At 41.9% G+C, this 72,089-nt stretch overlaps 1 protein-coding gene across 2 annotated transcripts; it reads right to left on the bottom strand.

Annotated features, from left to right (window-relative positions):
* Positions 1 to 22,938: 22,938 nt before the first annotated feature.
* On the bottom strand, positions 22,939 to 63,736 carry LOC128850256 (E3 SUMO-protein ligase PIAS2). Of its 2 annotated transcripts, none has more exons than XM_054053258.1 (13): positions 63,268 to 63,736; positions 42,685 to 42,769; positions 42,005 to 42,055; positions 41,778 to 41,868; positions 37,455 to 37,589; positions 34,822 to 34,927; positions 34,118 to 34,191; positions 33,101 to 33,261; positions 32,375 to 32,508; positions 31,767 to 31,938; positions 26,486 to 26,625; positions 24,749 to 24,786; positions 22,939 to 23,124 (listed from the first exon to the last, which is right to left on the bottom strand). In XM_054053258.1, the coding sequence occupies exons 1-13, from the start codon at positions 63,734 to 63,736 to the stop codon at positions 22,939 to 22,941; spliced, it is 1,842 nt and encodes a 613-aa protein (XP_053909233.1). The 2 variants fall into 2 exon arrangements, with proteins under 2 accessions (XP_053909233.1, XP_053909234.1); XM_054053259.1 differs by having other exon boundaries at positions 22,939 to 23,121.
* Between the last annotated feature and the right edge of the window lie 8,353 nt (positions 63,737 to 72,089).

Below are 72,089 nucleotides of genomic sequence, written 5' to 3'. Positions count from 1 at the left end.
TGAGAAAAGGCAAAAGAACTCATCAGTTTTCTGATTAATAGTTTTAAAGGAATTCCATGCTGTTAGGAAAAACCTTATGAGGGAAAGAAAAGTTAGTGTCACACTTAATACATAACTATATACCCTTGATCATGAGAATTTTAAAATGAAATTAAGCTTAGTGGGATAGTCACAGGTTCAAACCCACAGGCTGCCTGAAATGAGTGGTTACAAAGTTAAAAAAACCTATAGCAACAGATTAAAGAAACCTTCAGCTTTAAAAGCAGTGCTGCCCTGAAAAATCCCCGAAATTGGAAGTGAAATTATTCACTGCCTTTCAAAGAGTATTATACCATACAGCTTCAACTTATGACAAATAGGATTTTCTTCTTACAGTCCTGAAAAATCAGAAATTTTAGACTTTTTCTGCCCTTTACAAGCTTTACTGGCATGACTTTCACAGATTTTCTAACACTGCATTGGTCAGGTACCTTTTTGCTGCTATAAGCGCATCCATCACAGGTTTTTGCTCATACAGAAATATTGTAAAGCAGAAGATTCAGAGTAGTATTTTGAGGTAAATGGTCCACTGCTTCCTTGATGAAAAATTTGCAGGACTGGTCCCTATTAGTGGTCCAAAAATTATGTGAATCATCAGTCGTAAAGAAACAGTTGCCCCATCAGACATCTTATAACAGTGAAAGCTTTTGTTGTAGAATGGCTTAGTAATAAAATTGCATTTTTTCCTTCTCATGCATCATTACTAGAAATCCGATCCAAATAGGTAATCTACTGAAACATGAATAAACCTGCTGTCTTCAGAGCATCCCCTCAGAGTTATTAATCATAGGTTTAGAGAAGGGCGATTGATAAACAAAACAAATAGGCTACAGATCGAGCTCAGTTAACTGCAGTGTTTTAACAGTACTGATACTGCATATGAGAAAATATTTCAGCCAATACATTCGAATAACACACAAATAAGACCTTGGATTTACAGGACAAGCTAAGTTGTTGGCTAAGGTCATGCCATTCTTATCCAAGCAGGATTCAAATTGGAACTGTTCTAGGGAAAATTGTATATACAAGCAGGCGAAGGCAGACTTGAACTCTTCAGATGCAAGATTCTCAAGATCTGAGGCAACACCAGTGTGGAAACTATACAGTAGTGATAATGGAGTGACATCCCTGAATTAACACAGTCCCTGAGAAAAAACCCAGACATTATTAGTTCAAAACCAGACCAAATGAGCTATCTGGCTTTCAGGTCAGAGCTGCCTTCTGCTTGACAAACCTGTATGATAGCCAGAGAAGATCCTGCCTGTCTACACAAGTCCATGTACAAATAATCTTTGATAACACCCATCCTTCAAACCACTGAATATTGTCAAGATCAATTTGTATTGACAATGGGACCATTCAGCTGTTACGGCCTCAGAAAACCAACTACTCCATGCACTACAAAGCAAGTCAAATCTATCTGAACCAAATAGCAAGAAGAATCTACACCAAAATGCATCAGGCACCACATAGGAAAAACTTATGTTGAGATGTTGAATTCAAAAGGGAAAGGGTTAGTACATGAACAATTAACCAAGGAAGTACTAAAAGCCCTTGAAGGGACCAGCCGAAATTGCTGTGGTACACATAAGAGAACATCAAAAGGGAACAATGTGGAAAACAAGGGCCAATAACCTGGCAGATCAAGAGGCCAGAGAGGCAGCAACAGAGGGAAAAGAAAAGCTGTTGCTAGTATTAGAACAGCACCCTGAACCTTCAGAATCCCCTATATTTAGTGAAGAGGAAGAAAAAGTACTGCTAAAACTGGGGGCAAACAAAAGCTCAGGAGGGTTATGGGAATTACCAGATGTGAGACAGACGTTAAACAAGTCCATAGCCTGAGAAGTATTAAGTCAGATTCATGAAAAGACCCATCGGGGAACGCAGGCTCTTTGTGACATTTTTTTGAGAAAATATGGATGCTTAGGGGTGTATGGGTTGGCTAAACAAATTACAGATAAATGCATAACATGTAAAAGGATAAATCAGAAGGTAATGAGGAAAAGAGAAATGGGAGGAAGGACTCTTGCAATATGACCCTTTCAGAGTATACAGATACATTTTACTGAACTACATCAAATACACAAGTATAAATATTTGTTAGTAGTACTCAGTGGGTCGAGGCTATCCCTACAACCAAAGCCACGACTACTACTGTGTCTAAGTTTTTATTGGAACAAATAATCCCTAGGTATGGGATAGTAGAGCAAATTGATTCAAACAGGGGCACATATTTCATGGCAAAGGTGTTACAACAGACGATGCAATCGTTAGGAATAAGGTGGGACTTACACCCCCCCGGCACCCCCAGAGTTCTGGCAGGGTAGAACAAATGAATCAAACCATTAAGCAAACCCTTACAAAATTAATGATAGAGACTCATTTGTCATGGGTACAGTGTCTTCCTTTAGCCCTCATGAGGATCCACAAACATTCCTGTGTGGATGTAGGGGTATCACCCTATGAGATGCTGTTTGGACTCCCATTTTTGTCACCAAAAAGAGAACTCCCAGACATTCCAAACAGAACTCAGACTTAATATCCCTGGGAAAAACTTTAGCCAAATTACGGCAGAAGGGTTTAAAATACATTCAATAAACCCAGGGGATTGAGTATTGATAAAAGAGTGGAAGGAACAATCTCTAATGCCAGAATGGGAAGGTCCCTTTCAGGGTCTCCTGACTACAGAATCTGCTGTACAGATCAGGGAACGAGAGTGGACTCATGCCTCACGAGTTAAGGGACCAGTGGATGAGCCAGAACCTGAATGGACAATCAAAGCTTCCCAGGATCCAATGAGATTCACGCTACGGAAGAAGTAAAGGAGAAGGCTGTCGGAGCTGTCGGAAACAAAATTATTACAGTGGTTTGGACTGAATAACTGGGAGTTCCTTAATGCGGTAGGGGAAAGGGGACCTGAGGGGATTTGGGAATTTAAAACTTCAAGGAGGCAAAGGAACTCAAATTTGGCACCCAGCTTAGGTATCGTGTGAATGCGATACCTGTCACTAAAGGTGGTTTTTGCATTTCATATCGGAAAACTGGAATGCTGAACAAAGGTGAGCCAATATCATTCAATTTGAGTGTAAGAGGAATACATTTGGGAGAAGGATTGGGAAAAGACCACTGAAAGGTGCAAAAAGCACTTTAAGTGGAAATCCATTAAAAGGGAAAGCTCAAAGAGCTGGACCACTAGAAAGAACTATAACCTCTGATTCTGTCATCAAGGAGCAGTCCTGCAGGCAAAAAATCTCTGCCACCAAGAAGATCAATGCCTCGGCTGTTAGATGCAACCTAACAGACCAAGAGATGGGTGGAGAGATGAGTCACTGTACATTTACGCTCCTCCTTACAGTGATCAGTGGTGTGAGAGTTGAAACAAATTCAGGTCAGAAGGTCACCCAATCCCTGACATACTACACTCATTACGAATGTAAAGGAATAAGAAGTGGGAAAGAGGAAACTGGGGAAACAGCTGGATATTTGGTTTACAAATTGAAATGGAACTATTGTTCCACTAAAAACTGAAAACAGGGGCCAAGTTTGAAATCCCAACGGTAGCCCAGAAAATATTGCAAAGGCACTCAATGTTACCAATTGCTATGCTTGTGGTGGGACAAACATGGGGGAACAATGGCCATGGGAATCCCAAGAAATAGATCTCTTTGGGAAAGATCAGTGGCTCCAAAAAGGCATAGCCAGTGGAAATTATCATAGGGAGGTTCTGCTGGCAACACCTTAAAAGGAAACTTAAATGGTTGGGATAAGTGGGGGTTCAGAGATTGTGAATAAAAACTCATCTATAGAGAAGCAGAACTGGACCCTGACCCTTCCCAAAGAGATTGTGTGGGAAGTCTCTGAAGGGTTATATTGGTTCTGTGGAAACATGGCCTATAGTGATGGCATGGGACTTGTCCGATTAATAGGGGGGAAAGGCTGGGGACCCCAGTATACAGGGATGTCTCCAGGTGGAGAAGGAGTTTGATAATGAGTGGCCCCCCAGAGAGGATAATTCAGTATTATGACCCAGCCACATGGGCTGAGCATGGATCATGGGGATATCGCACCCCAATTTACATGAGAACGGCCATTTGCTGAATTGGTTAGCCCTGGATTATATGTTGGCAACAGAAGGGGGAGTATGTGGCACTAACTGTTTAAAATTTAGTGGATTGTTCATGTTCTACTTCAGACATGGGATGAGTTCAATTTAGGTATAAAAAAATGGCAGAAAGAAAAGTGGTGGAATTGAAAAAAAAAAATTATTAAAAGTTCCAACCTCAAGCCAAAAATTAGATCAAATATTAGAGGGGGAATCATAGAATCATAGAATCGCTAGGTTGGAAGGGACCCACTGGGTCATCGAGTCCAACCATTCCTAACACTCCTTAAACCATGCCCCTCAGCACCTCATCCACCCATCCCTTAAACACCTCCAGCAAAGGTGACTCAACCACCTCCCTGGGCAGCCTGTTACAGTGCTGAATGACCCTTTCTATGAAAAATTTTTTCCTGATGTCCAGCCTGAACCTCCCCTAGCAGAGCTTGAGGCCATTCCCCCTTGTCCTGTCCCCTGTCACTTGGGAGAAGAGTCCAGCTCCCTCCTCTCCACAACCTCCTTTCAGGTAGTTCTAGAGAGCATTAAGGTGTCCCCTCAGCCTCCTCTTCTCCAGGCTAAACAACCCCAGCTCTCTCAGCCTCTCCTCATAAGACTTGTTCTCCAGCCCCCTCACCAGCTTCGTTGCTCTTCTCTGGACACACTCCAGAGCCTCAACATCCTTCTTGTGATGAGGAGTCCAGAACTGAACACAGTACTCAAGGTGCAGTCTCACCAGTGTCAAGTACAGAGGGAGAATAACCTCCCTGGACCTGCTGGTCACACCGTTTCTGATACAAGCCAAGATGCCATTGGCCTGCTTGGCCACCTGGGCACATTGCTGGCTCATGTTCAGTCAGCTGTTAACCAACACCCCCAGGTCCCTCTCCTCTAGGCAGCTTTCTAGCCAGACTTCTCCTAGTCTGTAGCACTGCATAGGGTTGTTATGCCCCAAGTGCAGGACCCGGCATTTGGCCTTGTTAAACCTCATGCCATTGGTCTCAGCCCATCAGTCCAGCCTATTCAGATCCCTTTGCAGAGCCTCCCTACCCTCCAGCAGATCCACACTTCCACTCAGCTTAGTGTCATCCACAAACTTGATAAGGGTGCACTCAATGCCTTCATCCAGGTTATTGATAAAGACATTGAACAGAGCTGGACCCAGTACCGAGCCCTGAGGAACCCCACTTGTAACTGGCCTCCAGCTGGAGTTAATTCCATTTAGTGGATAAAAATTTAACTCCATAAAGTGGATAAAAAGTTCCAACCTCAAGCCAAAAATTAGATCAAATATTAAGGGAATAAACAGACTATTGGTATTTTTGGCTTGGGGGGGGTGTGGAGATCCAAAAATGTCTTTCTTTGGTGATGCCAGCTTGTATATGGTGCATGGTTTAGTGAAGGGCCAGTGCTCACCAGTGGGCACTGCTCACCCCCCCTTCTTCCCCCTTCCTCTGCCCATCAGACTGGTCTTCTCGAAAGACACACGCTGATGGGGGGATGGATGGGCCTTATTGGGGTCGGATGGGCCTTATTGTTAACTTCTTTCGGGCCAAAATGTAACGGTTTTCACAAAATGTATAAAAGCCCAACAAGTTACACTCTGCTTCTGGGACTAACAAAACATCCCCTATTCCCTGTCAGATTTCCCCCTGAACTCTGATCTGTTTAATAACCACCACCTTAAATCCCTTCCCCTTTTCCCTGACCAGCCTTATCTCATCATCTTGGGGACCTGGACTAGGCATGTCTTTTCTACCCCCGTGTCTACCAACAGGGTATATTATTCCTCTTGGGGTCCTACTTTCATCAAGGGCTCCTGTAGATGTTCTTGTCCCAGGAGGTAGAGCCCCTGATGCCCCTATGCCAGATGGTCTTCTCTGGTCTCAGAGAACACCTTCATGTCCTTTTCCCTTTTCAGTTAAATCAGTGCCTTCTGTGCTATCAGCAGAGCTGCCCTCTCTGCCTCCAGACCTGTCTCCAATGCCTCATTCACTGTTTTCAACCCTTCGTAAGTCTCTCCAACTTCCCTTTTTTTTTTTTGAGCAGCCACCCATGCAGCTGCTGCCAGGGCTAGAAGTATCACCAACAATGCTAAAGACAAATGGGAGCAATACAAAGAGGGCATATCCCAGGGAGCCATCATAACCATGCCAGAAATCACCATCCTGTCACTGTTACGGATGAACCCTGAAAATAAGGGGTGCCTCTCAAATTTTGGGAGGCTCATCAGGTCAGGCTGTCCTGGGCAGCATCTAGATTTGCTGAGGAGGGGAAGTGGCAAATAAATCCCCTTGTTTGTTTTCTGTGAGCTGTCTAAAATAAGCCCACTGGCTGCTTTTTGGCTTGGCTAGAAGTAGCTCTACTAGTTTTCTCAGCCTGGGCGTTGGGGGGGGGGGGCTGGTAAAATCACCAACAAGAATTGAAGTAGCCTCTGCTGTTCCCTTTGTTTGGCAGGGCTGCTGTTCGGCAGGCAAGACATAAACCCCTTTAAGCCTGGTCCCAGGCATCCAGCTTTCGAAGTCCATTTCCTCCACCCCAGCAAAGTCTACAGCAGAGGTTTCAGAATTCTCCCCCTTGTAATTAGGGGTTGGAATTTTTCATCAAGAGCAGGATCAGGTTCTGCCACCCCCTCATCCCCCACTTCCCCTGCCAGATCAGTAGCCTCCTCAGTAAAACTCGAAAACCCACTTTCCCCACTGGCCTAACAACCAAGGAGCAGCTGTAATCTCAGCCTCTGGTCACGTGCATAAGCATCCTCTAAGCTACCTCGCAAAAATCTAATTTCCTCCCTTGTCCATTCTATCATACAATCCTTTCCCTTAGTGTCCAAATTATGGTTCTGTGACCTCAACACACCCCCCCAGTGGGCTGTCTGGGGGAATCCCTGCCAGCAATTTATGACTCCCTTCCTTCTCGGGGCCCATCTTATCATATCCCTGCCCAATATTTCCCTGGAGGGTCTTACAGCCACTGCACACACGCTTCGCCCCTTCAGCGGCTAGGTCCCTCGCGGGCAACTAGAAACGCACTTAAAAGGGCTCTGCACTTGCTTCCCAGATCTGGCTGCCAGTCCAAGTCTCACACACTCACATCCATTCACCTCCAGTATCCAGAGTGTCTCACAATAAATGATTGCTCACCTCTCCACACAGGGGTCTTGCAGTCTAGGACTGCTCACGCCCAATTCCCAAACCGGTTAATACTCACCAGCCCATTTTCCTATCCGGGTCTTCGTGCACAAGAATTACAGACCATAGTATATTAGTAAAAAGGGAGTATCCTCTAATTTTTCTTAGGGAATATCTTTTAATTTTCCTTACTTTGCAAAACCTCCTCTCGGGGATTTGAGCAACCACTGCCCACTGCTGTGGGGAACGAGGCAAGCCGCACAAGGGGCATGGGGTGCACCTCTTATCTCGCTCACCAAGACAGGCCGCAGCGGGTTGAGTGATCCCGGACAAGTCCCCAAATTGTCATAAACAGACAATGTAAATTCTTTTATCAATTCAAACAAAAGTTTATTATGAAAAAATTATTATGAGGTATTAAATTTTGCAAAGCAAGGAAACAGTGCTGGGCTTGTGGCTGAGCCTCGATCACATCAGCTAGAGGTGCACCTGGTCCAGGCTCCCCTCCCCTTTTATACATTTTCGAAAACCCTTACTTTTTGCGTGAAAGCAGTTAACAATAAGGCCCATCTGTCCCCCTCTCATCAGAACAATAAGGCCTATCTGTCTGGCCCTATGCACCACAGACAATAGCCTATTCAATTTCCCTCCTGTAATATCTGATCTAATTTTTTTTTTGGCTTGAGGTTGGAACTTTTTATCCACTTTTCTTTCCATCATTTTTCTATCCCTAAATTGAACCCATCCCATGTCTGAACCAAAACATGAACAATTCACTAAATTTTAAACAATCGTTAGTATTTTATCTTCCCCCCTCTCATAGTCCATCATGAGGGTCTTTAGGGGTTGCATTACATGTCCTTATTTGGCATTGTTTACTGGCAAGCCAACTGTTCTTCCCCATTTTTCACAATCTTCCCTTTTTTTTTTTTTTTTGTTACTACATTTGGCTTGAGCTTTAAACATGACCCAGCTTTTCTGTTTGTTAACAAATAAGTGGAGGAGACAAGGTGTTATCATCATCAGGAGGGCTCCCTCTAGTATTATACATTTTAACCCTCCAAAGTTCCACCAATTGTCTTTCCACCACTTCTCCATATCCAAATTGCCTCCTCATCAATCTGAAGACAACAATTGGTTAAGTTAAATCTCTCACAGACTCCATCCTCTTGAGCCAAAAGATAATCTAAAACCAGGCGATTCTGCCCTCCTAATATTAACAAAACCGTTTTATCAGCGGTATTCTAAATGTCCCATTCTAGGCAATCCCAAGCAGCATTGTAACATGGGTAAAAAGGGTCACACATATTTTTTGTACCCACTCCAAGGTTCCACAGCCCTCTCTAGGCCATACACTGGTTGGCTTATTTGGCATTGTTTACTGGTGCAAAGCCAACCATTCTTCCCCATTTTTCACAGTAACTAATAAAGGGTTATGGCACCGAGCCTGACTGCCTGTTCACAGCAAGCAGTCAAATCCGACATTAAACTGATGCCGTGAAAGGCCAGACTCAATACTCAATGCCAATTTGATTATTAAGTAAGGTATCCTCTAATGCAACGTCGGGCATGCAGGAGATAGCTCCACCTAATGTGCATGCAACTTCTAGCACAATTCACAAAGGCTATATACAGTCAAAGCATACGTATTCATCACTTTTCCTGGAACAGATGTGTCTATTATAATCAGTTCCTGGAATTTATTTACATAAGTTTCCTCCCCTTGGCGCATCCGCTCTGCCCTCTGGAGGTCTTGGGCTGGGGGCTTCTGGAGGAAGGTTCACAGTCTTCTTCACAGTGAACTTTTCAACTTTCCTTCTTGTGCATGCTCTTAGACTCCTTTGGCTCCTCATCAAGGTTGCATCTCATCCTAGCTGGTTCTTCTTCCTCTTATCATTGCACTAGTCCTTGTTATCTGGCTTAATTAGATATAGTCACATTCTTTCCCGTTCCTTCTAACTGTAGCCTTGTTAAAATTCCTTATGTAAGCGTAAGTATCCAGGTGCAGGCTAGCTAAAAGTTATTATTCAAGCTAATCCTATATTTTACTTCTAAAATCACAAAAACTATACATAATATTCAAACATATAATAGGTTAGTAACTTATAACAAATAATCTCTTCCTTCAAAACATCCTCGGAGGGAAAACCTGCGGGGCGGCCTCTGTGGCCCTGCTGCAGGTCTGGCCGAGGGGAAGGGACAGGGCTCCACCTAATGCTATACGAGAGCTGGCAGAGGCCAGGAACGAGGGTGATGGCCGGGGTCGCGATTCGCTTCCATCTCCACGCAGTGCCCCGCTGCTCATAGCCACGGGAGAATTAATGAACCCAGAGGCACCGCCTCCCCGCGACTCCAGGGCTCCCATCCTCTCCTGGTACTCTGGGAGCCGCCGCCACTCCAAGGGACGTGGAGGACCCTTGGGGGCCGAGCGAGGGCTTGGGAATCACGGCGGCCTTAAGAGCAGCGGGGAGGCTCGCGGCGGCAGCAGGAGGCATGTTCGAGCCCACAACAGCTGATCTCGCCTCGTTCCCGCCTCCCGTAGCCCGGCTGATGTGGTGAAGGGTGGAGTTCAGAGCAGTCTGCCACGACAGTGAGTGCTCCCGCGGGTAGGAGGCGGGGCCAGATTCTGGCCGTTCCTTAACAGAGGACTGGTGCAGGGGATGAGGGGTACGGTCGTCATCTTTCCCGCCGTGCCTGTCCGCTGCTGGTCAGTCGAAGCAGCCCAGCTGACCCTCGCCGGAGTACGATGCTTTTCAGGAGTTTCTCCTTGTACTCCCTTAGTCCTGGAGCTGGCCGGGGGGAGGAAGGCGGTTCCTGCCCTCCCGATGCTGATAAGGAGCCTGAGGAGACGGAGGCTGGTAGCGCCGTGGCGGTTCTGGCCGCGTCCCTTTCCGCTCAGCTGTGAGACTGGGGCACCTCTGAGCTTATTAATTTGTTATTATGCTCTTTTATGATAGGTTTGCCAGGTGCACGGGTGGGGGGGTGTGGGGGTGCTGCTTCTCTCTCCTTTTGCAGGTATAGGGGGTGCACGTTGTCAGTGCGGTTCACAGATTTGAGCATTTCTGTACATTTTACCCACCAACATGTAATGAATTCTAGTGTAAGCTTTGGGGTTAAATCCTGTTCATCAGCGTTTGTAACGATAGGAGATAAAAGCATTGCTTCCAATGAGGCTTGGAAAAGGCTATGCTATATGTGTGAATATGCATATTCTCTCTGCAGCTTTGATTATGGTCTCCTAGTGAATCCTGTGATTTCTCCTCAGTCTGTGGTCAGAATCATCACAAGATGCTTTATTTTCAAACACTTCTAATGTCCCCTGGTAGATGACATGTTGTTACTGTTCTCTGATTCATTCTCAGCCTTAAAGGTGGAGGATGAAAAATCTGGTAAAAAATGGAATTATTTGCCAGTTGTCTGAAGGTGTGGCTGAGATCAGGACTAGATAAAGAGCAAATAGCTGAAGCTGAATATGATATAGGGCCATTGGTGACATTGATAGGAAGGAGTTAATTTTGAAGAATTCATCTGTAATATGGTCATCAACTTCAGTATTTTCAAGAGAATCTGTGTTTTGGGGATTTATGTAGATTTGTCACTTCCCTCAGAAATCCACAGATGTTGAAATAAATAAATCATATTTGAAGTAATTAGCAGTATTAGCAGAAGAGAAGCTTATCTGTGATGGCACATGTTTTTAATCCACTAATAAACCGTTAACTCTTTTTCACAAAACTGGAAGAGGACTTCTGGTTAGAAGTCCTGCTTCTGACCATATCATCTATATGATTACTAAGAATGCAAATTTCTAGTGCTGTATTTTGTCTTCTGGATTTTAACAGATTACAAGGGATCTTTAAAAACTCCTATTCAAAACTTTTCCTGGGACTAGGTCATATTAATAGAGATTTAGTGATATCATGGAACCTGCTGCCAGAAGAGGAAAGCTTGTATGAGCAGGGAATAAGTACTAACAGGGATGTTGGTACTGAAAGAAACAACAGTGGTGATGATTCATTACCTTAACAATTTTTGATAGCTACCGTAGCTATAATTCATCTGTCCACACATTTGTCCCTTACTAACTGAAAAATATAGGCGCTGTTAATAAGATTCACTGAATTTTAGGTATCATATGTAAACAAGTATTCAAGGACTGTTGCTCATCCTCTGTCTTTGTAGAACCATTTTGATGGTGAGTCATTATGTTGAGCCCATTGAGGATGTACCTTGTGGCAACATTATTGGTCTAGTTGGTGTTGACCAGATTTTGGTGAAGAGGGATACAGTTACCAAATTTGAACATGTCCACAGCATGAGAGTGATGTAATTTCCTGTTAGTCTAGTTGTACATGTTGCTGTTGAAGCAAAAATCCCTACTGATCTACCAAAACTAGTTGAAGGTCTAAAGTGTCTGGCCAAGTCTGATCCCATGGTTCAGGTGAGCATTAGCTGTAAGTTTTGGTGGATAAGGGAAGAGTAATCAACATCATCTACCTGGAGTTGTGCAAAGCGTTTGACACTGCCCCACACAACATTCTTGTCTCTAAACTGGAGAGATGTGGATTTGACGGATGGACCACTCGGTGGATAAGGAATTGGCTAGATGTTTGTGGTCAACAGACTGATATCCAAGTGGAGACCAGTGATGAGTGGCGTTCCTCAAGGGTCAGTATTTGGACCAGTGTTGTTTAATATCTTTGTCGCAGACATGAACAGTGGGATTGAGGACACCCTCAGCAAGTTTGCCAATGGCACCAAGCTGTGTGGTGTGGTTGACATACTGGAGGGAAGGGATACCATCCAGAGGGACCTGGACAGGCTTGAGAGGTGGGCCTATACAAACCTCATGAAGTTCAACAAGGCCAAGTACAAGGTCCTGCACCTAGGTCGGGTGCAAGCACAAATACAGACTGAGCAGCGAATGGATCGAGAGTAGCCCTGAAGAGAAGGACTTGGGGGTGCTGGTGGATGAGAAGTTCAACATGAGCCAGCAATGTGTGCTGGCAGCCCAGAAGGCCAACCGCATCCTTGGCTGCATCAAAAGAAGTGTGGCCAGCAGGTTGATGGAGGTGATTCTGCCCCTCCACTCTGCTCTTGTGAGACCTCACCTGAAGAACTGTGTTCAGTTCTGGAGTCCCCAGCACAGGAAGGATATGGATCTGTTAGAGCAAGTCCAGAGGAGGGCCACAAAGATGATCAGAGGACTGGAGCACCTCCCATACAAGGACAGGCTGAGAGTTGGGCTTGTTCAGCCTAGAGAAGAGAAGGCTCTGGGGAGACCTTCTAGCAGCCTTCCAGGACCTAAAGGGGGCCTACAGGAAAGCTGGGGAGGGGCTCTTTATTAGGGAGTGCAGGGATAGGATGAGGGGTAATGGTTTTAAGCTGAAAGAAGGGAGATTTAGCAATTTCCTTAAAGCAATTCGAAATGTTTTAGGAGACCAACTGATTAGGTAATAAAAGGAATTCTTTATTACTTTATTGAAAGAGCTTAGAAATAGGACAGAGACGTGAAGAAAATCCAGTGAGCAGGAAAATGAACTTGAACAGTGATGATAACTATACATGTGCTACTGAAAATATTTCTCTTGATGAAGCTGTCAGAGCATGCCTGCATGACTGAGTGAACCTGGCATTAACTCGCTGCCTTAGGAGGGGAAGCCACAGTTTATTGAATGGCATTTGCTTGGTATGTGAAAATGATGAGCTTTGTACTTGGGACTTTTTTGTCTTTGATCTACTTTACAGAAATCAATTCCCGTTGTATCTTACTGTGAGACAGTTGGTAAAGAGTCAGGCCAGGTGTGCATATCCAAATCTCCCAACACACACAACAGGCTATACATGAAGGCTCAATCCTTTCCTCATGACCTGGCAGAGGACCTAGACAAAGGGGAAGTTAGTTCCTGTCAAGAACTGAAACAGCGTGTGCATTACCAGGCAGAGAAATATGAGTGGGATGTATCTGAGGTTTGTAAGATTTGGTGCTTTGGACCTGATGGTACCTGTCCAAATATCTTAGTTGGCATCATGAAAGGTGTCCAGTATCTACATGAAATCAAAGACAGTGTTGTTGGTAGTTTCCAGTGGGCTACAAAAGGGGTAAGTGTAGTTGTGTATGTTGTACCTTGTGTTACTGAAATGTATTTGAGTTCTGCTCATGTGAAATCTTCAGAGACTGTTGATAAGTGATAAGAACAAGGTAGTGGGCTAATTGGAATTTTGTCCCCACTGAAGAACGTATATCACTCAACCTATGTAATGAACACATTGTTGTCTATGGGTATTTCAATGTTTGTTCCAAGTGGGACTTCTCAGACGCTAGGAAGGACTCAAGTGCTCCTCCAGAAGTACTTTACTATGTGTGTAGTGTACACTGCCTTGGTCTGAATATAACTGTTCAGCATCAGCATAAATGACATAAATCAGGCCAGAATCCTAAGTGAAGGTACCTTTGTTCTTTCCCTTTTAATACTATAGGGTGTCTCGTGTGAGTAGAATATGAGACGTGTTCATTTTGATATCCATGATGTCACTCTGCATGCTGATGCTATTCACTGTGATGGTGGACAAATTCCTACTGCGAGAAGGGTTCTGCATGCCTCTACTCTTACAGCACAACCCAGGCTTATGGAGCCCATCTATCTGGTAGAAATACAGGTATGCAATGGAGTATTATACTTGAGATGCAACAGATAAGTATATAATCATGTTTATGCTTTTTCTTCTGAGAAACCATGTTAACTCTGTTCTCTGTTCTTTAGATCAGCGATGCAAAGACTTTGCTTGAGAAGAGGTTTTAGATGGAGAGGTGAATTATGCTGGTTTTTTGTGAATTACCAGTATCTTTGGGAAAGCTATGATTTGGGTTTTTTCCCCCTACTTCCTTTCTGTCACTGTAAACATTCAGGAGAACAAACAATGAATATCCTAAATAACCAGAAAGAGCAGCAAGGGTTTGGTTGTTTGTTGTTTTTTTAAACTTCAACTTCTGTCCTTTGAATAACTGGATTTTCTTGGTAAATTAAATTCTTCCAAGAAAGAGCCTAGAAAATATATTCTATGCTAAAACTATTTATTTATCGCCAAGTACAGCTATTCACAGTTTGTCTTAAATGTCTTAAGAATGATTGGAAAATTTAAAACTTGCTTTAAAAATTAATTCCAGACTATAGTGCTGGGCAGGAGATCTACCAGCTCAGTTGTTAAAAAATTTCTTAGTCATGAGGACTGAAGAAGATGAATGCAAATAAGGACAAAACAGCAAAATGGAGAATTTTTTCACCTTGATGACTTGAGACCTATTTTGACAAAGCAGGGGAGTTTTGCAGCCTTAGTGGTATGTTTCTGAGCAAATGTGGGTTTTGAAGTACAGTTTCATTCAGAGTGCTTGTCAGCCATGTTGTAAGTTCTAAGATAAGGTATGGTGAGATCCTGTTTGTATAAAATTTGCATCCTATAGTAAATGCATTTATTACAAAGCACTAGAGGACTTGGCTTTCTTGTGCCCAAAGATTGCTTCAGTGAGCATATGTCCTTTTGTCTCACTTTGTGCATGTAAACTGCAATCCAGTTCAGTCAGTATACACAGTAATTGGAAACGTCAGTCATGTGAGGCAGAGAAGGCAGCAGAGCTTCTGAAAGATGTCTTGGAAGTGAGAGTGAAGCCACTTGTCACACGAGAGAAATTCTTCTTAAGTGAGGAACCATTGTGGGAATAACGTCAAGAGAGCTGTCTGGAGGGACTGTCTAATGCTGCCTGGTTGTGTTTTAATGTTTCAAGCTATTACATTCTGGTACTTCAGTCATGTCACTGCTGCAGTTGGTAACACGCAGGGTCATTAATCCAGCAGCGACTCATGTCTCACTGTACCCTGTGACCCAATCTAAGAAATGGTGATCTAATGGGGTGGACCCCTTTGGGCAAGGAGTGTTAGCATGATGCCCAAAACAGTCCTGTTACTTCCTGGCCTCCAAAGTGTTGCATCCTGCAGTATGCCACTCCCTCTGTCTGCACTGGTTTTTGCTATCTAAATAATAGCTCGCGTTAGCCTGTTTTAGCACTTTGGTGACATTATCCAGTTTTTGAAGAGCTGTAAAATTTAATGGAATAATTCCCCAGGGGATGAGGTCTGAGGTGGAATGTGGCATGGGGAGGCAGGCTGTCACACTAGACAGTCAACTCATTTTACTAAAACCTTTTATCAATTCCAATATGCTGTTGTTGTTCCAATACACCCTTTTTACCCACAGTTATCATTGTAATAACAGTCATTTGAAACATAACCCCAAAATTAATCTTGATCCAATTCTTTGAATCCTTATCTTTAGTGTGTTCCCTGAGTCCCATTGGATTTTCTACTCAGGCTTCGGTACCCACTCAGTTGCCATGTGGTGAGCAGCTGGGAATCATTGTTCCATGGTCCGTGAAGCAGGAACCTTCTTAATCCATGAATAACGAATCCAGGGTCCTTTTCCAGCTAGCTTCACAACTGTGAATGTAGTTAAAAGTACCTGATATGGTCATTTCCACCTAAGAGTTAATGGTTCCGAGAACCAGGACTTGATAAACGCCCAGTCTCCAGGCTGGAATGGATGTGCTGGCTTATCAAGCTCTAAAGATTTGTTAACAGTCACAAATTTCTGCAATTCCTGGAGAGTCTTTCCTAAAAATATCAAACAGTCATTAATGTCCAAATTCCCTTTAACAGTGACATCTCCTGGGACATATGGCATCTGATAAGACCTCCCATACAACATCTCATATGGGCTAAGGCCTCCTCGTAAAGGTGGAATTTGAATTCTTAATAATGCTAAAGGTAGAGCTTTTACCCAGGTCACAGAGGTTTCCTGACATATTTTACTCAACTGCAATTTCAAAGTATAAATCATTCTCTCCACTTTCCCACTAGACTGAGGCCTATAAGGCATATGAAAATCCCAGGATATTCCCAGAACACTGCTTAGCTGTTTGATTACTTCTGCCACAAAATGAGGACCTCTATCTGAAGACATTCCTAAAGGCATCCCAAACCTTGGAATAATTTCTTTAAGTAAAATTTTACTACTTCTCTTGCGTTATTGATGTGAGCAGGGAAAGCCTCTGGCCAGTTTGAAAATGTATCTACTAAAACTAGAAGATATCTGTATCCTTCTTTTGGGGGTAACTCGGTAAAATCTATTTGCCAGTAATTTCCAGGGGAATTTCCTTCCTTAACATTATAGCGACTTTCCTGTACCTGAAGGGGGCCTACAAGAAAGCTGGGGAGGGACTGTTCACAAAGGCTTGTAGTGATAAGACTAGGGGCAATGGGTATAAACTGGAGAGGGGCAGATTTAGATTAGACATAAGGAAGAATTTCTTCACTATGAGAGTGGTGAGGCACTGGAACAGGTTGCCCAGGGAAGTTGTGGATGCCCCATCCCTGGAGGTGTTCAAGGCCAGGTTGGATGGGGCCTTGGGCAGCCTGGTCTAGTGGGACGTAAACCTGCCCATGGCAGGGGGGTTGGAACCAGATGATCTTTAAGGTCCCTTCCAACCCAAGCTATTCTATGATTCTATGATTCTGTGATTCTCTAACAGTTGTAGCAATGAGGATATCATCCACATACTGTAATATTGTTCCCCCATCATTTTCTTCCCCAAAATTGTTGAACTGTTTTTAAATCCTTGGGGTAGAACAGTCCATGTATACTGAGTTTTTCTGCCAGTTTCAGGATTTTTCCATTCAAAAGCAAAAAAGCTCTTGACTTCCCTTTTCAAGGAGAATGCAGAAAAAGGCATCCTATAAGTCTAGCATTGTAAACCAACCCTGTGTTTCAGTTAAAGCTGTTAAAAGAGTATATGGATTCACAGCCACTGGACGTATGTCCTGAACAATTTGATTCATTGCTCTGAGATCCTGTACTAAATGGTAACTCTTGCCACTTGCCTTTTAATCGGTAAAATCAGGATAATATATTTTGACTCACATTCCACTAACAACTAATATTTCAAGAATTTCTGAATTACCGATACTAACCCAGGCTTCGCTTCCAGTTTTAAAGGGTATTGTTTAATTCTTACCAGAACCAATCCTGGTTTCAAATCACCTCTTACAGGTTCTGCTCACTTGGACCTCCCAGGTATCTCTCCAGCCCACACTGTCGAGACCACAGCATCTCTAGCCTCTCGAGGGATTATTTTCCTTGAATGTTGACATCCTATAATAATAAAGCATCGCTTCAATATATTTATATTCTGGTATATAAACTTCAACTTCCCCTTCTCCAAATGGTATTTGAGCTTCTAATTTTTCAAGCAAATCCTTTCCTAACAATGGCTTTGGGGAGCCTGGCAAATACAAAAACTTATGAGTTACCCACTGCTTTCCTAATTTAAATGTCAAAGATTTAAAAAATGGTCAGCTTTCCCTGGCTCCCATCGCATCAATAATGCTTATATTTTATTATATTTATATTTTATTATATTTATATTTTATTATATATTTTATGTATTATTATTATAATTTTAAAGTGTTCAATACAGAATACACAGCCCTGGTGTCCACCAGAAATTCAATTTCCTCTTCCCTCAGCTTGATTTTAACCAGAGGTTCTGCGGAAAATTCCTCCGTTCTCCTTTAATCCTATTCTACAGGGAACAGGGGATTCAGAAGGGTACCTTAATTCAAAAGAGGGCATTCCCATGTCCAACACCCCTCCTATTTACATTAAGCACACTGATTTTCTCCTGGCTGTACCCAGACTTTCCATGGTAAGGGGCTCCAACCTTGGCCCCTTCCCCTGTATCCTCCTTATATCCTCTTTTTCCACGAGTGTTACCTTCTAGCACTGCTATTAATCTCTTTTTCTCTCCCCGTTTCTGTATGCCATTCAAGTAGCACACAGTAACTTTCCCAAGTCTTGTGCCTCAGCTTCTTGAAAACAATAGTCACTGTTCTCTGTAAAACTCCTGATGCCTGCTTTATGAATCATCAAACACTTGCATAATTGCCCTGATGTCTTTTCAGTCAGAGCCTTGCGTTTTAATCATTCTCTCAAAACCTCTAGCTGTCCAATCTGAATTGTCTCTATAATTTCCAGCTGCTGACTTCCACTTGTTCAAATCAGTAATAGAAACTGGAAATAGAGACTTTTATAATAAATCACTGGTTCTTCATTTCCCACAGCCTGACATAAGGGAGTTTGTATAACTTCTCCCTGTTTACCTCTCATTCGCCCCGCTATCGGACCGAAACCTTCTGCTCCCATTAACAATCTACCACCCCTCCTTGCAATGATCCTGCACCCATATTAAAACAGGTGATTGCTGACAGATCACAAACAAAGCAAAACAGATCGCGGTCTCAAGATCTTAAACAGAACAAATCAGCAAACCATGTCAAAGTCAGTTTAAACAGAACAGGTCAGCAAGCCATTCCAAAGTCAGTTTTCCAAACTTAAACCAGTTAGGACTCTAACCCTTCACAAAGATGATCACAGTCAACATTCACACAAACAGTTACAAACGGAGAGTCCCTCACGCAGACAATCACATGGACAATGACAAACCTCAAAAAAACAAAACCAAAATTGTTATGTACTAAATTGAGGCCCAAACAAAAATACCAAATATCAAAATCCAGATTACCAAATATACCAGAATACCAAGTTGGGGACTCTAACCCCAAACCCAAATTAGGTACCTTTCAAGCCCAACCCTGCAGGGCTTTTGCCTCTGACTGACGAGCAGGCAACCAAACGAAAATCCACAAAGGGTGTTTTAATTCTTACCAGTGGAATCCTTGTTTCCAAGACTCGGTCTGAGGGGGTGGAGTTTCCCCCTCCCCTGAGAAGTTCTCGGTTGCTGGGCTGCTGGCTGGAGCATCCTTGACCCCCACAGATCCAAAATCCTGAAAGCAAGTCCAATTTGGGGGGCCAAAATGATACCAAAAATGCTGGCAAATAAACTCTTGTTTTGGAGATTGTTTTGATTGATTTTTTGATTGTTTTGATTTGTTTTGGAGTTTTAGAAAGCAAGCATCCTTTATCAGGCTTGGGCAACATGTGGGAATGATCTCCATTGATCATCTGCAGTGAGACAAGAGCTGATTACAGAATATATTTCCCATTTACATGCATATGTATACATTTTCCCAGAAATCTTATGCATATTCTATTACTTTCCAAGGACTAATTTTAATGTTATGAAACTTCATAAGAATCAAAACTCTTGCTAATTTGGAGCTGGCTCCAGCTCTCTGCTTGGCCTTGTCTTTAAGATAGGAAGAGAACTCCAAACAGAGGTGACTACAGAAGAAGAGAGATCTGTTTGGCACAGATCATACTGAACACAAATATGTTATCATCATCAAAGAATGAACAGTGTCTGGAAAAACTGTCTAAAAGAAAACATGCGTTCAGAGGGACATTATGTCTAACTTTCAAAAACCACAACTGCTTTGACAAAACTTAACTCTACTTTAGCTTAAATCAAAATAGTCCACTTTTTGTAATAGTAACTACTTCTTGTATCAGTATAGAGCCCTTCCTCTGGTCCTGTGATTTGTTTGTGTGTCCCATTTCCCTCCTTCCTGTTTAAAAATGCACTTCAAAAGTGTCCTGTGACATCGTGACACCAAGTTTACTGGTTTCATAGGCGTGCTTGGAACTCCTCACACAGTAAAACTGTAAGAAATGTCATGTATTTTAGAGGGGGCTTCTTTGCCAAAGTACTTTAGTGTGGCAACTGCTAAAATAATCACTGATGAAATAAAAGATGTTTAACTTAAAGTCTAAACTGGCAATTGAACTTCTTAAAAGAACAACTGACACGTTTGTGTGGCTGTTCCCCCCCTCCCCCAAGTTTCTATAAGTCTTAAAACAATTTCAAAAAAAGACCCATTTTCCAAGCATGAAAAATCAAAATGAAGTATAAGCTTATACTTGGTAGGACATGTGTTACACTGTGCTCTCAGGCACATTAATATCCATATTCTGCAAAACTTCCTCTCTGGTTCTTTGCCAAAGCTACTGTTGGATCTTGCTAAAGCAGTGATCTAAAGATGGAGGGAAATATCAGTATTCCTCTAAATTAGTAGTTAGAAGTGGTTCTATTGTAGCAAAGTCTCAGTTCACAGGCAGCAGCTCTTCATGGGACTTAATGCTTAGCAGGGGATGACACTGTTATGAAGATGAGGAAATGACAAAGGAAACATCTGTGTATCTTTAGTTAAATGTAAAGTTCTGTGCTGTCAGACTAAATGTTGAGTTAGCCTAGCATCTTGTTCATGACAGTGTCTGAAAGTGAGCACTGAGGGAAGGGAAAGAACAAGGTAAGCTGATGTAACACTTCCCCAGTTGCTTTTGCATAACTGCTTTCAGAGGCTTTCTGGGGCAGAAGTGGTTTCCTTGAGCAGTTTAGTAACCCTCAATGGATTTCTTTATTGAAGTTGCTCAGTCTCCCTCTCAGTGTAATACATCAGTATCCACGACACTGGTACAGACTTCCACCAAGCTAGACAGGTGAAGAACTTCCTCCTCTGTCTCTTGAATCCGACTCTTGCTAGCTTCAACCGATGCTTCCTTTGTGTCAGAAATGTGCATGAGCTTTTTCTGATATTTAATTATCCACTGTGTCCACATTGCTTAATTTTTAGCCCTGTCTTCTTACTGCATTGCTGCTCTTTCCCTTCAGAAGAGTCCTAGCTTGCTAAGCATGTTGTTTTGTGTGGAAGCCGGCTCAGGACTTTGGTCATCTGTATTCCCCTTCTTTGCAGTAACTGTTTTTATAATAAGAGAACCACAACTGCACATGATATTCAGTGGATGGGTGGGAAATAAGGGCTGGCTCTTGCAGTATGACTTTTACTACATGCTGGTTGTCTGTGCAGGATGGGGACTTTGCATTAGCCCCATAAGCTTTACTTTCCTTCTGCAGTTGGTTTGAAGATATATCTTTAACATAATCCACTCAAAGCAGTAGCTAGATACTTTCATAGTGGAAACAAAGAGATAAGAAGTCATCTAACCTTTTTTCAAGATTTTTCTCATATTAGAAGTTCTTAGACACTCTGATGCATTTCAGAACTTGGTGAAGGAAAAATAACTGAAAAACTCATCTAGCTCATCCTCTACAGTGGACAGGCTTGCTTAGAGCAGGGCTAGAGTAGTACAGGCCTCAATTAAGTTGCAACCCTCAGTCCCCTCTCCACCCACCACTGCTAAAGTAAATTCGTTGTCACCTTGTAGAAGGCATAGCAAATGGGCAACATGACTGCACTGCAGTACTCCAACCCCTTGATACACATCATCCACAAACTCAAGTGAACTGAAGGATTTATGCATAACAAAAGTTTAGTAATTACAGATGTAACAGAGAAGAAAGATTGGATGCAATATTAAGACAAATACGTGAATTGAAGACTGCTGTGAAAGATCATACGAAAAAGGCAATGAGGAATAGTAATGCAGCATAAAGGTGGGAGTACAGGGCAGACCAGAGTCACAATACATCCTGCTTCAATATTTCTTATCCAGGTACTTCGTTCAAGTACTGTAACAGTAATGGAAGGCAAAAAGCACCAGACATCTGATTAAAGAAATAAGAAGGAAGGAACACAACATCAGGAAAAACTGAAAGCTGGTAATTAGGGAAGGAATAATCTCAAATAGTTACTCAATAGAAACACAACACTTGGAAAAAGCTGCTATGTCAACGTATATAGACAATACCATTACTCCAGCTCTATGGAAATGACTTTATTTTCCTGGACTGCAACCTCTTCCACATACAGTACTGCCAAGGTTATCCTTGGAGGTGTGTGGGGAGACGCTGCCTATGCACAACAAAGCAGCAGATTCAGGAATAAAACAGGAGGAAGTTTTTCCCTTCAAATTAGAAAAGCTATGATTAGGAGGCTATGTAATGTGGAACACCATTAAGCCCTAAACGCATAGTTCCATTTAGGTGGGAATACTGCAGCTACAGCTTTCATCTTCCAAAAAGCAACTGTGCATAATTTGGAGTTTCTGGTGGTGGGAAGGTGTCAGGACAGAGATCGTATAATGCAGGGTTTGCATAGATAGTTTGTCCCCTCCCCAGCCCAAAGAACATTAAGAGGAAGAAGTCACAGCTTAGAATTGTGCTGCATTTGTGAAAAACATGAAATCAGGAGGAATAAAACCCAAGCAAGAGACATACAACACAAGTCATGGCTATTTCACAAAGCTTCTTGTCTTAAATGAAGTTTATTACAGGCCTCAGTGAAAATATTCAAAGTTCACCAATACATACACTTCTGCACCTTTGTCCAGGTTGTTCTAGAGCAGTTAAGTGCCTTTTTTATTAAAAAACGGGTTTGTTTGTTTTTACATTATTGCTGAGTTTTACAACAAAATTAAAAAATGTTTTTGGAATCCACCCAGCAACAAAAAAGACAGTTTCCCCAGAACAAGCTGAAAACATAAAAGCGTGTTCTGAAGGGGCCTTTTCTATACCAGCTATCTAATGAGAAAAAAAAAAAAGAAAATAAATCCTATCACTTCAGTTCCTAGTATAGATGAATTCACTCCATTTTCCAAAAGGCAAATCCTTTCAATAAATATCAGAATAACTTCGAGGTGCTGAAGTTCCAGATACAAGTGGCAGCAATGTGCAGTTTCTCCTAGAGTCCCTTGCTGCCCCTTGTTTCAGTCCAGTGAGATGATGTCAGGAGCACCGCCTCCACTGCTGGTTATCACTCCTGTCTCACTCCTGCTGGAGGAGCTAATGCACATGCGACTCTCGTGGTGACTGGTTGATGTGATGATGCTGCCAGGTGTGCTGCTTGTTAAGGTTGAGGTGAGACTATCCAAAAAGATAGGAGGACAGTACTGCTTGAAACAAACAATGAAGAATGAAGAGACTAACTGCATGAGGGAAATGTATGCTCTGAAGATACATCTTCCCCTACAACAAGCACAAAACACATTACTAGCAGAACTTTGTTAACACATGCATAGCAAGAACCAGAGCTCTGCAAACCAGCAAGTAACCAGAGATGGTAGCCATGAGCCCTTCTCCGTCATCCTCCCTGAGTTTTTTTTTTTCTTGCTAACTGGTTAGCTTGAGCATTTACTAGCACATTAAGAAACACTGTCATGACTACATAATGATCACAAAAAAAACCCAAACATTCAGCATTTGGAGGCTGTTCACTGCCCATAGCTACTGGGCACAACTGCCTATTTCAGGTTCCTTTCATCACAAAAGGTAGCAGAATGCTTTTTGCTACTTCAATGGAGACTAGAATAATTTCATCCCCTCAATTGACAGCAGTTATGATCAACATTTTCATAGCGTATACCTGCAATGCAGGTATCTAAACATTTTAGCAGTGATAAATGAGCCCTGATCAAGTCTGATTAAGAAAAATTAATAAGTTGATTTTAACTTTCTGAAGTGGAAGATAAGCCTTCTCAAAGCAGAGCTGAATATTCAAAGCATTCGAAAACAGAACAAGGTTGCCAGGTGCCAAAGATGATGATAAGACACTCCTCATGCATGCACACACACACATTGTTCAACACATCTTACTTTCTCTTACCCTGTGGACTCCAGTATTGGGCATATGTTTGGAACTGAGCCTGAACTGTTTGAACTGTCCAAAGTGGACACTTCATAGCAGCATGCCTGCTTCCAGTCTCCCACATGAACAAACTTCTGTTATTCCCACTTTTGGCAGTTCATATCTCAAGGTCAGGCACAGAGTATTGCAAGATGCAGTAAGTGGAAATAAGTCAGTCAACACTATAGTAGAGCCCTATTACTGTTGTCTTCTAGTGACAGAAAGATGAAACAGAAGGTCTGCTTCAGATCCTCTTGTCTTAGTTAGAGAGCCAATATACCCTCACATTTCAAGGCTCTAGTCTGTCTGTTACAGTAAGAATCATTCTCCCTAACTGTGTAAAGTTTAAGTTTCTAGGGAAGGAAAACCGCTATCTAGTTATTTTTGACCTACAAAATTTCCATATAATCCAAAGGCAATGGGGTTTAGGTGTTACGTGGAGGGATTTATTACAAAAGTGTTTGGTCATGTGCCCATCATGTTAATACAGATATTTTTTTTAAAACTTAATCTAATATGAAAACCAACAGAAACAGCAGTCAGTGAAGTATATTTACAGAGCTTAACCTAGCCTACAGGTACACAGTATGAACTAAGAGTGTGAAGTACATGGTGGATGTATTCAGATTAGTGCTGTGCAAGTATCTGCTTTAGGAAGGCAAGCTATCAATAAAGACTGAGTTTCCATGCCTAGTAAGGCTAAACTGAATCCTCCCTTAATGCACCTCTGTCATCACCTCTTGTTGGGAAAACGGATTTTCCTGGTCTGTGGTTAGGTCTAAGCAAGTGGACTGCAGACAGTACAGATGATGACAGCACCGTGATAGTTACTTGAGCAGTATGTCACAAAAAACAGACTTAGAAATTAACCCCATAGCAGTTCAGAAAGATACCTGTGAATCAACTGGGATTAGCGAAAGAAAATCCAGACCTAGAAAGAAGAGAATAATAAATTGATGAGTCTCTCGTGCATAGACAACAAATTTAAGGAATTTTTGTGGTCGTAGAACAGATTTTGCAATTGTTACACAGTTTCTAAATGAAATATACCACTGTGACACCACTCTCAATGACTATTTTAGGCAGCAAAATGAGTTATCTGGTACAAGTGGCTCTTTTTAAGAATGAGAATGACATGATGTATTATTCACTAGATATTGCAGGGTGTTTCAATGTGGTTGCTTAGATAGAGGTTGCCATTTGGAGCTGTTGGCTCATAATACAAGTTTCACTACATATCGTACCTGACTTTGCCAAACTGGGACATGAAGAGTGTCATCACATTAAAGATGCTGGAATGAAGTAAAATCACAACATGCACAAGTCCAAAACCAAGCAGCAGGTTTCTTCCTCCACCCACGGGCAGCCAATAAGGAAACATTTCTAATATCATCCCCATTTTGTGTCTAGACAAATAAAAGGAACTAAGAGGAAACTACAAGTAGTTCAATATATATCCTTTAAGAGCACTGACAGATCGCATCCATCTTATACACTGTTAGCGTGTAAGCATTTACAGCAAGATGTTTAAAATTACAAAACCAATGAGAAATTAGGGCCTTTTCTGGTTTACCTTGTGTTTGCTATGTCAACAGAAAGAAATGGTAAACTTCCTCCCTCCCTCTCCCCTCATCTCCAAGTCTGTTCTGGCCAGTGTCATCTTTCCTCCTTTTCTCCATTAGGGAAACATTTTGAAGGAGATTTAAGCTCAGCTGTTTTACAGAACTGACAGCTTCTTCTGTTCTTGCATGTTCAAGAACTTCAGTTGATAGATACAGACAATATAGTTCTAGTCTTTCGTTCTCTCAGCTTACTCTCCTATCCAATTTGGGAAGGCAACCAATTTCTTAAGGGAGAAGTGGAGGGAGGGAGCAGTAAGGGAATCAAAATGGACAGAAAAATAAGGCGGAATGATATCCATCCCATTGCCAAACTGGTAGAAATGGAGACAGGCAATGGAGGAGGGTGATGGAAGTACAGGAGGCCAATGTGACACCTGTCACCACAAGTCACTATTTCCTGGGCTCTGGGTTCATTACAGCTGGCAAAGAGAACCCCCAGAGTCTCAATATACAATGTTCTTTTCAAGGATCCAGGATAGAAAACAATCAGTATCCCCATCTTTTGTCTGATATTTAGCAGCAGTGTTGAAGAATAAGTCATAGGCATTTAAGGTATGTCTAGGGAAAGAAAGTCAATAGAGGTCAGCTTACATATTGTAGCTCACCTTAACCTTTTTTATACAGTCTAGACAGAGCTAGCAGAATATCTCTGTCTAGGGTTGGGATGAGTCAGTGCCATGACACTTCTAGAACTTAAATAAGCAGCTACTCTCCCTCACATCTACGACATGTAACAATCGGATGCTTACACAAAGTTAAATTGAATATAGCAAGAAGGGCTTCTGGCTGCCATTCCCAAGTGCCAATTTGAGGCAATGTTTTTCACATCACTGTTGCGAATCTGAAACTGGAAAGACAGCCTGTACTAGACTTGTCTGGACATCACATCAGTGCAATACTGCATATAGTTTTGTTCCATTAAAAAAAAAAAGTTGATACTTCTCCAGTTTTAACCCACCCCACAAATTAAGGCTGTCAGAATACACATGAAAAATAGCCACCACCTACCTGGCAAGTCTGATGAAATACTGGATATTGGTGGATGATGGAATGGTACTGGGTAGTCTGTTAATGAAGGAGGAATAGCAGCAACATCAACCGCTGTCACACTGGACACTCTGACAGTAGATGGCTGATACATGAGAACCCTGTTTTAAACAGCATGAGAAGTTACAAACAACCTGGCTGTTCGTTACCAAAGAGAAATTATGCATCACTGGGCACTCTCATTCACAAGGTCACTATGTTACAACACAACCATAGCATGGCTACTCACTACACAGTATTGCACTCCAATTTCCTCTTTCATAAGAGTCTTCATAATAACATGACCATATCTTGCCTCTCAATAGCAGCTGTGACATAAGAGCAAGTTGGCATTAATACAAAGTACAATGCTGGAGTCATTTATGTCTACCATCCAAGGACAGAAATAGGTATCTGTGGAGAACCCTGGAGGGATGTGCAGGCAGCCAGAGCCAGAAAGAGAGTGCTCATTTCAGTTTCTCCACATAACTGTTCCTCAGCACTAATCTGTCACACCAAGGGCAGGGATGACCATTATTCAACACCTGGAGCACAGACGACACACGTGGTAATTAAATATCAATCCCAGTTTTACTCACAGCCTGAACCCAAGCTAAATTCAGCTCTCTGGGAGCACGCAACCAGTTAAAACCCTTCCGCATCCTCACCTTAATCATGGAATCATAGAACGATTTGGGTTGGAAGGGATCTTTAAGATCATCTAGTTCCAACCCCCCTGCAATGGGCAGGACACATCCCACTAGATCAGGCTGCCCAAGGCCCCATCCAACCTGTCCTTGAACACTTTCAGGGATGGGGCATCCACAGCTTCCCTGGGCAACCTATTCCAGTGCCTCACCGCCCTTAGTGTGAAGAATTTCTTCGCAATGTCTAATCTAAATCTTCCCCTGTAAAAAGTCCCTCTCAATCTTTCTTGTAGGCCCCCTTCAGGAACTGGAAGGTCACTATGAAGTCTTCATGGAGCTGAACAAGCCCAACTCTCAGCCTGTCCTCATAGCAGAGGTGCTCCAGCCCTCTGATCATCTTCGTGACCCTCCTCTGAATCAGTTCCAACAGTTCCTTATCCTCCTTCTGTTGGGGATTCCAGAAATGGACACAATACTCCAGGTGGGGTATCACAAGAGATGAGCAGAGGGGAAGAACTACCTCCCTCCACCTGCTGGCCACGCTTCTTTTGATGCAGCCCAGGATACACTCGGCCTTCTGGACTGCGAGTGCCCATTGCCGGCTCATATCAAGCTTCTCATAAATCAGCACCCCCAAGATCTTCTCCCCAAGGCTGCTCTCAATCACGTCTTCCCCTATCCTGTACTGAAACCACAGATTGCCCCTACCAGGTGTAGGACCTTGCACTTGGCCTTGCTGAACCTCATGAGGTTCACACGGGCCCACTTTTCCAGCTTGTTCAGGTCCTTCTGGATGACACCCCGTCCTTCCACTGTGGCAACTGCACCACTCAGCTTGGTGTCATCTGCAAACTTGCTGAAGGTGCACTTGATCTCACTGTCAATATCATCAAAGAAATTATCAAACAGTACTGGTCCCAGTATGGACCCCTGAGGGACACCACTTGTCATGGATCTCCATCTGGACATCAAGCCGTTGACCACTACCCTCTGAATGCAATCATCCAACCAATTTCTTATCCACCGAACAGTCCACTCATCAAATCTATATCTCTCCAATTTAGAGAGAAGGATGTTGTGGGGGACTGTGTCAAGGGCTTTACAGAAGTCCAAGTAGATCACATCCATTGGTTTTCCTATGTCCACTGCTGTGGTCACCCATCATAGAAATCCACTAGGCTGGTCATACAGGATTTGCCCCTGGTGAAGCCATGCTGGCTGCCTCTAATCGCCTCCCTATCCTCCATGTGCTTTAGCATAGCTTCTAGGAGGATCTGTTCCATGATCTTCCCAGGCACAGAGGTGAGGCTGACAGATCGGTAGTTCCCAGGGTTGTCTTTTCTACCCTTTTTAAAAATGGGCACAGTGTTACCCTTCTTCCAGTCACCATGGACTTCCCCTGAATGGTATGACTTGTCAAGTATTATGGAGAGTGGCTTGGCAACCATATCAGCCAGTTCCCTCAGGACTCTGGGATGCATCTCATCAGGTCCCATAGACTTATAATATGTTCAGGTTCCTCAGGTGGTCAGGAACCTGATCCTCCTCTACAGTGGGAGGGGCTTTACCCCCCTGGTCCCTTTCTTGATGTCCATTGACCCAGGAGGGGTGAGGAGAGCAGTTGACAGTGAAGACTGAGGCAAAAAAGTTGTTGAGTACCTCAGTCTTCTCCTCAGCTGTTGATACGAGGTCACCATTTCTACTCATCAGTTGGGGTATGCTTTCTTTAACCTCCCTTTTCTGGTTGACGTACCTGTAGAAGCCCTTCTTGTTAGTCTTTGCATCCCTTACCAAGTTCAGTTCCAACTGCCCCTTGGCCTTCCTGACCCCGTCCCTACACATCTGGGCAGTATCCCTATATACGTCCCAGGTTCTCTGTCCCTGCATGCACTGCCCATGCAGTTCCCTCTTGCTCTTCAGTTTGACCAGCAGGTCTCGACTCAGCAACACTGGTTAAATATCTGCCAGCTCTGTTCTGCTCCCTCATATGGACCATATCCTATCCCAAGGGGTTCTGCTGACTAACTCCTTGAAGAGCTGGAAGTCTGCTTTCCTGAAATTTAGGGTCATGACTATAGTCCTCGCCTGTCCCGTATCCCTCATGTCTGTAAACTCCATCAATGTGTGATCACTGCAGCCCAGGCTGCCTCTGATCTTGTCATCACTGATGAGCTCACTTGCATTGGTGACCATCAGGTCCAGTATTGCATCCCCTCAGGTAGGGGTGCCTATTACCTGGGTTAAGAAGTTATTTTCGATGCACTCTAGGAGTCTCATGGATTGCCTACAGCTTGCCGTGCTACTTTTCCAGCCGATGTCAGGGTTGTTGAAGTCCCCCAGCAGGATGAGAGCTTGTGAGCGTGAAGCCTCCTGTAGCTGCAGGAAGAAGGCTTCATCAGCAGGCTCTCCTTGATCTGGTGGTCTGTAGTAGATACCAACCACAAGGTTCCTTTTGTTTCCTCAGTCTTTTATTCTCACCCATAAGCTTTCAACCTGCTAGTGGTTATTCTTCAATGACAGCTCCTCACACTCTGTCCATTTTCTGATATAGAGGGCAACGATTCCACCCATCCTTCCCAGTCTGTCCATTCTGAACAGCCTGTATCCACTGATAGCCACACTCCAGTCATAGGAATTGTCCCACTGGGTTTCAGTGATGGCAACCTGATCATAACATTCTAGTAGTACGATAAGCTTCCAGCTCCTCCTGTTCGTTGCCCAAGCTGTGTGCGTTTGTGTAAAGGTACTTCAGCTGGGCTGTTGGTTGTGTCACCTTCTTAATGGAACACCCCTTATTTCCCTTAAGGTGTTCCATGGAAGTTTCACCTTTTGCCCAGTTACTTTGCAGCACTGTTAAAAGGCAACACCACAGGCATTCAGGCACCAGTCACATGCATAAAATCTTTCATTCCACCTCCAAGGCAGGAGTAAACACCAAGAGTCCAGCAGCTGCTCTGATTTCCTCCTTCCAGCCCACAAGCCTTGAGTGTTACCCACTCATATCTTCATCCACAGACTGCTGCATTGATGCATTTATGCTATTTCTGATTTCAGAAGCCTGGATTTCAGACCCCCCCCTTCTCAAGCACCACTTATACTTCATCTTATGTTGCTTTTGCCTGTAGTAAGACACCCCAGTTTTGCCAGATCTGCCACTCAGGCAACACTGTTTACAGAAGATAAGCTATTCCCCAGAAGCCTGGCTTTGACTTGGATTTGAAGAATGAAATCATAACATTTCCATATCCAAATAACAAGGAAAATGCATTGGTCACAGACACACAGGAAAACTCAGTTCTTCTACAATTATGGTTCCAGGTAGCCATCTCAGACAAACATAGGAGCACGGAAGTCTCTGTGGTTTCTGAAACTTCATGAAGAGATGCATTTGTAGCTGTTTTTTCTTATAGAAAGAAGAAATAGTCTCTTGCAGGACTCCTCCACAATCCTCACAACAAGCAAGAACGTTTCACTATCACTGATGAAAGTTGTTGAGACAACCAACTATTTGCTCAAAGACCACACATTCCTGTGGACTGGAGACACAGTACACCCGTTCATTACTTCAAGAGCTGGCAAAACAGAAGGGGTTTGGTTTTGTTACTATTATTTTAGTACAAGACATAAGACACTACTCAGACACAGACACACACCTCATGCATGCAGCAGGACTAGCCAATAAGCCATTACTAAAAGCTGATGCTTGGAAATGTCTTCTGGAGCAGTAACTGCTGGTAAGCCTAACCAGTGCCCCTCTCTCCCTGCAGGTCTCTTGCACCCTACAGACCAATAGCAAGAACTTTATGAAAACCATGAAAAGTAACTGCAGTCGAGTTGCACAAATTGAGACAGAGAGGAAAAAGCACAACAGTAAAGAAGCTGGTTAAGCCTGATACTGAAGTCAGAAATGACGACAAAGATGGGACAGTTGACAGAGGACTTGGGAAGCCGTTAGTTGTGCTAACCAAAGTGCAGGACTGACTGATAACCATGGCCAACAGCAGTGTCCAAGACACTCCAGAGTTTAACAAAGAGATGAAGGAAAAGCTTGTCTCAATTCAAAACAGCAAAGCACCTCCCTTCCAAAACTGAAAGGATGAATAAAACACACAACGCAGCCTCATTTCCTCGGCACCAGAGCAGATTAGGGATATGCTAATTTGCTTAGGGATATGATTTAGTAGTTGACAGGTATGGTTGGATTTGATGGTCTCAAAGGTCTTTTCCAACCTAGTGATTCTATGATTAGATAAAGGGTATAACAAGACAACAAGAGAAAAGCCTTTAAGATGACACTAACTTAGCAAGGGTGCATAAAGCTCTTCCACTTGTCATAATCTGCTTTCTCAGGAGAATCCTGTCCATTAGCTTAATCAGCTTCCCTTTCTATGAGGAAATATCCCTGCAAACATAGCAATAATTGGTGCAAGTCTTTTGTGAGATGTAAAACTAAGTGTTTTGCCTGTACAAAGGTACTGTATCAATACAACCTTCTGCAAAGAGGCATAGAAATTCTCCTCTTCAAGTGTGGAGCTGGATCCTGAAGAGAGATTACAAATCCATTTATCTACACATCAGACATTACAGAATAATAGCTAACTTCAAAACTGACAGACCCTTTGGTTGGGCTTCCTTGTGTTTCAGACATAAATATACACTTCCTTTTGGCAGGAGGATCTTCCTCTTCATCAAAAGAGCTTTCTATTGTCAAGTCAATAACGTCAACTTTCTTCTTGTTTACCTCATTGGCCACCATCACAGAACAAGGTTTGCTAACAACACTGGAACCTAAACAAGAAAATAATGTTTTTTAAAGGCTGTTGACATCTGCAGTTTCTATTTGCAATGGAACCAGTATCTCAAATACTGTTTTAACTCATCTTCCTAGCCACTACAGAGAATGTTACAGCTCAGGAACTGTTTTATTAGTATTCTTTATCATGTTGATACACAAGCTTTAACCTTCACTTATCAGTTTAAGGACCTAAAACAAGATCAACCTTTCATTTTCTTAACTACTACTATAAAGAGCAAAGGCAAACCCCACAAATGTACACTTTTAGAGATACAATCCCTTTTAAAAAAAACAAGTTTAAATGAAAATAAGTTGAGAAGTATTAACACCACCACCCCCAAAACAAACATCAACATCCATACACATTATCCCAGCTATAACTAAATCTCAGAGATTGTTGGTTTGCAACCAGTACCCAGATGTACATACTTTCTATTTTGGTGCACTGTGGACTTGAGACTTTCACAGCTTCTTTCTTAGGCCTCATGGGGCACCAAGAGCCATCTTCTTGGAATTTGATCTCATCCACATCTGAACATTCATTAAGGATTTCCATAAAAAGCCTGAAAAATAAAAGTTCAATGGTTTCAATTTTGATTCAAAGCGAATTTTTTTATTCTAAATTAAAAGGAGACAGCTGAAAAGCTAATGATGATCACCTTTGATCCACTCTCTTCTCCCTAGTCCATCTTACCTGAAAGTCTGTAAGTATAGCCTTCGCAGACATCAAAACCTAAGAGTATCCCAACCTACCCGTGTTCCACTCCAACATTACTGCAATTCATAATTTCCATACAGAAGCAGAAATCATCATCCTCTCAATCAAGTTTGATGCTTGTTTATGAGTTAAAGCTAAATTTTAAAGTTAATAGTTTCAGAGATAGGGTCATATAAAAGGGAGACCTATCCTTAGATGTCACATTTGGATTTCTCCAAAGAAAATATACTGAGGCTCAAGAGTTTGATGATACAGTTAGGAGATAAAAGTTTGTTACATGAGAATAGAAACTAACAGAGTCTAATGGTTCCTCCCAGTCTAAAGTATTTTGACAAAGAAAATAGCATGAAGTGGCTAAACCTAAAGTCACAAAAGCAGCTATCAAGTACATCATGAAAAATTTTAAGTAATTGTGTAATCAACAAATAGTCTCTTACCCATCTAATATTAGGCTCTCATAAGCTGCCTTTTTGTCACAGACAGGGCAGATCCAAGTAGGCTTCTTTTCATTCATTTGAAGATAAAGAGCAGCATCAAAACACTGCAGATGTGTGCAAGTAACAGCCCGGCATGGGATTGTCAGTCTCATTTTTCCCAGCTGCAGGAGATGGATTTAAAGAGTGTAAGAATAGAAGACAGACCTGGATGGCTAACACTGAAATCACAGGCAGTTGATGAAATAGCTGTCTCTTCTCACTACAGAGGTGCCCAGTACTAACTAAGGTCACTGCAGGCAAATCCACCCAATCAAAGCACATACAATGTACTAAAAAAAACCAATAAAGCCATCTTAAAGCCACTGAGTCAAAAATAGAAACATCAGTGTTCCTAGGATTTTACTTTTATTAAAAGACCTACTGAAGCAGCCGCTTTATTTTCTTTTAGCCAAATATTTCAAGGGTTTGTGAGCTCCAGTTACATTAGATTCAGAACGGCATAATATCCATTTTGACATTTGACTTAACAGACCAGTCACTAACAAAGGCCAGTTTCTACCCAGGAAGAGAAACTCCAAGGCAGCATTACCTTGTTACACGGCGATCAATTTTTTTGGTTGTTATAGCAGCTGGCAGTATAAGCTGAGCTCCTCCTTATCTTGGAGGTATTGAAGCTTTATTTATTGTGTCCTTTAATTACTGTTACCCTGCCCAATTAGTCTCAATGCCTCAATAGATGTGATTACTTCTTCTAAAGGCCTCACTATACACACAAGTAGTAATATAGTCAGAAACAAGTTGCAACTGAGGCATTCACAGTTCTAAATCATAGTTGGTTAAATGCTGCTATAATCAGGTGCTTGTAGATGCACCCTTCTCCCCCTTCTTTTATATTAATGAATCAGTATAAACCAAAAGCCAGTTAAGGTCCTGAAGCGGGGACTTTCAAAAGCAGCCCAACTCTGCACTACAGATGCAAATACAAATCTGTATGTAGTAATTTCCAGCTGTACTTACAGGACACATCAGAGAGACCCGCAGGCTGGTTGTGGCAATCTCACTATCAGGATCTGCAGTTAGTTTTTCTTTAACTATTAAAATAAATTAAGTAGTAATACACAGGCAACATTATTTAAAATGCTAATCTTGATTTGCCAGTATATGTACTTTGTTTCCAGCTATCCAAAAAATTAAGGAATCTAGGAAATTAGCTCACAGCAATATGAAACAACAATAGTTTCACTATTTATAAGCAAATGGTGAACACTGTGCTTCACAAGGTCATTTGAAGTGCAGCAGATACACCAACAGCCATAATTGTTAGTAGAGCAAACTCAACCCAGCATGTGAAGAGATAAATAAACCCAGCACGTGAAGAGATAAATAAAATAATTATCAGTGAGTAAGGTACAAAGACAATCTGCATCACGTGCAATTTAGGACATCTACCTGCACCTCACAGCGCACCACAGTAAGTGGTGCTCATGGCATTCCCATGAGAACATTCCAGATGGGATCTCTAGGTGTGCTACCTACCAGCTCAAGGACCCTCACTGAAATAAGTGTGTGATGCCTCAGCAACAGCAAAGGGAACCTTTGATACTCTAGGCATGGACTTTCTTTTCAAAATGCTGCAAATCCCCTAAGTATTACCAGTTCTAGTTTTAAAGAGCCACCAACCACCCTCAAAAAGTATGGAAAGACAAATTAATTTGACTTACTTAGTGCTCTGGAATGATCGGGGTTTCTAATACCTTTCATTTTTAACCTCTGCAAAAGCATAGCTGAAGTGAGCTGACGAACGAGATACACAGACATGGAGTAATTCTACAAAAAGAGCGATTAAAGATGAAATATTGATTTCATACTGTACTTCCACTATGACAACAGATTAGTATTGACAACAGTTTAGTTTTAGCATACAGTAAAAACAAAAAAATGCTGATTTTTTGCTTAAAAGTCATGGAAAGCACTGACAGATGGCTTTGTTACTGTGAAAGAGTCCAATACTCTGCCAGAGCAGTCAAATCCAGTTGTCTTACTCCAGTTGTGACTTAACGAAGACTAACAACTCCACAATCAAGAGAATCTGGGCTCTTTTCTTTGAAAGATGACTTAGACTGGTGACACACCTTCTCATACATGCAGTCTTAAGAACTTCTCACATCTGTCTCCTAAATCCTTCCCTTTTTTCATTGTCAATCTGTTAGCGGGGAGCTCAAAGACAATCATGTGATGAAAGAAAAGATGAAAGCTCTTTCAGGTGCAAAAATCATCACCTTCAAACAGCACACAACTGCACCAATTTCCTTGTACCTTCTCTTTAGCTTGCTCTGCACTTTTACACCAAGCCCCTTTACACCATATCCACTCCTCTGAGGCTGACCATGTTCCTTAGCATTTACTACTATTCCCTACTTCACACCACGTGCCAGCTTTTGTTCAGTGTTCCCTTTCTTCAAGGTCACTAATGAAGAAAAAATTCTCCAAGTTCCCCAGCTGCAAAATAATAATAGTTTCATCTGTATACCAAACACAACCTGTGACCTTATTTCCGCTCCCTGACAGCCACCTTCTTATGGCTCCTACACTGTCTGGGTACTACAAAAGAATTTTAAACAAGAACACCTACTTCCCTGGTCTTACCTAGATTAACAGATAAAGTTCTCTAAATGCATGGGAAAACACTAAGAAATGTTGTGGTTTTTTTTTTTTTTTCCTTGAAGAGTGGCCATACGTTGCACAGTTATATTGCCTACAGAATGAGTTCTATAGGCTTGCCTGACCAACTCTATGGAATTTAGTGCCTCCTTTGCTCAGAAGCCCCCCCGCTATCAGTCAAGTACATGTCAATAAGCCCTTCCTACGTGAGCCCACTGACACTCCACACTGTCCCCAGGGGTCTCATTTAGAGGATGAATAGCGACAGCTTGCTGTGCGACTTGATACTTATTTAAACCAAAGAACTCACTTTACCTCTCAGGCCAAGGGGGAATGCTGGGACAAACTCCTGTTCATCTGCTTCCTTGGCAGGGATCAGCTTCTTTGGCAGGGATCAGCAGGAGAGGCCAAGACTACACACAACTCTGCAGTCATTTCAAGGTTGTTGTGCTTCATGACTGGGAAGTGACAGCTTGGATCTTCCCCACCCCCATTTTAGAAAAAGCTTTGCTATCAGCACTGCCTTTCATTTATTTTCTGAGCATTAGCTTTCTCTCCAATTTCTTTTAAAAATTTTAGTGTATAAAAGTTTATACTGGAATCTAACTTTGAAACGTGTCTCTGGCTTTGAAAAAAAAGCAAGAGGTAAGCTACTTTGATAACTGAATCCAGAAGGATTTACACAGCTAGAGGAATAAGTAATTCTTGACTTACTTACCAACAACTATTTAAACCTAGCAAGAATTCAGAAATTCCTCACACTCTCCCTTTTAACTCAGTTCTCCCTCAAGCCACCCAAGCTTCCAGGAATACTCTTCATTTGTAAGAAAAACCCCACACTGTTCAGATATCCTATATTACAAACAAACACCACAGAAGTATGGTCCGGCCAAGCATGGTTAAGATCCATCAAACCCAGAAACAGCTGATACCAGCAGCCTGACACCTCATCAGTAAACCCTTCCTAGCAACCTGTCATCTAAGAGCTTTCCAAGCTGAAAATTCCATCCGTTTTGGTTTATTTACAAATGCAGTTTTAAATCACCTCAGAGAGGCCATTTTCATGTAAAAGAGAAATCTCAAAAGAATAAAGATAGAAATATCCATTAACCAGTTCTTCCTATGAAATAAAAATTGCTTTTGTAAAATGACTTAGCATTACTTGGTTAGAAAATACAAAAAAACTCAGAAGCAAATGCATTTCTCCACCCCCATAGCCTTGGTACATCTGGTCAGTTTAAAAATCCTTCTCCAATGGACAGTCACAACAGATACTGAGAAATATGCCTTAGAATATATGGCTACATAAGTTCATTTTTCACACCATCAGGCTGCAAGGAAGAAAGTAGGTTTCCTATTGTTATTTTGTCCCATCTTAACTGTTTTGTACTATTTACACCACAAAAAGACTTGTTATTTTTGACATGTATTTCAGGCAACCCCTAATTGCAGGCTTTCTAATGTGAATTCTATAAAGAAGTCTCTGCCACCTGTATGCAAATCCAGTATAAGTTACTGTAAACTATCATATTTCTAGAGCAAACTTTGTTTCCTGGCACTGATAAGAAGTTCAGCCACCTAATACTATACGCTTACTGGCATACACCTTGCCAGCAACATTAGGCAGTAGGGGAGAAGGAATGCTAGATGAGGTTCAGACAACTTTCTACATCCTACAGAACATATAGGTTACCTTTCCAATTTCAGAAGCCCAGGAAATGGAAATCTGGTTTGGCACTGCTGACGACAACCTAACTAGAGATGTTATATTCAAGGGGCGTCCATGTCGCTTCTGTTCAAGTCCATTTTTTGGCGGTGGAGCATATCCCTATGGGAAGAAAGGGCAAGGAAAGCATTACCAAGTCTCCCCACTGTACTTTGAAACCTGCCGAAACAGACTTGTTAAACAGATCTATGGGAAGCAGGTAAACCTAGAGGTTCTTGGCTGGAGAACAAATTCAACAATTAGTCTGAAAAATATCAGTCTTTGACAGTCTAATAACATAAGTCAAACACAATTTTAAAGCATTTTTTTGTTTTGTTTTTTTTTAAGTGGTTTTACAGAAGCATTGAAAAAGTGTAAGAAAGTGCAGTTTTGGTCCAGGGAAGTTCACTGGAAGAGTAAAAGGTAATGGGTTTTCTGTCCTTTTTTTCCCCCCTACCCCACTGAAAGAGAGTGGAACATCACAAAGACACAGCCTTAGTAACAAACACAGCAAGTCATGAAGTTAATTCAGTGTTTTGCACCCAGAAAACACTTCATTGTCTTTTTTTTTATTTAAGAAACAAGACTGTTCCAAAAGCTCCACATCTCCTTGGTGTCTGCTTTGCCTTGCATCAACTACATCTAGTCCCATTAGTAGCAGGTTGTCATCTGTACTCTGCCAAGGCCCCTGAAGGGCTGTACATGGAATACCAGCTGTATTTAAGAGCTAAAAGGTTTTGCTGCTGTCTGCAGAAAAAAAATAAACTAGATATTGTTTTCTCAGCTTTGATGAAGCATTTCATAACCTGGACAGCTTTTCTCTGTAGTTTTATTTCCTATATGTTTGCAAATTTAATCAGGAGTCATCCAGTTCCCTTTCACTTCTAGGCAAGTGCATACTCTCCAGCGTATTGTAAGCAGAACGTACTTGTGCTATGTGAAGGAGCACGTGACCTAACTGCAGCTTATTCATCTCACCCTGTATCTGTCACTATGAAAGCAAGCCAGTCTGTAACAGGAACTCTGAGAATCTCTGTTTTGAGCTTGCACAGACAGCCTGCAGTTCACTCATCTTGAAAACTCAATAAAAGATTGCAGCCCTATGTCTTGCACAGAACTGACTGCCAGATTTCATTTAGTTCAAGACAATGTTGTTCTATACAAGAAACTCTCCCAGAAAGGATATGCTGAAAAGCCAGACACGTGTTGTTTTACTCAGAGAAGCGCACACATTCACAGCCTAGTGCTTGGAAAAAGTTAGTTACTTTGAAAGATGCTAAGCCTGAAAATAATAGTAAAAAAAAATAAACAGCCTCTTCCACTCACCAGCTGAGTATACTTCAGGATAATCACTGCCTTTAATCCAGGGAGGACTTGACAGTTGTTACATCATTTCCTAGGTTTCCAAAGCAGCTCTATCACTAGTCCATATGTTTCACCAGACAACTAAGCCCTGGCTGTGCCTCACCACTGCCCTTTATTAATTTCAGACAAGACTCTTGCTTGCATTGACAGAATAGGGACTCGGAGCTCCTACCCTACAGGCAGGTCTGCTAGGCCAGAGCAGCAGACAGCAGTTGCTGAAGAACTCTCTCCACAATGATTTTTACCCCAGATGAGTGACCCAATAGCTATCAGGAGCCTTACCATGTGTGCTTCACAGAATACAAAGGCAGCAGATGTATGGGGACTGCTGACAATTTCACATTAAAAAGAATGAATGATTCGCCATTTCTTTAAATCAGACATAACAGCTGCAGCCATTTATAGAGTATATATACCAATTCTTTTGCTCTAGTAGGCCTTTCTCTACTATGGTGACTTCACAATGAGCTTGTTTGGATGAACACAATGTCCCTACAATATTTAGGAGTATTTCCACACATACTGTACCAGCCACAATAATCCTGCCGGTCTCAAACCTAAAATGAAGCTGCCTTGCTTCAGATCAGATTACATCTTGTACTCTTAGAACACTTTAAAATCTTTCCTTCCTAGTCTCCCAGGAGTTAAGTAAAGAGCACTTTCCCTATCACAACCAGCATTGGACTAGCACTATTTAGTTAGACTGTCAATTCTAGTGGTTAACAAGTGCCAAAGTTAATTGAGTCTTTAAGTCTTCCATGCTTCTTGCAAGCAGCATATTAGTCAAAGTAAATGGAATCTGCGAGCCAGAAAAATCTATCAACAGAAAGTATGATTGTTCTTCTATGTGGTTATTTCCAGCCTGCCCTGACATATTTGATTTTGTCCTTTGAAAGAGAGACCTGCAGTGGTCTATGGAGGTCTCCTGGGAAGAAAAGCAAATTACTTTTTTGGACTTCCACATTTTGTCTTGGCTACAAGAGAAGTCAACAGGAGAAGCACCTGCTGTAGTGCATCATGTATAAAATCCTTGTTACTTGCCAAGACACCAGGACACAATGCTCTACATTTACTCCTTTTAAGTCAGAACCAGCACTATAAGAGGAGGACACAGATAGTTGTAGCAATGCAAGAAAACATTGTGTTAATGTGAGTTGGCACAGACTGAAGCAGTACTGGCACACTAGCAGCATTTCTCTGAAGTTTCTGGTAAGGACTGCAGCCAAGGAGATATTTACAGACAGTTGCAGAGGCATGAATTTCTATACCAGAGAAAGACAAAAGAAGGCTCACCTAAGAGTTGTACAAGTTGGCAACAGAGACAGGCATCACTGATTAATTACCTAACACCAACACTACTGAGTTGGACAACAGTGGTCTTTGAGGAAGTTATCTTACACTTCCTGCAACAGAAAGGAACCACCAGAGGGGTGCAGATAGTGTTCAAATCCACAAGCTAGAAGAAAAAAGTGTTTGCAGGAGACTTAGACTATAGTCATTCAGCTCATACTGAAGGAGGAGAGGAAAAGTTGCAAAGACGATAGTAATTTAGTCACTTTCTCACCTAAAGTTTCTGCTGAACAGTTTAAAGAATCATCTTATGATGTGCAGGAAAAACTTACAGGTTTTAGAGCTAAAGCAAAGCAAGAATCCAAGATCACAAACAATTTTTGCTACAACTGTGACATATGTTAAGCACAAAATAGACACCATAAAATCACTTAGCAGGGCATAAACTGTATTAGGAAGACTGAGAACCAGCAGACATTGATGAGGATAAGGTCAGACTCAATTCTTTTTGGTGAATTGCTTAAGAAAAACAATCTTCAGAAGAAAGGAGAAAATCCTGCAAGTTTATAACAGAGAACATATCTGGCATTTGCAGAAAATACTGACCAGAAAATGTATGAAAGAAATCCTCTTACACACTGAAGACAGATAGAAAAACAGTGATGCAATGGTTAAAAAAGTAGGGAGAAAAGCAGCTAAGGAGTCTCATTTAAGATGAGCAGAGGCAAAACAGGAGTCATGGTCACATATGGCAGGAGGGAGGGTATAGGACATATCTGACACACCAAGAAGGTGACAAACATTCTGAAAAGGAGGTTTCACACCTCTCCTCACACAGCATTTTTTTTCCAAAACCACTGCTAAAAAAACCCCCAACAAACAAACAAAAAACAACTACACAAAAGACCCTCTGTACTACTACTTTTTCCATTATCTGTAGCTTATGGAACTATTTCAGAATGGATTGAGTAGGAGTTTATCCTTATTCTATCATACGGATATCCATTTTGGAGATTTTTCAAAAATTATGTGTATGCTTTTCCCTTTTTGTAAGTATTCAAGCCTTGAAGTGACCCTGCCTACATACTAACTTTTGCAACATCAGGCACCAGTAAAGTCTATGACTGCCAACGCTGTTCTGTTTCGGCATCAGCTAATGCTAGGAACCCTAAAATGTCTGTTCTTCATCCCCGCAATTATATCTACTCTAACAAGACAGATGCAGAGCAGTGTACAAACTTGTGCACAAGAAGGTGATACCATTCCCTAGTAACAAGAAGGAACTCAAGCCAATCACAGATACAGATAACCCAAACAGCAAGAGCTACTACCAATCAAGTTAAACTTAGTCTGAAGACCTATGAGGAGAATTCCTCACGTAGACACTAGTTTGTTTTTGAAAAATTTTGTTTTGTTAACTGCAACAGATGAGGTTTGCTATTGCATAATTAATCCATGCAATGGCTGTAACATGATTAATAGTAGTAATGGCTATCTCACACAGCAAATGTGCAAACCATACGCCTAACATTAGTAATTAGAGAAAATTTAGTGATAACAATAAACATCTTGATTGTTTTAGCAAGCTAACATTACAGAAAAAACCCACACACAGCATAAGACACAAAGAAGCCAAATATGTACAAACAAGCTTACCGGCAATGGAAATAGCTTCCCATTTACTTTAATACACAAACTATTAGGGTAATTATCTTCTTGAGGGCAGCTTGTCTCTGCTAGGCATAACCTATATCCCCCAAAAGAGAAAGCAGAATTTACAAGTGTTACCACAATTATATGTCCCTACAAACATCCAGACTTAGCCAATTTAGAAATTACATTAGCCAATTTAGAAATTTAAGAGAAAACTGTGAAAAAGGTACCTTAGCTGAACTTGGACTGTGTAATCTCTCCTGCCCCCTGGCAAGAAGTCCCTGTGACAAAGAGAAAGAAAAAGAGAAGCGCCCATTTAGACAGCAGATCTCCTATTCCAGTCATATGCAGAAAGCACTGGCACATCTGCCCCAACATCACTAAACTTACTTTTATTTTTCTTTTATTGAGCTATGAACAAGTCTTACAAGCAACATCTCTGTTTAGCTACTGCAAGTTAAGCAGGACTTGAGGATCATCATACTCTGTCAAGAGTTTATAGTAACAACAAAGTATGACATTGCCAGAGAGGTAAAAAAATTCTATGAATTCTCTTGGCTTACACCACAGGTCTTGCAACAACATGAACCCTGGGACAAAAGATAAAACCGGCTTTCCATTCCTGCAGCCAGGAAACATGCAGTGAAGAAAAGCTTACCAAAGCTCTAGTCACAATTATTTGGAACTGAGTAATTGTTAACTCTTTGGTGGCATAGAATTTACTCAAACTGCACATAAATTCTGTGTACAGTAGTTTCTGAAGAAAACAAAATGGATAAATTCAGCATAACTTCAGTGAGGATTATCGCTCTGCATCTACAAGCTTATGCGATGCTTAAAATGAACCACACACAGTTACTCCTGGAATTACGAAAGTCTACCTACATTATGCCACACTCTTACTTCTTACCTGGAAATACAGATTTCTCTGACCTGCTGAGGTGTTAAAGCAAAGATAAAAAACTTCTCTTGGAACCTCTGAATACTGGTCTGTACTAGAAAGATAGATACAAAAGAGGTTTAACCATGGTGTTTAAGGTAATTGATTAAAACAGGATCTGCAGTTGAGTTTTTCCTGAAACAAGGCACAAGTCACTTAATATAATCAAATTGTTGTTGAACTGCATGTAACTGTCAACAGGAAAGCAATGGAACAAAAAATTTGTTCAACTATATTCAGATGGCTTAATATCGCATTACACTTCAGTACTAAAGAAGCTTGGCAAGCAGCATTATAATCCTTCTTCCCAAGGGAGAAAAGTTCAAACACACAACAAAATACAACACTGGATACCTGACAAAGAGTACCACAGAAGATGTTTACAACTGTTTTAAGGTACTACAAGAAGAGAATGTATACCAGAAGTTATTAATGGACAGCTGGAAAACTACTCAAGTCTAAAACCAGCTAAAGGTAACTGAGCTTTTGGGGAGGAAGGGAGGGAGCACAATCTCTAATGCCAGAGAAGCCAGCTAGACTTCACATCTGGGAATTACCTCTCACTACTATTTGGGGGGGGAAAAAAACCTAAAAAACACCAATGAAACAAAAAATAACCCACAAAAAAAAAAAAATCTAAAACCTTTCATATCAGAATCCTACTTGTCTGTCAGTGATGGGAAGTGGCAATATTTTAATATTAAAGGTTGATAGTATGTACACTTTCCTTTTCTACTTCCTTTTGACTTGAGAAGTTAGAAATCTTGACGTGAAATAAAGGTCGATTAGACTTATCCAATAGTTTAAAGTAACCATCAAGGATGACAAACACAAAAATAGTACAATTAAACCAGGCAACTTTGGAAGAGCTAGACTTGTTATAAATAATCAATCGTAATTTCTGCAAAAGATTGCTTTATTATATTTATATGGGAAAGCATTAGAAGCAAACAGCGCTGGGGAGTCTCCGCTCCACCAACAACAGAATCACAGAATCACAAGGTTGGAAAGGACCCATTGGATCATCGAGTCCAACCATTCCTAACACTCCCTAAACCATGTCCCTAAGCACTTCATCCACCCGTTCCTTAAACACCTCCAGGGAAGGCGACTCGACCACCTCCCTGGGCAGCCTGTTCCAGTACCCAATGACTCTTACTGTGAAGAATTTTTTTCTGATATCCAACCTGAACCTCCCCTGACGGAGCTTGAGGCCATTCCCTCTTGTCCTGTCCCCTGTCACTTGGGAGAAGAGGCCAGCTCCCTCCTCTCCACAACCTCCTTTCAGGTAGTTGTAGAGAGCAATAAGGTCTCCCCTCAGCCTCCTCTTCTCCAGGCTAAACAACCCCAGCTCTCTCAGCCGCTCCTCATAAGACTTGTTCTCCAGCCCCCTCACCAGCTTTGTTGCTCTTCTCTGGACACGCTCCACATCCTTCTTGTGGTGAGGGGTCCAGAACTGAACACAGTATTCAAGGTGCGGTCTCACCAGTGCTGAGTATAGAGGGAGAATAACCACCTGGCCACCTGGGCACACTGCTGGCTCATGTTCAGTCGGCTGTCAACCAACATCCCCAGGTCCTTCCCTTCCGTGCAGCTCTCCAGCCATTCTTCCCCCAGTCTGTAGCGCTGCATAGGGTTGTTGTGCCCCAAGTGCAGGACCCGGCATTTGGCCTTGTTAAACCTCATCCCATTGGTCTTGGCCCAGCAGTCCAGCCTGTTAAGATCCCTTTGCAGAGCCTCCCTACCCTCCAGCAGATCCATGCTTCCACCCAGCTTAGTGTCATCTGCAAACTTGCTGAGGGTTCACTCAATGCCTTCATCCAGGTCATTGATAAAGACATTGAACAGAGCTGGACCCAGTACTGAGCCCTGAGGAACCCCACTTGTAACAGGCCTCCAGCTGGAGTTAACTCCATTGACCACCACTCTCTGGGCCCAGCCATCCAACCAGTTTTCAACCCAGGAGAGTGTGCGCCTGTCCAGGCCAGAGGCTGACAGTTTCTGAAGCAGAATGCTGTGAGAAACTGTGTCAAAGGCTTTACTGGAGTCCAAGATGACTACATCCACAGCCTTTCCCCATCCAGTAGTCGAGTGATTTTGTCATAGAAGGTGATCAGGTTAGTTTGGCAAGATCTGCCTTTTGTAAACCCATGTTGACTGGGCCTGATCACCCGGTTCGCTTGCATGTGCTTCATGATAGCACTCAAGATTACCTGTTCCATGACTTTCCCTGGCACTGAGGTGAGACTGACAGGCCTGTAGTTCCCCGGATCCTCTCTGCAACCCTTCTTGTATATGGGCACAACATCAGCCAGCCTCCAGTCTAGTGGAACTTCCCCAGTCAGCCAGGACCTCTGGAAGATGATGGATAGGGGTTTGGAAAGGACATCCGCCAGCTCCTTCAATACTCTTGGGTGGATCCCATCCGGCCCCATAGACTTGTAGGCGTCTAGCTGGGCAAGCAAGTCTCTAACCGCCTCCTCTTGGATCATGGGAGCCTCAATCTGCCCCTCTAACTCTTGGATTTGTAAACAGAAGGAACAACTTTCTTTGCTATTAAAGACTGAGGCGAAGAAGGCATTAAGTACCTCAGCCTTGTCCTTATCCCCTGTCACTGTTATTCCTTCTGCATCCAATAGAGACTGGATATTCTCCCTCGTCCTCCTTTTCCTGTTAATGTACTTGTAGAAAGACTTTTTGTTGTCTTTCACAGACTTAGCGAGTTTTATTTCTAGTTGGGCCTTGGCCCTCCTGATTTTTTCCCTGCACGATCTCACTTCGTCCCTGTAGTCCACCCAAGATGCCTGTCCTTTCCTCCAAAGCACATAGAGCTTCTTCTTATTATTGACGCATCTTGAGATCTCCCTGCTCCACCAAGCTGGCTTTTCCCCCCACCGGCTCCTTTTCCGGAACACAGGGATGGCCTGCTCTTGAGCTACTAGGATTTCATTTTTCAAGAGCGCCCAATCCTCGTGGGCTCCCTTGCCCTGAAGGACTGTTTCCCACGGGACTTTACTAATCAACCTTCTGAACAGGCCAAAGTCTGCCCTCTGGAAGTTTAATGTGACTGTTTTGCTAACCCCCTTCTTAATCCCACCTAGAACTGAAAACCCTATCATCTCATGATCGCTTAATCCCAGGCGTCCTCCAACCGTCAAATCCCCAACAAGACCTTCTCTATTCACAAACAGCAGGTCTAGGAAGGCACCCTCCCTTGTTGGTTCGCTAACCAGTTGTGCAAGGAAGTTGTCTTCCATGCACTCCAGGAACCTCCTAGACTGTTTCCTTTCTGCTGTATTGTACTCCCAGCAGACATCCAGAAAATTAAAGTCACCCACAAGGACAAGAGGCAGAGATTTAGAGACTGTCCCCAGCTGTTTATAGAAGAGCTCATCAGCTGCTTCTTCTTGGCTGGGTGGTCTGTAACAGACTCCTATCACAAAGTCCCCCTTCTTGTGGGCTCCTCTGATTTTAACCCATAGGCACTCGATCCCATCCTCACCGTAATCCAGTTCAAGAGTATCAAAGCACTCTTTAACATAGAGGGCTACCCCGCCTCCTTTCCTACCCTTCCTGTCCCGCCTGAAGAGTTTATATCCCAACATAGCTGTAGTTCAGTTATGTGAGTCATCCCACCACGTTTCTGTGATGGCAATGACATCATAGTCACCGCACACTTAAGTCCGAGTTCTCTGTTCCTTTTATACTATTTTGCAGGTCGATATTGTCCATGTGGCGATCTCCTTTTCATTTTCCTTATCTTCACTTCTGTACTTTGAACTCGGTTTCCTGCACGAGGTATCTTTCAGGTCGTTATCAAGTTAATCCATCCGCAGTCTCCTGCTATTGTTCCATGCCTCCCTAGGGGGTCCTTACTCAGGCTCCGAATCATTCCAGCAGGCCTTTTTCCCTATCGTCTGTAATGCTAATTTGCAGGTCGTGCACCAACAGGTATTACATTGTGTTTTCTGACATGAATTACATCTACATTCTTCACAGTCCCCCCCTTTTTTTAATGGTAATATGATTAATTCGTGTCTTGGATTCAAATTGTTTTACTATTTTGGCTGCTGCTGAAAGTTCAGAATTTCGTTTGGTTTTTATTATCATTAAGGAGTGGGTTTTTCCTCTAGCAGCCTTCTCTGGATCCAGGGGCATTGCAGAAACCTGCATTCCTTGGATCACAGAGTGGATCAGCTTGATAAAACATGGAATCATACATGGTAGAAATAACCCAACCATGGAGCATAAAACTACAAATCCCACTCTTTTCCACCAAGTTCCTCCAAATAATTTATCCCACCAATCATCTTTTAAAATTGGATCCCATTATTGCACTGGTACATGAGCTATTCTTTTGATGTCTTCAGCTATTTCTGTAATAGCTCATCCATTATCATCAATTTCTAAACAACATTCGGAATTATTGAATTTCCCACAAATTCCTCTCTCTTCAGCCAACAAATAATCTAAGGCTAATCAATTTTGGTATACCCCTGCTCGAGTTTGTGATAATTGTTTTGCTATCAGCTCTAATGCTTGAGCGGTTTGATTAGTAATTAACTCCACTACTGCCTGTAGTCTTATTATGCGGTTAAACATATAAATTGGGGTACGATATCCCCAACTTCCGTCTTGAGCCCATGTAGCCGGGTTGTAATATTTTATGATTCTCAGGAGGCCATTCATTTTCTCCCCAGGTTTGCACTCCTCCAATGTTAATATCATGCTTAATTCTATCTAAAGTTTCATATAATGGTCTTCCTAAGATATTCTCTTTTTGCTTAGGTATTAAAAAGAATGCAGGTTGTATTATTCCTATAGCACAAGTCCCTCTCCATCTATTAGGTAATTCATTGTAGGCTCTTTTCCCACAAATCTAAAATAACCCATCCGGTGATTTCCATTTCTGATCGTTTCTTTCCGGGTTATCCCAGAAATTCTTAAGGTCTTCAATCTCTTTAAATGGGTTGGCCCCAGTCATATTTTTCCAGCATATTGTCTCATTCCCATTACAGCTGCTGGACCAGAATCCTGAGGGGGGTCTCGGCCACCACCTCTTATGGGTAGCACTGGTAATTAATGTTAATTTACAAGGAGTATGTCCTACATATTGAGTAAAATTTAATCCTTCTCGAGTTATACAGGCTTGTCCTATTATTTCATGGCTTAATATCCATCCCTCAGGTCTAGATGTTTGCAAAGAATGGGTATAATTCCAGATTAAAAGTTGTTGGGGGCCTATCCCTTCCCCTCTCCAAGGCCATTGTTCTGTCATTTGGGATCCTCCGCATATCCAACAGGACGATACATTCAGTTCCGTAACTATTCTCTGCATCAAGTGTACATATAAGTTTTTACCCAGAGTGGGGAGATCCCACTCACTAAGTCTAGGTTTTAATTTTTCATAAAGGGAGGGGCCGACCTTTGCCCGATCATTCGAGTTCTGTACCTGATCATTCGATTTCTGTACCCGATCATTCAATTTCTGTAAATGCTGGCTAACGTTCCAAACTAATTCTTCCTTATATCTGTCCTGAACTCCCCCTCCATCGGTATAGCCCCACATTCCTCCCTGGGTAAAACATATATATATTTCTCCTTTCGGGCAGGGTTACCCAATATTTTTGCCCTTGGATGTAACAACTTTCTAGTCGTCTCTCCTCGTAACAACCAGCATTAATGTGTGAATGAATTGCCAATGCTTGAATGATTTGGCGTCCATATTTAACAGTTTGGTAGCACTTTGAGCATGAGTCAGCAGTCCCATCGGTCATTAGATTTAGCATGATTATTATCCATTCCCACTTTCGTATCCCATCTGCCTCTTCCTACGCCTACCGGGTTGCCTCCGGCAGCGAGGGGAGTCATCTTCTTGGCAGCAGGGATATTCTTCAGGGAGTCCAGGGGAGGACTGCCGGAGCTCATGTCTTTTGTTAAAGGCATCCCAATTCCTTTTCTTTACTGCTGGTGCAGGACAAGGGACTTTAATTCGCTCTCTACACTCAAGGGCAACTATATTAGGGTGCGCTCTTAATTTTCCTTGGACTCCATTTAAAAATAATTCCCACCACTCTCGGGAATCTATTTCTATAGTTTCTAAAAGTCCTGTAATACGGAGGTTCTATTCAGTATTTTTGGCACTTCCAGACATACCCCACAGGGAGTATAACCACATCTACAATGACAGACTCACTTTTCCTTGCAATAATTACATAGAAAGCAAGTAAGTAGATAACAAACACGCTCTAGTTTCCCACAATTAATCTTTTGGCCGCGATACCACTGTTCCTGTGATTGGGCTTTCTCTTGCATCAGTTCGGCGTTGAATCCGGAGTTTCAGGTTTCCGGGCAGGGAGACCACTGTCCATTCACTTTCATCCAAGTCCGGTTGAATAGGTCCCTTCACTCGTGACATATGGGTCCAACCCTTCTCTGCAGTCCGTACTGCAGTATCTGTAGTTAAAAGCACAAGGAATGGTCCCTCCCATCGAGGAGTGAGGGAGGTTTCCTTCCAAACTTTTATCATTACATAATCCCCCGGTTGTATTTTGTGTATGGCAAATCCCAAAGGGACATTTTGTGTTAATAGGCCTCTATTCCGTAATTCCCGTAGATGACCAGTCAAAGTAATTATATAAGACTGAATAGACATATCATTTACCCATGGGTGATCATGGGCATACCATGGGAATATGGCATCCCATATAACATTTCAAAAGATGCTAAACCACTCTCTGAATGTGGCATTGTCCTAACATTTAATAGGGCTAATGGAAGACATTTTATCCATGTCATTCTTGTTTCTATCATTATCTTAGATAATTGATGTTTCAATGTTTGATTCATTCGTTCGACTCTACAGAGCTTTGGGGGTGCCATGGGGTGTGATATTCCCATTTTATACCTAAGGCCGCTATGATCTCTTTGAGAACCTTCGATGTAAAATGCGATCCTTGATCTGAATCGATTACCTGAATCATACCAAAACGAGGGATAATGTTTTCCAAAAGATGTTTAGCCACAGATGTTTGGGCTGTAGCTCGTGCGGTAGGGGAGGCTTCAACCCAGTGTGTTAATTGATCTACGATCACTAAAAGATATCTATACCGTCCTACCTTTGGTAATTCAGTAAAGTCTACCTGTACCTTTTCAAAAGGTTGATAGGCTACCACCAAAGGGAATCTTCTTAATATAATTCTTATTTACTTTTTGGCATACGAGACATCCCCGAGTTTCTTGTTTCGCTATTTCAAAAATGCCAACACATCCATAGAATTTTAAAAATTGCTCGCTCAAAGCTTTTGTTCCCCAATGGTTTGGGTTTTTTTGTGTAATTCATGTATTATTCTTCGAGCATAAGTTTTAGGTAGCATTTCTCTGCTGTCCGGCAGTAACCATTTATTTTGTTTCCACTCAACTCCTAATTTCTTATATTCTTCTATGTCTTTCTGACTATATATTTTGGTTCCACAATATTCATTGTCGTTATTCTCAAAAACTAAATTCTCCTTTATTGACACTGATAACAGGGCGGCCCTTTTTGTCTCCTCATCGGCTAAGTTGTTGCCTCTCATTTTAAACTGTAGCCCATGCTGATGTCCTTTAACATGGGTAACTGTGATAGCCTCAGGTTCTCTGATAGCTTGTAAAATTTGTCTAATGAGTTCTTCGTGTACCAGTCCCTTTCCCTGTGAATTAATAAGTCCTCTCTCCTCCCAGATTTTTCCAAACGTATGGACGATGCCGTAAGCGTATTTTGAATCTGTAAAAATAGTTCCTACTTGATTGTGTAACCTCTTTAATGCTCTTAATAGTGCATATAATTCACATGCTTGGGCCGACCAAGTCGCACTAAGTGGTCCTGACTCAATTACCTTCCCCGTTTTTCCATCTACTATCGCATATCCTGATTTACGTTTCCCTTCTATGACCCTAGAAGAACCATCAACAAAAAGTTTCTCTCCAATTTCCAATTCTTCTTCCTCTAAATCAGGTCTAATTTTAGTTTGTAATTGTATCATTTCTACACAATCATGTAGTGGTTCTCCCAAAGGTTCCCCAAACAAAAATTGAGCTGGATTTTGAGCATTTGTCGTTTTTAATTCTAAATCCTGTGAATGTATTAAAATGGCCTCATATTTCAACAGTCTACTATCAGTGAGCCATTTATCGGCTTTCTGTTGTAAAACTCCCCTGACATTGTGTGATGTATACACTACCAGGGAAGCCCCAAATGTAGTTTTCCTTGCTTCTTCTACTAATAAAGCCACAGCCACAATGGCTTGTAAACATGTAGGTCAACCCCGGCTCATGGGATCCAATAATTTTAAAAAATATCCTACTGTTTTTTTTACTTCCTGCCCAATCCTGAGTTAACACTCCATACGCAGTATGGTCCTTGGTATCTATAAATAACTGAAAGGGTTTGTTTAAATCTGGCAAATTTAACACTGGTGCGCTTATCAACTGATCTTTACTTCTTGATATCTCTTTTCATCCTCTTTGGTCCATTTTAACCTGTCAATGGTCAATTTGTCATATTATCAGTTGGTCTATGCGGTAGGGTTTTGAGGGTCAGAGTCAACATAAGCAGCAAAAAAAAAAAAAAAAAAAAAAAAAATTAGAATTAAAAAAAATATACCCCTGCCTCTTTAACTTAAAGCGCATGTGTCCAGGGCTTGCGCATGCGTTCTAGGAGGTGAGGAGGGGTGAAAGGGTCTTATTGCGCACTTAGCTTCGGCCGAGCCACCAGCACCCATCCCACCAGAAAAAAATGACCGGAATCTGGGATGAACCCCTTTGTGTTGCCATGCTGGTGGGGTATATCATGCAGGTGCTCGTGTTAGTGGCTGCCATCACAATATATGAATGTGTGACTAGGGGCTGGCTTAGAAGAAGAAGACCGTCTCCCCCTTCCACTTGTCCGAGGCCAATACTGAGACCAAGACCGAGACCAAGACCGCTAAGGCCACCAGCATGGCCTGAAGTTTCAGTTCAGGCACTGGAGACAGCTTTATAAAAAAAGGAAAAACAAAAACAACAACAACAACAAAAAAAAGGACAAGGTTAATCACCATGCGGCGCATAGTTTCTTGTTGGACTTTTCCTATCGTTATCACCCCTGTGAGAAAAGACCACGATGAACTGAAGGATTGAAGGTCATCGTCAGGTGAGCATCGGGTGCCTTACGATCATGCAGCACGCTACGGGAGAGAGAGACGGAGCCATATTTGTCCACCTCTTCTGGTCCCTAGTCAGGTTGTCCATCATCCTGACAACCACCAAAAGACTGTTCTGAACTCACGGGTGGTGTATTTCTGTTTTGATTGCGTCGCTTGGGATTTTGTCGAATTGTTATACAGTTAATTGTTCTCAGGTTCTTATTTTCTATTAAATTGTTTAATAGTTCACTAAACTTGTCTTGGGATTGCATTAACTATGTAATCCTTATTCTCAACAGCATGGTTTGGTATTCAGAGTTATAACGTTTTGAATCAATCGTATAAAACATGGAATAGCACATGGCAAAAACAACAATGTGGCTAATTCACATAACAAATAAAATAAGATTTGTTTTCCCATGGACTTCCGGGAAGCCAGGAAAACAGGTCAATGTCCCAGCCTTTCCAAGTTTGGACGGGGATGTGTGCTAACTTCCGTATTTCGGCTGTAATTTGTTTAACTACTTCACCATTATTGATCTTTTATCAACTGTCAAATTGACTCCCAAAGAAATAATTAAACCTCTTCCTAATAAATTAAAGTCTGCCTCCTCAACTAATAATAAGTTTGCAACACAGATTTTGGTATCTGATTCTATCAATACATTCTTAATGATGGGAACTTTAAAAGGTTCCCCCTTTGCTCCCACTACCAAGGTATTTTCCTTACTCAATTGACATCCTTTCGGTAATTTTCGAATGGTATATTTCTCAGCTCCGGTGTCTACTAGGAAGATGACTTCTTCCCCCTGGGGACCTATCCGTAATTTTATCAAGGGCTCTGGTAATGATGTTGTCCCCAGGACGTAGAGCCCCTGACACCCCTAATCCTCCTGAAACGTTTTCTTGTCCTGCATTTTCTTTTTGCAGTTTCGTTTAAGGTGACCTTTCTTTCCACAATAATAACATTCAGGGGATTCATCTCTCCTCTGATGTTCCCCAAAGGCCTTAACTATATTTTGTCCCCTGGGAACTGCCTCCCTAATGCCTTGAATAATCATTTCCCTTAAATTCAACATGTTTTGCCTATCATGTACATTTTGATGATTCCAATTGGGATTTTGATTCAGCCATTTCTGCTCCCCCGGCAGACCCCGCTGGTGTCATCTTCCCAATTTCGCATACCTGCTTGCCTTATCATTTCCCTCTCCTCCATAGTAAACAATACACTTAAAATTGACTGAATTTCATCCCATGTATAGGTATTTGGTCCCAAAAGTTGGTCTAATTTTTCGGAGACCCCCAAGGGGTCATGTAGCAGTTGCCCCATTTCTTTTCTAAATGTTCTTACATCTCCTGTATTGAGGGGAACTGCTACAAATCTTATTCCCCCAACATTTCCTCCCAGAGGAACTTCACGTAAGGGGAGATGTTCCTTTGGTTGTTTCTCCTCTCTTCTGGTCTTACTTCTAGTTCGCAAAGCGGGTGGGGACTGTGGGAGGCGCTGTAGGACCTCCATTTTCTGGAGTGGGGGGGGTTCCACCCTCTCTTCCCCTTGGTTTCATATGGGGGTGGTAAATTAACTAAAACCTCCCAATCTTGTTTGTCCTTCTTTTTCTCTCTTAAGGGGTACAATGATATCCTCATTGAGGACCCTTGCCATAAAGCATAGTCACTTTCCTCCTGGCTGAATGGTTCCTTCCCATATACAGATTCAAAACCTGACAAATTCAATCATCAAAAGATCTGAAAATTTGCCAAAACAAATGGTCAGGCCTTATTTCCTCCCTAGTCCAAACTTCCATACAGTAATGGACCATTTTCTCCTTACTCTTCTCCTTCCGGGATGGCCATTCATCCCAATGTTTGAACATTAACCCCAGCGGACTGTCTGAGGGTTTTTCTGGTAACTTGCTCCCTATCTGTTTCCAAGGACCTCTCTGTGGGCCCTTCCTGGGGCTAGGGAATTTCACTTTAACTTGCTCCCTACCCATTTCTGAGGACCTCTCTGTGGGGCCTTCCCCGGGTGAGGGAATTTACCTTTCCTTTGCCCCATCTCCGCCAAGTGTGACTCCTTTCACCCTTTTTCACTCACTTCCCTCCTTCAGTGACCAGGTCCCTCGCGGGAGACTGGAAATGCACCTAGAAGAGGTCCACACTCACTTCACAACCCTGTTGTGTCTCAAGCACGCACACTTTGGCTATCCACCCAACCGAACGGTACTTACAGTCCTACGTTCCCGTCCGGATCTTCGTGCACAAGAATTATGGGTACAAATTTGGCTGCAGCAATTTCGTAGGGAGCTCAAACTTTGCTTCTAGCTTTCCTCTATTTAGGGTTGATATCGGCAAGGTATCTACCAGAATCGTTCCTTTGCCAGGCCACGGTTAGTGGGGCGCCCCCTGAACAAAGGAACGTCTCCGGCAACCCAAGCTGATATCCCGGACGAGCCCCCAATTTGTTATAAATACTCAATCAATCATAATTTCTGCAAAAGATTGCTTTATTATATTTATATGGGAAAGCATTAGAAGCAAACAGCGCTGGGTGCGCTGGGGAGTCTCCGCTGGGGAGTCTCCGCTCCACCAACAACGCACACTTAAGTCCTAGTTCTCAGTTCCTTTTATACTATTTTGCAGGTCGATATTGTCCATGTGGCGATCTCCTTTTCATTTTCCTTATCTTCACTTCTGTACTTTGAACTCGGTTTCCTGCACGAGGTATCTTTCAGGTCGTTATCAAGTTAATCCATCCGCAGTCTCCTGCTATTGTTCCATGCCTCCCTAGGGGGTCCTTACTCAGGCTCCGAATCATTCCAGCAGGCCTTTTTCCCTATCGTCTGTAATGCTAATTTGCAGGTCGTGCACCAACAGGCATTACATTGTGTTTTCTGATATGAATTACATCTACATTCTTCACAGACTGTCTTGTACACTGTAACATTCAGAGAAGATGATCTCTATGCTCAGAACACACACGTGAAAAGACACAAACATGAAAGAGAATCCAGGTGGAGTAGAGACATGCACCAAGTTACTCAACCCAAAACTATATTGTGCATATATGTGCACACACACAGACCACAGACAGAATTTTATATTTCCAAAATAATACTTCAGCATGTGTTCAAAAGATCAAGGAAATATTTTGTAACCAAATTGAGTGTGGGTTAAAACTAAACCCCACACCTACACCTGCTCTTGTGTTCTCTTATAAGCACAAAATACCTACGCTCATCCCTTTAACAGTCACAGTGGACTGTACTTCTAGCTCTCTGACCTATTTTGTTTCTGAATCCTTAATTCTCAAACACAAAAAACTTGTTTGTTCCATGTCCAAATCACCCAAGCCTACTAACTGGGACTATAAGCTATCCATATCAATCTAGAAACATTTGCTTCTTTAGGTACTGGAGGACAACCAATCATTAGTATGTGCCTCACTGAAGTACAAGTCGAAACTTAGAAGACTATTATCAGTTAAGAAACGAAAGTGTTTAAGAGGATGTCTGAATTTCAAGACAGAAAACAATGTATTCCCAAACAATTAAGTAAGTTTTAGCTTCCTCAAAGCCTGACTCCTAACAGATATTTTAGGTTATCTGCAAGACAAAGGTCCACCCTACATTTTAACATACAGTATGAAGACAACCAGTAGGCTGAGAAACCTTCACTAAACTGAGTACAACGCTGAATATTCGATGCACAAAGTATCTACTTCAGTGCAAGATGTCAGAACCTGCAGAACTGTTGCAGTGAGATAAATGCAAATTAATGAATCAATGAGCTTGTTCTCATTACGTTGTTGCAACATATTAATTAGTGACCCCGAAATCCTTTTCCTGCTGGCCCCAACAGATGTATTCCTCACTTGTACCTGGCAGAGACTTCAGGTCCAAATCTTTCAGCCAAAAGTAACTACAGGGAGGTTTAGACAAGGTATCTGGACACATTTCTTTACTGAGAGGGTGGTCAAACCCTGGAACAGGCTTCCTCGAAGCGGTCGATTCCCCAAGCCTATCAGTGTTTAAGAGGCATTTGGACAATGCCCTTAACTATTACTATGACTATTACTCTGACTTTTGGTCAGCCCTGAAGTGGTCAGGCAGTTAAATGATCTTTGTAGGTACCTTCCAATTGAACTATTTACTCTGTTATATAATATTCGAAAGAAAGATCTTTAGTCATAATATTTTTAGAAGAGAATATTGTCTTCTGAAGTGTGTGTAAAGCCCGCCTTTGCTTCTTTCTTTGCCTTAAACACTTTTGTCTGAAGGATGGCCATTTGCGCGTTTGTTTTGTGGCGCTAGCGGGGGTTGTGCAGCAGCAGACCTCCCAAAGGACGGAACTCGGGAGATTGCCTGAGGGCCTCGTCTCTGGCGCCGGGTTCAATGGAGGGGAGGTGCAGGAGTAAGCACCGCTGGCCTCGTCTGTGGCGCCGGGTTCAATGGAGGGGAGGTGCAGGAGTAAGCACGGCTCCCCTCGCCGGGCCCAGGTCAATCACTTCGGCCCATCACTTCGATCCAAGGGTAGAAATAAGAACACCTCACTTACGAGGAAAGGCCAAGAGAGTTGGGATTGTTCAGCCTGGAGAAGAGGAGGCTCTGGGTGTTGGAAAACGTTAATTTAGCTGAAGAATAAGGGCTCAATTAAAATAAGATTAAAATTATAGGTTATGTATATTGTATTTAGCATTTGATATATATTGTGTTTAGCATTTAATTTTGTTGATCTTTATAGTTAAGTATGTGCAGACTTTGTGTCTGTCTCTGCAGACAGTAACAGTTTTCTCACAAACCACATATAACCTTCACAAGTACATGGTATTAGGGAGTGCTTAGAAAGTATGTACTAACAACATTATGCGAGCAGAGCCTACGCTTTTACTAACAACCTTATCTGAACACAGCCTACGTTTGTGAAGGCCAGAGGCATACCAAGGGCAGTCAAGTGAAGATAAGGAAATGCTGGTGTCCACACAAATGATGAGACAATCCTCAAATACATATGCATGAAGAAATGATGTAATCTGTTGAATATACATTAGATTGTGAAACACTTAAGGGTTAAATTGCGGACGTGCCGGGATGGTCTTTGAACCTGATTTGGGTGTGCATACCCCTGGTTCTCGGGGCCTCGAAATAAAGCACCACATATAACCTTCCTGGAATGGTTATGTGTTTGTCTCTACACTAACATGGGGAGATCTTATTGCAGCCTTTCAGTGCTTAAAGGGGGGCCCACAGGAAAGATGGGGAGGGGCTCTATCAGGGCCTGTAGCAACAGGACAAGGGGTCATGGTTTTACACTAAAAGAGGGTAGATTCAGACTGGATAGAAGGAGGATATTCTTTACGCTGAGGTTGGTGAAACACTGGCACAGGCTGCCCAGAGAGGTGACAGATGCCCCATGCCTGGAAATACTCAAGGTCAGGCTGGACAGGGCTCTGAGCAACCTGATTGAGTAGAAGATCTCCCTGCACAGGGGGGTTGGACCGGATGACCTTTAAACATCCCTTCCAATCCAATTAATTCTGTGATTCTATCATAAGAAGGTGTGAGAAACTAGGGACTATGGTATTGTTTATTAAGACTTATATTAAACCAAATGCAAAGGTTAGACAACAAAAGAAAAGATAACCATAATCGCTTATAGAAGCCCAAGCAGGTACAGCTTACGCAAGTTAAAAACTGCTAAAGCAAGGATGTGGAAATCGGCTATTGCAATTGCTTAAAGAAAATGTCAAACCGCAAGGTGTTTGCTAAAGATTACTACAAAACAGTTCTGAGAAATACCACACAGCAAGTTGAAGACCATACAAAACAGTTCTGAGAAATACCACACAGACCATATATGGAGAAAAAAGGCCCCCTAACAACAACTGGGACATGCGATACGAATGCGGAACTGGAGGACTGATAAAAAGAGACTGTTAGAACTGTTCGGGGCGGCAGTTGGCAGAACATAGATTCCCGTGTCGCCCAGCGCTGTCTTTGCTCATATTCTACTTGCTATAATTAATAAAATTTCAATTGGATTATGATCCATTGTGGTCCCAATTTATAACAATTTCTTGGTGCCGTGACTCGGATAAGGAACGGTGGGCTTTGGTCCTCCGGGGAGGCGCGCCCCGCGATCAACAGCCTACCTCAACCTTACCGACGAACCCAAAATTCTAGAATAATGAGCAAAGGAAAAAACTGGTAAAATCCCATAAAATTCTGTGCACGGGAGTCCGGACGAAGATGCAGGACGCGTGAGTATATTGCGAAATTGTTCGCGGGTTTGCCGTTCGGGCGGGATTGGGTTTCCTGGAATATGACGAATGAGAGGTTCGATATACTGAACCAAGCGAGTGTGGACCCTTAAGTACTGCGTTTTCCATCTCCCGCGAGGGACTGGGCCAGGAACAAGGGGAGTGACTGAGTGTGTGTTTGTGGATATTCCAGAAGATGGGGGCGAAGGGCAGCAAGCCTTCGACTCCCATGGGAAGGGTACCTACTGTACCTAAGAATACCCCTCTGGCATATATCTTAGACAATTGGAGATATTTCCCTGGAACCCAAGGGAAAGATAAGCAGAAGATGATAGAATATTGTACTAAGATATGGGGAGGGAAGAAGATTTTTAAAAATGTCTTTTGGCCAGTCTATGGGTCAGAAGAAGATTGGGTAAGACAACAATTAAACCTCTGGGTTAATAATAAAAAACCCCTTAACCCGGAGGAGAGTCAATATGCGGAAGTTTGGCTGGAAAGACCAGGAGCTAGACTTTATCCATTGAATGAACTAAAAACTAAACCAAAGAGAAAGAAGGAAGAATTGGACGAAATCTTTCTGACCCCCCCTCCTTACATTCCTCCTCCTGCTCCCACAGCCCCTCCAGAGGTCCCCAGAGCACCCACTCCCCCACCAGAGTCGGAACAGGGGTCTCCCCCTCCTCTGAGACGTGTAACTAGAAGTCAAACAGGGGCAGCTCAGATATATCCCCTAAGGGAAATACCCATGGGAGGACCTCAACCTGCAATTGGGTATATTTCCGTACCCCTAAATTCGACTGAACTACGAGACTTTAAAAGAACCGAGATGGGAAACTTAATTGAAGACTCACTCGGGGTAGCAGAAAGATTAGATCAATTTTTGGGACCAAATCTATACACTTGGGACTAGATGCAATCTATCCTCGGTCAATTATTTACTACCGAGGAAAGAGATATGATTAGACGAGCAGGAATGAGACTGTGGGATGCTCAACATGTCCAGGGACCCCAAGCAGACATTAAGTGGCCACTTCAAAGACCTAATTGGGATAATCAGGATCCGGTGCATAGAACTCATATGCAGGACCTGAGAACTATAGTAATTCAGGGAATTAGAGAAGCAGTACCCCGTGGCCAGAATATCAATAAAGCATTTAATGAAATGCAAAAGAAAGATGAAAGCCCTACTGAGTGGCTGGAACGACTGAGGAAAGCCCTTCAGCTGTACTCTGGGATAAACCCAGACGACCCTTTAGGGCAAGCGCTCCTTAAGACTCAGTTTGTGGCAAAATCATGGGAAGATATCAGAAAGAAGATTGAAAAGTTAGAAGACTGGCAGAATAGAGGGCTGGATGAATTATTGAGGGAAGCTCAGAAAGTCTACGTAAGACGGGAAGAAGAGAGCAGTAAGCGACAAATCAAAATGATGGTAGCAGCAGTCAGAGAGGATCGCAAAGAGCGGACTAGTGAACACAGATCGGCTGAAACAAAACAAGGGAACGTAGTAATAAAGAAGGAACAGAGATGTTGTTTTTATTGTGGAAAGAGGGGACATATAAAGAAGAATTGCAGAGAAAGGATCAGGGATGAGGAAATATTGAAAACAGAATAGGAAAGTCAGGGGCTCTATATCTTAGGGGACCGGAGCCATCATGAGCCCTTGATAAAATTGAAAATAGGTCCCCATAAACAAGAGTTCACCTTTTTAGTAGACACTGGGGCTGAGAAATCAACTATTAAGCAATTACCTGAGGGATGTAAAGTTTCCCCTGAAAAGGTACAGGTAATTGGGGCAAAAGGAGAACCCTTTAAAGTAAACAAAATCAAAAATGTGGTATTCGAAACTGAAAATAAATTCGGAATGGGTGAACTCTTGCTCGTCCCTGAAGCAGAATTTAATCTGTTAGGACGAGATTTAATTGTTGAATTGCAATTAGAAATTAAATTAAAAAATCAAGAACTAACAGTGTCTACTTATCCTTTGACCGTGGATGATCAAAAACAAATTAACCCCGATGTCTGGTACTCTCCGGATACAATTAGTAGACTGGAAATCCCACCAATTAGAATCCAAATTTCCGAACCCCACATACCTGTGAGGGTGAGACAATATCCCATATCCCTAGAAGGACGGAGAGGATTAAAACCAGAAATCGATCGATTGTTGGCACAAGGAATTTTAAAGCCTTGTATGTCACCCTTTAATACTCCCATTCTGCCTGTAAAGAAACCAAATGGGAAGTATCGGCTCATACATGATTTAAGAGAAATAAACAAAAGAACTATTACCCGGTTCCCTGTAGTAGCAAACCCATACACATTGTTAAGCAAGCTAGGACCCCATAATTCCTGGTATAGTGTAATTGATTTAAAAGATGCTTTTTGGGCCTGTCCACTGGCAGAAGAATGCCGTGATTATTTTGCCTTTGAATGGGAGGACATAGAAACGGGCCGTAGACAGCAATTGAGATGGACCGTGCTTCCCCAAGGGTTCACGGAGTCCCCTAATCTGTTTGGACAAGCCCTGGAAGAGCTCTTAAAAGAATACCAGGTACAAACAGGAAACGTACTGTTACAATATGTAGATGATCTGCTCATAGCAGGGAATAATAAGGAGGACGTAAGAAAAGAAAGCATTCGATTCCTAAACTTTCTTGCACAAAAGGGACTACGGGTATCACAAGAAAAGTTACAATTTGTGGAGGAAAAAGTGAAATATTTGGGACATTATTTGTTTAATGGCAAGAAGATATTGGATCCAGAGCGCGTTAAAGGGATTCTGGAATTACCGATGCCTGTCACTAAGAGGCAAATTCGGCAGGCATTAGGGCTATTTGGGTATTGCAGGCAATGGATAGAGAACTATAGTTTTAAAGTTAAATTTTTATATGAACAGCTGTCTAAAGACAAAATACCCAAATGGACCCCGCAAGATCAAGAGCAGTTTGCCAGTCTCAAAAGGGAACTAAGCCAAGCACCGGTTTTAAGCTTACCAGATTTAAAGCAACCATTCCATTTATTTGTTAACATACATGAAGGTACGGCATTCGGAGTATTAACTCAGGAATGGGCCGGACAAAAGAAACCGGTGGCATACCTATCAAAGCTGTTGGATCCTGTGAGCAGGGGTTGGCCGAGCTGTTTACAAATCATTGTGGCTGCTGCCTTATTACTTGAAGAAACGAATCGCATTACCTTTAATGGAGAAGTTGTCTTATATGCACCTCATAACATCAGGGGAGTGTTACAACAAAAAGCAGAAAAATGGCTTACAGATAGCCAATTATTAAAGTATGAGGGAATACTTGTAGAATCCCCTAAACTATCTTTGAAAACTATTGGGGCAGTTAACCCCGCTGAATTTTTGTATCCAGGAGAAGGTAATGAACTATTGCACAATTGCTTTCAAACAATTGAACAGCAGACACGCATTAGGCCAGACTTAGAGGAAGAAGAATTACAATGTGGAGAAATATTATTTATAGATGGGTCATCACGAATAGTGGAAGGTAAACGATTGTCCGGATATGCCATTATTAAGTTGGAAAAAGGAGAATTTAAGACAATAGAATCAGGCCCCCTGAGTGCCAGCTGGTCGGCTCAAGCCTGTGAGCTGTATGCATTGTGGAAAGCATTAGTGTCACTGAAGGAAAAAGATGGAACTATATATACAGACTCACGCTATGCGTTTGGAGTAGTACACACTTTTGGAAAAATATGGGAGGAGAGAGGATTCGTTAACTCACAGGTAAAAGAACTGATACATCCGGAATTAATTCGGCGAGTTCTGGGGGCATTGAAAATGCCAAATAAAATAGCAGTTGTACATATAAAGGGACATCAGCGAGGTACAAGTTATCAAGTTAGGGGAAATAATGCAGCTGATACAGAAGCAAAACGAGTGGCAGGTAATTATAGTATGATTTTGACTATGCAACAAATATCTGTTACTAAAAATTTCAGTTTTGAGTCTGCAGAAAAGGAAAAACTAAAACAAATGGGAGCTAAGGAACAGGATGGTAAGTACATATTGCCAGATGGGAGAGAAGTCTTGCCGAAGGGCATAGCACTCGAAATATTTTCAAAAATACACAGTAAAACACACTGGGGAACCCAGGCGTTAGTTGATCATTTCAATCAACAGTTTGCCTGTATAGGCGTATATAACATAGCAAAAACAGTCACAGCAGCCTGCGAGACCTGTCAAAAGGTTAATCGAAATAACATAAGACAAAAACCTCTTGGGGGACGTTCCCCAGCATACAGACCTTTCTCACACATACAAGTGGATTTTACTGAACTACCCAGGATAGGGCGTCACAAATATTTATTAGTAATGGTAGATCATTTAACACATTATGTTGAGGCTTTTCCTACCTCCAAGGCAACTGCTAACCAAGTTACTAAAGTGTTACTTGAAAACATTATACCTCGATATGGAATACCTGAAGTAATTGACTCGGACAGAGGAACACACTTTGTGTCAAAAATTATTAGAGATCTAACAGAGATCTTAGGTATTAAGTGGGAATACCATACACCATGGCATCCACAGAGTTCGGGAAAAGTTGAAAGGATGAATGGGGAAATCAAAAATATCCTAACTAAATTAATGATAGAAACCAAATTATCATGGATTAAGTGCCTACCCATGGCACTATTAATTCTCAGAACTAGACCCCGAGCAGATGTGGGAATATCAGCATTTGAAATGGTGTATGGAATGCCCTATAGAATTGAAGTTGAAGTTGAAGACCATACAAAACAGTTCTGAGAAATACCACACAGACCATATATGGAGAAAAAAGACCCCCTAACAACAACTGGGACATGCGATACGAATGCGGAACTGGAGGACTGATAAAAAGAGACTGTTAGAACTGTTCGGGGCAGCAGTTGGCGGAACATAGATTCCCGTGTCGCCCAGCGCTGTCTTTGCTCATATTCTACTTGCTATAATTAATAAAATTTCAATTGGATTATGATCCATTGTGGTCCCAATTTATAACAGAAGGGAAGGGACTTTCCACTTTTCCCGAGCTGCAAAAAGCAATTTAAGTCCTGATTTTGTACTGTCACAAGCAATGCATTTCATGAACTAAGCAAACTGCTGAGCTATTAAACACTTACCTAGACTTGTAGGTTTTATGAGCACATCAAGCACATCATAAAAAGGTAGGCTTTTCAGTTGAACATTGGGATGAACGGGTGGAATTGGAGGAGATGGCTGCTGCATCTCAAAGTGAGGCTTAGGGTCTTGGAGGAGCACAGAACTGACAGATGAAGAAGGAGACTGAGGTGTGACTGAAGTAGAAGGGAGTGGGTGAATGCTACCAAGAGCAAGGTCAGGCTCAACAGAAGAACTACTGTCCAAATTGAAAACTGCAGGTTTTATAGCAGATAAGTCTGAAAGTCCTTCAATCGTCCTTGGGTACCGACGCCTATAGAGTTCTCCGATTTTTATCTGAACTGCCGGGCTGCAGCCACTCTTCAGTAAGTGCAGTGCCCTCATCAGGAGGTCATGTTTCCGCCCACTTTTATTATGTCCAGCAAACCCCAACAACACTTGCAGTTCAGAAACACGAAAACTTGATACCATATTCTAGAAAGAAAAGAGATGAACACAGGTGAAACAACAGTATCCCAAGTAAGCTTTTTTGAGGGGCATGGTGAATCATCTGAACTTCCATCATTCTAGTTTTACACCTGTCATCTTAGATAATATCCACATCCTTACCAAATCCAAGAGTGTAGTTAGTTTAAAGCAAAGAAACAAAGCATCCAGGATGAAGGTTGAGTTTGGTTGTTATTGATTTCAGAGGTTTCTAATTGTTTTCACACTCAAACAACATCTTAATGCAACTCATGCAGTGCTATCTTAAATTCACAGGCAGAGGCATAAGCTCCAACACAATATCTGTCTCACTTCATGAAACAAACAAAAAAATCTAATTAAGCAATATTATCACCTGTCTTCCAACACATTTTAAGAAATAAAGTAAGGAAGTGTTTAAGTTCTGCATAGTTTATTCTGAAACATCCTTTATTTTGTGCAGCATGTTAAAAGCATGCATGAACATAGATAGGTATACCAGGTTTCACTCTTGACAGGATGACACAGCAAGGTGGACACTTTTTGAAAAGCTACATTACATTATACTGACAAACTGTTTAACCAGTATAATTGATTCTTCCAGAACATCACAGAAAACTTCCTGTCCTTTTCGTATCATGTTCTGGTATTGTGGGACACAAAGATCTTTTCAAAGGAAATAATACTATTTACTTGGTTATCAGAATTAGTTGTGGAAGACTGAGGATTGAACTACAAAGTTCATGAACAGAAAGATTCTCATTAAAAAAACAACCACACAATAAATTAAAAAAGCCCACTATATAAGAGGAAGCGATCTCCCATTACTACAAATGAGTAAAATATAGGCACATCATCTCACATTTTTGTGAGCAAGATCTCTTTTCAGAGAGGTATAAAACTGTCCAGAATTCTTCTAAGCAACTTCCTATTTCTGTGGGACTCTCCCACCATAACCAGGAGATTAAGTTTTAAAGATGAAGATCTGACTTCAAACTATACTGCTGTACTGTACTAACTCGAGATCCAAGGACTGACAGATGAAGGCCCTAAGAGAAGGTATTTTTAAAGACAATTCAGAAGTGCATTGTTGACTTTTAAATAGTCACCCAATATACAATATTTAAAGCTTTGAGTGTTTATTTCATAAGGAATACAACTCAATTTTTTTGTGTTTACACCTGATAAATGGCAAATGTTTAAGCTTGTGTATTGATCAACAGCAATTGTCTAAGCTTGTATATCTTATAGAGAGAGGTATGTGCCTTGAGAAATGTTTTTCTAAGGGGGACCCATTGTGCAAGGAACAGGCATCCCACAAGATAAGATAAAGAAGCAGGGAACTCAGTAATGCCAAAAGAAATCAAAGAGGCCATAGAGCAGAGGGCAAGACCGGATTGACTCCTATGCTTGTCACCAAGAAGAGATCTCCTACCCTGACTGTGGGCTGCAACCCCATAAGTCAAGGGGGTGGAAGCATATGTCATACCGGACCTCTGTTCATAATCCTCCTCTTGATACCACACCCATTACAGTTGCGAGAAGCGTAGATTAGCTCCCTGCAACAGGAATAATACCTTTTACGGGAGGTATAACACTACCCAAGGGATCGTGTGTAACAACCCCTGAGCGAAACCAAAGGAGTGGGGTCTGATGGAAACATACTAGGAAAAACTGAGATTCAGGACTCATCTAAGCCAACCAGTGTATGGCCTAGAGAGGGCTGTGGAACCTTGGAGTGGGTACAAAAAATATGTGTGACCCTTTTGGCCCATGTTATAATGCTGCTTGGGACTGCCTAGAATGGGCCATTTGGAATACCGCTGATAAAACGGTTTTGTTAATATTAGGAGGGCAGAATCGCCTGGTTTTAGATTATCTTTTGGCTCAAGATGGTGGAGTCTGTGGGAGATTTAACTTAACCAATTGTTGTCTTCAGATTGATGAGGATGCAATTTGGATATGGAGAAGTGGTGGAAAGACAGTTGGTAGAACTTTGGAGGGTTTATACACTTTGGAGGGTATAATACTAGGGGGAGCCCTCCTGATGATGATAACACCTTGTCTCCTCCACTTATTTGTTAACAAACAGAAAAGCTGGGTCATGTTTAAAGCTCAAGCCAAATGTAGTAACAAAAGAAAAGGGAGGATTGTGAAAAATGGGGAAGAATAGTTGGCTTGCCAGTAAACGATGCCAAATAAGGACATGTAATGCAACCCCTAAAGGGTTGGGGAACCTAGACCAGGTGCGCCTCAGGCTGATGTGACAGAGCCTCAGCCAGGTGCCCAGCGCTGCTTCCTTACTTTGCAAAATTGAATACCTCATAATAAATTTTTCATAATAAACTTTTGTTTGATTGGATAGAAGATTTTGCATTGTCCATTTTTGAAAATAAGAAATCGAATATGTATAACTGATTTTAACTTTGTTATATTTCATAACTGTATATGTCTGTGCTGGAGGTGTAGCACAGCTACAAAGCAAATGCAGAGTCCTGATTCGTGTTTCCACTATCCTGCTAGGGGTACGGCCAGAGACAGACGAAGGGTTTGTGGTTTTGAATTAAAGTTGATGGGAGGAGACAAATGAAGTGAGTGTAAGTTTTGCCTTAGAATTGTTATGACTTTGTTGTTAACCTAATAGCTGTTGCACCGACAGCGTGTGAAGAACAGAAACTGGTAAATTATGTCAAGAAGTTTGGCTATTCTGACAAAAGACTGTGGCCACCACAAATACTTAAAGCAAATGAAAAACTGCGGCTATGGCCCCCTCCCTTCTCCTCCCTGAATGTGAAGTTGGTTGGGTTTTGGGTCCACAGGAATTAACTCTATTATCTCTGCAGGGGCATGCCAAGTTATCAGCACTTTTATTTAGATAGCAAACTATCAATTTATTCAAAATTTGTTGTGTGGTTATTTCACTTTTACTGTCGTGTGTGTGTAACTGGGGAACAATACACACAGGTTTAGTGTGTGTGTGTTATGTGTATCAATAATGTAAGAAATGTTGAAGACCTGCCTAATTGGCAGAGACAAAACTTAATATCATTTAATAGAAAGTGTGATCAGTGGTTGAAAATGTATGTGAAGAGAAGGAAAGAAAAAGAAAAGGATTTAAAGTTAATATGTTTGTACCAGGTGTGTAAGTAGCAGTGGTCATTGGATGTGTGTAAAAGGTTTAAGCAACAAAGGCATGTGCCTCTGATTGGTAAACTTTTAAAACTCTGATCATCTTAGAACCTTGCTGAAATGCAACAGAACAGTATCCAGCTGCAACAAATTTGGTAGCTGCTCCTCTGGCAATTTAATTGCTTTGATTGTTTATTTTCTAGCTTGAATCATCCAAGCACTGATGAGAACTATAGGATTAGCAGCTGGTTTATTTTTGAAGAGATTCAAGGAAGATTGTTCATCAGTTTGTGTGTGTGTGAGGAGGTGGACTGTTTGGTCGACCCTAACCTGGGGAAAAATATCTGAATATTTTTGAGAAAGTTGTTTTAAAGTAGATGTGTGATCTTAAAAGAAAGGGTTTTTTTTTTTTTTTTTCCCTTTCACAGCAAATCGATTTAGTAGCACTCTGCATTCCAGTACCCCTTCTCAGATCAGCAACTGCTAGGCTCTGGCACAGACAATAGTGAATGGGATTTTAGCAGATACTAATGAAAGCATAGTTTAAGGGCCCAAAGGAGTATCCCAGGGACAATACCCTTTGAGATTAAAAGACTGCAAAGGAATAGAAAGCCCAATTAATAACTCTTTACAGCATGAAACTTGAATCTGACTAGTGAAAAAGCTGGATGGAATTTATCAAGCAGTACAGGACCCGAGAGAAAAAGATTTGTCAAAGATCTGCATCCTGTAGTGGACTAAATTAAAAATAACCAGATATGGTTTACAGTGTTAGATTTAAAAGATGCATTTTTCTGTCTGCCATAAGCCAAAGAAAGTCAAAAGATATTTGCATTTGAAGGGGAGAATCCTACCTCTGGTAGGAAAACACAGCTTACTTGGATAGTCGAGTCGCCTTCCCTGGAGGTGTTTAAGGAATGGGTGGATGAAGTGCTTAGGGACATGGTTTAAGGGAGTGTTAGGAATGGTTGGACTCGATGATCCAGTGGGTCCTTTCCAACCTGGTGATTCTATGATAGTGTTACCCCAAAGTTTTAAGAATAGCCCAACAAATCTTGGAAATCCATTAGCATGAAAAATTGAAGCATGGGATTCCCCCTCCCCCTAGAGATGGAATCCTTCTACGGTATATGGATGATTTGTTAATAGCAACTGAAGCAAGACCTGAGTGCATTCAGTGGACTGTAAGTTTGTTTAATTTTCTTGGATTAAATGGATATCGAGTCTCTCAACAGAAAGCCCTAATGGTGCAAGAACGAGTGTCAAGCTTGGGATATGGACTGTCCAGGGAGCAACAAGAACTGGGAATTGAATGAAAGGAAGCTATCTGTCAGACTCCACTCCCACAGACGGTAAAAGAACTCAGAACCTTCTTGGGAATGACAGGTTGGCGCCGCTTATGGGTTTACAATTATGAAGTAATTGTAAAAAGCCGTTATATGAACTTTTAAAACCAACCCTCCCCATCTGGCATGGTCTAAGCAGGCTAAAAATGCATTTGAGACACTTAAAGAGGCACTTTGGACCAGAAGATGCCTCATCTAGGTTTCTGAAATACCAAGCCATCCTGGTCAAGTCAGATGATATCAAAATTGAAGTAACTAACATTGTGAACCCAGCTTCTTTTCTCAGTGGAACGACAACCAAATCGCCGACACATGACTGTCTTGAAACAAAAGAAGCTGTGTATTCCAGCAGACCAGGTCTGAACGAAGAACCTCTGGAGGATGCACAAGATTTCTGGTTTTCAGATGGAAGTAGCTTTGTACCCATAAAGCTGGTTTTGCAGCAACTACTAGGGACAAGGTAACTGAACCCAAACCATTGCCTGCTGGGACTTCGGCTCAAAAGGCTGAAATCATTGTCTTGACCAGAGCCTTAGAACTGGTGAAAAGAAAAAGATAAATATACAGATAGATTCTAAATATGCCTTTGGAGTTGCTCATGCTCACAGAGTGATTTGGAAAGGAATGAGGGTTATTGACAGCACAAGGAAAACAGATTAAACATGCTGAAGAAATACTTTTCCTCTTGGAGGCAGTACAATTACCAACTAAAGTCACCATCGTGCACTGTCGAGGGCACCTGAGAGGTAACACTGACCAGGAAACAGGTAATAGATTGGCTGATTATGAGGCTAAATGGGCATCAGAAAAAATGCAAGAAGGGTAAATTTTAGCTCTAATCCTAGATAATAGAAATGAAAACTTAGAAAAATCAGGAAGATATTAGATACTCCAAGTCCAATTGGGAATTAATACAAGAACTTGGGAGGACAGGTCTCTTCCCAGAAGTGGGCACAATTAAAAGATGGCAGAGCTATTGTACCTGCCAGCTTGGTCTGGGAACTTGTAACATGCTAAAACCCATTGAGAACCAGACCCTTTATATAAATTCCTAAATCAGAAATGGATAGGGAGGAATTTTATATACCACTGTTCAGCAAGTGACTCAACAGTGTGAAATACGTTAAATCAAATACAATTAGGAGTAATTAGGAAAGGAAACGTGCCCAGAAGGTGTTGGCAAATTTATTTTTATGAACTCCCAAGAAAAGGTGGGTATATATACTTGTTAGTATTCAGAGATACCTTTTCTGGATGGCCAGAGGCCTTTCCTTGCAGGACAAATGAGGCAGGGGAAGTGACAAAAGTTTTGTTGAATCAAATACCCCAATTTGGAGTACCCATGATTATTTTGTCAGATAGAGGCACTCATTTTTGTGCACAAGTAGTACAACAGGTTAGTAAAGCATTAGGGATTGACTGGCAATTGCACACTCCATGCTGACCACAGGCTAGTGGCCAACAACTTGTTACCGCTGCTAACTTATCTGAATGTTGGATATGTATAGAACTCCCTCGAGGAAATATGAAAATTACCTTGTTTGGAGTGACATCTTCAAATTAGACATGGGGTTCAGAGGTGTGGTTAACCCCAAAAGGGAACGAGCAATGTAACTTTGGGAAAGAAATAGTGTCTGGCAAAGGGCCAAGATTTTATTTGATAATATTAAATCCCAATCATATTCCTTTTGTAGAAAAAAACAATATAACGGAAAATGTAGGATTTAGGAATGTTACTGGAATAGGTTACAGTTTGGATCTTGATAATCCAGGGAAAATAACTAGTGACATTACTGCGTGGGTACAGAGAGAAAACTGCAGTTCATCAATGCCTAATCGACTTGATGTTGTAGGCACAGAAGTATCCTTATTGAACCAATCATATTGTAAATTATCGTATGGATACTGGTGGTTACGAGGAGAGGGATATGCTAGAAAGACCTTATCACAAAACTGGACAGGAACTTGTACAGCTGGCTATCTAACTCTGCAGAATACTATCCATAAAGAACTAAAAGGACACAACAATTAGTAAACTCTGTCCTGTCAGGGAAAACAGAAGACAGTAACCAATTAGCAAACTCTGTCCAGTCGGGGAAGTCAAAAGACAGTAAGCAATTATATAATGAAATCTGAGAGGAATTGCAAAAGCAACTAGGATTCCCCACTTTGGAAAAGAATTTATTTGTAGATCTGGCTGAAAGAATAGCCAAGGAACTAAATGTGTCTGGTTGTCGGGTATGTAGAGGTCCTTTAATGAGTGAAGAATGGCCCTGGAAAGGAACCAGTCTGTATCTTCTCCAAATATTAAAATGGAATCATTCACTCAGTTCAGAAGAAAAAGATGAGACCATTGGGGTGGGTCCTAAATTTCTAAGTAATTGGTATAGAATGCATAAGTCATATAAGATATGGAGAGTAGGCAGGAGAGACCCCCTGTAAACAGGAGTATACCCACAATGGCACTCACGGGACCTGGTGGCCTGAAAAAACCCTATGGTATTGGTCCAAATATAATAACAATTGTACCAAGGCCACTGATCCTGAAGATTTTTGAAAAAGCCAGGAAACACCTCTAGAAACTGGTGTAAAGCCCCTGATGAGTTATTTTGGAGTTGTGGTAAAAGAGACCATTCATAGGAATTCCCTTGTTTGAGAACTTAAAGAGGAAAAACAGTCAGACATAGAAGTCAGAGGAACTCAAACCTGGGGAGAAGATGAATGGCCTCCAGAAAGAATTATCCAGGCATATGGACCAGCCACTTGGGCACAAGATGGAAGTTGGCACTATCGGACGTCTATTTGATAGAGTAATTAGATTACAGGCAATAGTAGAATTAATTACTAATCGGACAGCAGCCGGCCTTCAATTGTTGGCCAAACATCAAACACAGATAAATTCTAATCCAATGTGTTTCTTGGTATTGTAGAAAAGGCATTGATCATTATAATGCATGGAAATTAAATAAAATCAAATACCGGAAGGAGACCGGAACATACCTCCAGAAGGTCTCAAATGGTATCTCATAAGAAGCGAAAGAATGCACTAGGTAGAAAGAAAAGAAGGGACTGATAAATGGCAAATGTTTAAGCTTGTGTATTGATCAATAGCAATTGTCTAAGCTTGTATATCTTATAGTGGTATGTGCCTTGAGAAATGTTTTTCTAAGAGGGACCCATTGTGCAAGGAACAGGCATCCCACAAGATAAGGAAGCAGTGAAGCCACATTGCTGCGCCAGCAGAAAAGGACTGTTTTTTTAAAAAAAAGTTTGGGCTGCACCCCCCCCAAGAGCAAAAGTTTATCAACAAGGAAGAATTCAAGCCTTCATCTTTGGACCCCAGGGGTCCTCACGACCACTCAAAAGACCAACTGCACATGCGAACGAGGTGTGGAGATAGGTTAATGATTTCTTGAAAAAGACATTTTCAGGACAAGAAATAAATATGCATAGATCTGTAACATAAAAGATGCTCAGTTTTCTTGCTTGTGATGTGTGTTTTTGGAGGAGCAATCCCCCACGCACCCAGCACTGCAAATAAAGGGAATACCTGCTTAATAATGACTATCCTGTTGTTATTGAGTTATTATCTCGGAATCCTTGCCCAGCCACACCTAGCCTCCCACTTCGGTGAGGAGTGTTAGAAAGCAAGGGGGCTTGGAAACTCCGTTCTTTGAATCAATTTGGCACCCCAGATGGGACACACTCTGCTTGGCTGCAGGGCCCGTTGAGAGCCAGGACTCCCTAGGGTACTCCCAGGACTTCCCGGAGGGACTCCTTGCCTCATCTGTATCACTGCGGGAACAGACAAGGACCATTGCGGATTGTAAAGGTATTCTTTAACTGAATTTTGTTTGAGGCTAGCCATTAGAATACACTCATGT

This window comes from Cuculus canorus, chromosome W (genome assembly GCF_017976375.1).
Source record: "Cuculus canorus isolate bCucCan1 chromosome W, bCucCan1.pri, whole genome shotgun sequence".
Lineage (NCBI taxonomy): Eukaryota > Metazoa > Chordata > Aves > Cuculiformes > Cuculidae > Cuculus > Cuculus canorus.
This window is presented reverse-complemented; position numbering and strand designations above follow the sequence as displayed.

Coding starts and splice junctions, on each gene's coding strand:
- LOC128850256 (XM_054053258.1), bottom strand. CDS start 63,736: ATGGTATCAAGTTTTCGTGTTTCTGAACTGCAAGTGTTGTTGGGGTTT. Junction 34,928..37,454: donor GGGCTTCTGAAATTGGAAAG/GTAACCTATATG, acceptor CTCTTTTTGTAG/AATTACTCCATGTCTGTGTA. Junction 24,787..26,485: donor TATTTCATCAGACTTGCCAG/GTAGGTGGTGGC, acceptor TCTTCTTTCTAG/GTCTGGATTTTCTTTCGCTA.